This window comes from Strix aluco, chromosome 2, assembly GCF_031877795.1.
Source record: "Strix aluco isolate bStrAlu1 chromosome 2, bStrAlu1.hap1, whole genome shotgun sequence".
Taxonomy (NCBI): Eukaryota; Metazoa; Chordata; class Aves; order Strigiformes; family Strigidae; genus Strix; species Strix aluco.
Window position 1 is genome coordinate 5,247,219 of NC_133932.1, and position 67,984 is coordinate 5,315,202.

General features: G+C 48.3%; 1 protein-coding gene across 1 annotated transcript; it reads left to right on the forward strand.

Moving 5' to 3' along the window:
• The first annotated feature begins 7,355 nt into the window (after positions 1–7,355).
• On the forward strand, positions 7,356–34,356 carry ATP1A1 (ATPase Na+/K+ transporting subunit alpha 1). Its single transcript, XM_074808742.1, has 23 exons — positions 7,356–7,593; positions 14,041–14,145; positions 15,369–15,428; positions 16,394–16,597; positions 16,953–17,066; positions 17,605–17,739; positions 17,935–18,052; positions 19,007–19,275; positions 20,313–20,511; positions 21,964–22,073; positions 23,114–23,248; positions 23,796–23,988; positions 24,489–24,664; positions 25,200–25,336; positions 27,188–27,338; positions 27,865–28,033; positions 28,646–28,800; positions 29,157–29,280; positions 30,065–30,210; positions 30,337–30,467; positions 31,058–31,159; positions 32,289–32,380; positions 32,835–34,356. The coding sequence occupies exons 1-23, from the start codon at positions 7,582–7,584 to the stop codon at positions 32,861–32,863; spliced, it is 3,066 nt and encodes a 1,021-aa protein (XP_074664843.1). The 5' UTR covers positions 7,356–7,581; the 3' UTR covers positions 32,864–34,356.
• The last annotated feature ends 33,628 nt before the right edge of the window (positions 34,357–67,984 follow it).

The window sequence follows — 67,984 nt, forward strand, 5'->3', positions numbered from 1 at the left end:
GGCTCCCACGCTGTGGTGGCAATGCCAGTTTACAGCAATGCTGCCTTGTGCTGGTACTGCTGTTTGTGAGGACCTGATGTGAGAGCAAATTTCCAAATAAAAGACTCCAAGGGAAAAAAATGGGGGATGCTTTCTGCATGTTTGATTCAAGTGGGATCAGTTCTCCAACCCCTTTCACAGTGTTTGTCCACAGCACTTGGGCCAACACAGCTGCTGGGAGAGATGGGAAGTGTCAGGGCAGCAGAAGGAAGGGACAGGGGTTATGGTGGTGAGGCAAAGCTTCTTCCCTGCTAATGTTGACGGATGTTTTGGGACACTCAGGCACAGCCCCAGATTCCTGAATTATGATATTACCCTTCCTCTTTCTTCGTGAGACATCCTTTGATGTCTTTTTCATTTTGGTCTCCTCCTTACCACATGCTGCTTTTTAGCCAATTACATAGAAGCACTATGAAAATGTCTACTCTGTAGCTCTTGCCTTATCACAATTCCTGGTTTTGTAGCTTTTTGCAAAAATCTTCATGGGGGCTGGATTATCCCAAAAGAGAACCTGCACAATGACTGACTCCATTTCAGATCCCAATACTTTCAACCTTTTCTCCATAATCCTCAGGCTGTATAGAATTTCCCTGGTTCAGGGGAAAAAACCCCAACAAATCAGTACCACTTCAAACAAAAAACTATCTCCTTCCCAAAACTTAAGCACTCCCATGCCAGTTTGATAACTACCAGCTAAAAAATGCATCTGGTGGAAGACCCATAGTGAGAGTCTGGGCCTTGAGAACAGGGTCCTAATCCATAACCTATTAGTGTGTGCAGCACTTGCCAAGAGAGCCCACACAGTGAGGTAAGGTTGCACCATGCTCTCTCCTTCCTTGAATAAAAAGTGCCTGCTCTAATGAGAAGCAAGTCCCTGATTCAGCAAAGCACTTAAGTGTTTTGATGAACCAGGGCCAGACTGAACATCTTGTGCAGAACTCAGTTGTCTAGCGAACAATATCAAATATTTTATTGATGGATGCAGACTTAAATGAAAATTAAAGACGTGGATATTTAAGGCTGTAGGTGCCCAAACTCATATTGTTCACTTTTTATTGTATTAAAGTAATCATTTGTACAGGAACAGAAGCAGCCACCTCCAGAAAATCCATCCCTGTCATGCTGGGAAGAATATTCTCAGTCCTCCCCCAGCGCCCTGTCAATTTGATGGCTTATGTAGCTTGCTTAGAAATTTGTCACATTCAGGCTATTTCAGATCAACAAGCTTCAGCCATATCTTCTTTTTTCCTACCAGGAACACCCAGCTTTAGTACCCCCATTGGCTGCACAAGGTATGGGGAAGTGAGGCACAGCCTCTTGTAGGCCAGATCAGGTGTTAGAAGGTATGAGCGACATGGTGGAGCACCACTAGACAGGTCTTAAGATCCTGCCATCGCCCTTTCTTGGCCGTCAGTCAACAGGCAGGGCACTGAGCTCTGTGCTGAGCTCGGTCTCTGAGGTTGCAGCCAGCAAGGGTCCCCATCAGCCTGCTCTCCTCCCTCTAACATCTCTGGCCATCCTGCTAAAAGGGGCTGTTGAACTCAGAGAACATTAGTCTTAGAAAATGAAGCGTTATGGTAGGTGAAGTTAAACCTCGGTCTTGTTAAAGCTGTCCCCCTCTCATTCATTGTGCAGTGTTTCACCCGCAATGCTGGATGCAGCTGCGGGTTGCAACTGAAGGCTGCACCGCAGGGCACGCTGACAGGCGGAGAGCAGAGGTTGGACTTTGGCACATCCTGACTTCGGGGTGTTTCTCTTTGGAAATGTTGTATTTTTCCAACGCAAATTTTTAACGGAGAGTTATCAAAGCCTTTTATATGTTTGAAAACGTATCTGTAGCATAGTAAAATGCCAGAGCTCTTTCTAATATGGCAACATATACTTTATTTTTCCTCCTTGTTCACCCTAGAACAACAATCCTCACTCCCTTTTACTTGTCAATAATACACCCACTTGCCCTCTCAGCTTGGTAAGAAACAGTGGCAGCATGGATTAAAAAAAAGAAATATGGCATTTTTCACCACCTTGTATATACTTAGATGCAATCACCTCCCTGCCATGGAATACAGGCAGGTGCAAACAGGAGGAAAAGGGAAAGAAAAAAAAAGAGTACATGCAGACATTTTTGGCTCAACCTCACGCTCTTTTAGATACATTCCCATACAGCCACTAGCGCTCAAACGATTTGCAGAGAAGGCGAATGTTACATGGCACTCGGTTTATCTGCTCTGGAATGGCAAAGTGCACACACAGATATCCACCGTGGTTCCAGGGAGTCTAGGGATTTCAAAGCTGCTTTATCTCCCAGATAACTCACTGGCGAAGAAGGGAGAATTAAAAACTGCATTGGTAACTAAAAATGGAATGATAGATTATGATTATGGGCTTCAAAAAAAAAGTGTAACATGTATTTGTTACAGATTTATCCAGAGCAAGAGTTTAACCCTTTATTTTTTTATTTGTGGATTCCTAAACATTTTTCCTGGAGAAGCGCAACTCCTTAAATAGTGTATTTCAATCTATTGGCGATGGCTTTGCTTTTCATCTCTCACAGCATTCCCCCTTCCAAGTTGTCTTTGGGAATTTGTGAACCTGTAGTTCCTAGAACCCATCTCCTAGCAGTTGGACAGGAACCACGCTCTCCTAAATCCCACACATCAATCTGCTTCACTGCATGACCCTAGTAAGCCTCCACCTCCTCTTTGGTAAAACACAAAAAATCCACAGTTTTCAAGTTCTTGGGCTGAGGCACTTTGAGCTTTCTGTTGAGAAAGGCTGAGCAGCCGAAGCTCCCACCTACGGAAGTGCCAAGTGCCCAGGAATTTTGTACAGGCAGAGCACTGAGGCACGTGAAATGACAGGAATGCTGCATATTTCTGCCCTTCGCCTCTGCAGCCCGTGACGCCGTGCTCTGAAGGAAGGTAATACCATTTATATGCAATGGCAAAGGCCAGAGCCCTAATTTTCACAGGGACTTTGAGAAGCCTTTGCCATGTTTTTGCAACAGTATTTGAATGACTCGGAAGGCTTCAGAAAAATGCAAAATACTGACTGAAATGCAAAATGTTTGTATCCCTCAGCCAGGGGAAGGGAAAAAGTGCAGGAAGAAGCTTAGCCAAGCCTGACTGGGTATAGTGGATGTTGATCTTTGCTCACCCCATAGTTAGATATTGTTTTTTTCCCCCTCATTTAATGGAGTCACTGCCTTGTCTCTTAAAGTGATCTCATTAAAGGCAGGGGACAAGACAGCAGGGAGTGTGAGACCTGTAGTTACAGAGGGAAGGTCGATAGAAATAGTTACATACAATCACCTTGTCTTCTCTGGGTCACCTCTTAAGGGAAGTACCCTTCAAAAAGCGTGAATCCCTTTTGACCGCCTTTCTGAACCACACTGATGGAAACCTCATGGCGGAGCACATCTTTTGTTTTTGTTGCCTGCTTTAGTCTGCTGTAGGTAACCCCATCCTCTAGAGACTCTTGAGATAAGGTACAAGTCGATGAGGGAAAATAGCTTATTTGGGCCCTGCTCCATTTCTCTTTTGTTTTTTTTTTTTTTTTTCCTGAGTAAGTGGGAGCTGCAGGAGTTTTTCTTCTCTGCTGGGAAGGGCATTGTCTGTAGGCAAACTGCCCCAACGTGTACATATTAGTCACCACTGAAGAGGTGGCTGTGGTTCTCAAGGTGAAGGCCAAAGTGTGGCTCCTGTTGCAACACATACAAAATGCTGGTGAACATGGGAGATGTCACAGAAAGAAAAAACAGGTGGGAGACTACATTCTTTCCTATTCTGGGTAGTATCCACTGCTGGATCCTAGTTTTCCCAGCAAATGCAGCCCTAGGCTGTGCACTTGCAAAGGGATGAAGAAGACTTGCTTCGCTGTGTTGAGCTACATGCGGTCTGTTACTGGAAGCAGGAATATGCCTGAGCAGAAGCTGTCGTATCTAGCAGCGATTGCAAAGGGCTTTCAGACCCATGGACTCTTAACTAGAACCTGCTAAGGCTTTTCTGCATGCCTGCCCTCCCTCTCTGTGACTCCATGTTCCTGTCCCTAAAATGGTCATAATAAAACTCCCTGCTCCCAGCACTCTCAGCTTCTCGAAGTAAAAAACGCTGCAGAAGGGCCTTGTGATGTCCACAGCAGCCGGCATTCACATAACGCCCCACACTGTTTACCCAAGGGCCACCCTTCTCCTTTCCTTGCATCCTGTGCTACCTACCCCTGCAATTCAGCTGCTGTTCAGCAGCCCACAACTGCACCACAAACAGCGAGCGGTCCGAAGGGAAAAACGATGTGTCGCTGCAAATCTGCAAAATAACGATTCACGATAATTCCCAGGATGAACCGAGAGGGACACGCAAGCCAAAGAGCAGGATTTTTCAGGTGTTAAAACCTGATTTGGATCTGACCTGCTGGCAGGAGTGAAGTTCCCTGTTACGTTATCTCTGCTTCTCTCAGTCGCCCTGCCAAGGTATCAAAAGAGTTTGTAATTGCTTGTAGATACTGAAAACAGAGCTCTCCTGATTTTTCTTAAGCTAATCTCACTGATACCTATTATAGGAGGAGAGCACAAGTACTCTACCCTCCCTGCCTGGTTTGACATAATAAAATTTCCTTTGACCTGTATGGATTTGTTCTTTGTTTAAGTCACTGCCAGTAACAGAACTGAGACGCATTTTTCTCCTGAAAGAGACACTAGGTCTGTGTTTACAGCACCACAGTTGCACGCTACAGTTTCATGTTGTGAAGAAATGGCAACACATCAACCATCCCAAGGCAAAAGATGGATCAAACTGATAGCGCACCAAATCAACTACACTGGTTAAGTGGCACTTCAAGGGGCAATATGTCTCAGAAGCTGTCTGGAGGTCTTCTTTTAAAGTCCTATTGATAATGCTTCACTGCCACATAGAAAGAAACCCAAGTCTGGTATGGCGGATTGGTCTTAAGGAGTGAAATTCTGTTAAGGAGTGGAAATGAATAGGTGATTTCAGGCTCTGAAATTTCTACCCAGTTCCTAACGCCTATCCCCTTCTCCCCGCCCGCTGGCAAGAGCCAGGTCTTTCATGAGCAGTCTTAAAAGAAAACCTCAAAGATGAGTAATGAGAGCTAACTGAGAGCGCTGCCTCGGGGTCAAGACGGTGCAGCTTGGGAGGGAGACGGCTGCCCAGGTTCCATGTATTTTCTAGGTGAACCGAAAGCTTCAGGCTCCCAGTCTGCCAGCACAGTGACAGATCCAACAAAGATCATCAGAGGCACAAAATGGAGCTTCTGCAGAAGACTACAAAAGTGTCTCTGAAATGCTGGCCTGCCATCTAAAATTGCATCTGATCCCACTGCTGGTTTTTACTTTAAAGCTGACTATGTTCAGTCCCAGAAGCACCTCAGTACTGAGCAGGTCGAGCTCAGTTGATAAGTCCATCTGAAATCACAAAGATGGAGCGTCCTGTACGTCCACAAGCGCCAGATCCATCAGAAGCTCGAAAAGCAGGTCTAGAGCATGGTGACGGGACCAAGCTCTACTGCAGGTGTGATGCCTCCACCACCTTTTAAAAACCTGTGATGGTTGTAGTGACATCCCTTGCCCTTACACAGGTGGGTCTGTGGGCAAACAGTTCGACAAGTCAGAGAGGGACCTGGGGATGTTGATTGACAGCCGGCTGAACAGGAGCCAGCAGTGTGCCCAGGTGGCCAAGAAGGCCAATGGCATCCTGGCTTGTATCAGCAATAGGGTGGCCAGCAGGGACAGGGAAGGGATCTTACCCCTGGACTCAGCACTGGTGAGGCCGCACCTCGATGACTGGGTTCAGTTTTGGGCCCCTCACTCCAAAAAGGACATTGAATGACTTGAGTGTGTCCAGAGAAGGGCAACGGAGCTGGTGCAGGGTCTGGAGCACAGGTCTGATGGGGAGCGGCTGAGGGAACTGGGGGGGTTTAGTCTGGAGAAGAGGAGGCTGAGGGGAGACCTCATGGCCCTCTACAACTCCCTGAAAGGAGGGTGCAGAGAGGGGGGATGAGTCTCTTGAACCAAGGAACAAGCGATAGGACAAGAGGGAATGGCCTCAAGCTGCGCCAGGGCAGGGTCAGACTGGCTCTTAGGAAGTATTTCTTTGCAGAAGGGGTTGTTGGGCGTTGGAATGGGCTGCCCATGGAGGTGGTGGAGTCCCCATCCCTGGAGGGGCTTAAGAGTTGGGTCGACATAGCACTTAGGGATCTGGTGTAGTTGGGATCTGTCAGTGCTAGGTTAACGGTTGGACTAGACGATCTTCAAGGTCCTTTCCAACCGAGATGATTCTGTGATTCTGTGACAAGCAAGCTTTTGTGCAGGATGTTTAAGGCCTGAATTCAGTTCTTTTCTCCTGCGAAGGGGAGTTTCAAGCCCTGCGTAGCAGGGAAGTGCCATGACTACGTTACTCCCCCACGAGAAAGCTCCCAGCTAATTTTGGGGGCCCTCGGTGGGTGAAGCCTCCCACGGGGAAGAGGCTACTGAAACACTTTCTCATTTCCAAGCTCATACAGTCCTGGAGGTTCTACTAAGCCGCCAAAGAATGAAAAAGAGAGAGACCTGATTTTCTTTGCCAGAGAATCTAGAGAAAAGTAAGAAGCAAAGCACAGTCAGAACTTGTGTGTCCATCCTTCCCAGAATTTGAAGCGTAAGGGACGGATGGCAGTGCCCCGGCCTCCGAGCGGCGGAGGGCACAGCGAGATGCCCTGTGACTCTTCACCCCGTCTTTGATCCCCGAGTGTAGCGATCGCCGCGCTTTAGCGCAGTTTCTGGCAAGCGGACACGCACCTCCCGGGGTACCGAGTGGGCTTTAGCCCTGGGGGGTCTGAAGCATCGCGGGTGCCGTGTCCCCCACGCTGCCCCTCCCAGCGCAGCGGCGCGGGCTCCGCTTCGGGGGGAAAGGGGCCTCCGGAGGTCCTGTCCGTCCCCCCCCCCCGCGGGAGGGGCGGCAAGACCCGCGGGAAACCCCACGGGGCACCCCGAGACTTTCGGGCGGCGGGGCGGCGGGGGGGGGGGGGTGGCGGTGCCCGCCATGGCGGCGGCGCTGGGGCCGGCCTCGCCCCCGGCAGGGCGGGAGGAGCTTCCCCCGCCGCGGAAGGAGCCTCCGCGCCCCGACCCGGCGAGGCGAGGCGCGGCTGGGGCGGCCGAGGTGAGCCCCAAGGTGCACCCGGGGGGCGGCCCCGCCGGCCCCGCTCCCGCCCCCCGCCTTTCCCGGTGCCGTCGCCGCCAGCCCGCCTCAGAGGGGCGGTGCGGCGGGCCGGGCCGGGGCGGGGCGGCGGGGCCGGGGCTCTTTATGCGGCGGGAAGCCGGCGGCTCTGCGAGCTGCGGGCGGCTGCGGCGACAGAGAGGAGCGACCCGGGTGGGGGGCAGAGGGGGGGCGAGGCGAAGGAGAGTGAGCCGCGGAGAAAGGAGGAGGAGGAGGAAGGCGAGCAGCGGCCGGGGCGCTGCTGCTGCTGTTCCGCACCTGCCGCCGGCTGGGACACGTGGCGCCGCGGCTCCCCGTCCCCAACCACCGGACCCGCACGCAGTCGCCCGCCACCATGGGCAAGGGGGTGAGCGGCGGGGCCCGGGCGGGGCGCACGGACCGGGCTGGGAAATTCAAGGAGAACCGGAGCGCGGCCGGTGCTCCCCCCCCCCCCTCCCTTTTCCCCTCCGGTTGGGGCGGGCGGGGCTCCGCTTTGTCTGTGCCGGGCTGAGGTGGCGGGGCGGGGGGGGTGAGGGGGATCGGCCACGTCGTGTGTGAAGGCGACGGGCCCGGGGCGCGCGGTAACGGCCGTTAGAGGGCGGCGCCGGTGCCGCCCGTCCCTCAGCAACGTGCCCCGGCGGCGGGAGAGGAAGTAGCCGGCGGGGGGGGGCGGACACGGCGGGGCGAGGCGCCGGCGGGCTTTCCCCGCAGGCATGGCCGCTGTGCCCGTGAGCCCGGCGCTAGGGTGACCCCGGAGGGGTTGGGGGGCCCAAACCACCTTCCCCTCGCTGCCGAGCCCCGGCCACCCCCCCACCCCCCCCCCCCAGTTCCCCGAAAAAGGGCCTCCCGCCCCCGGGCGTGTGGGGCCCCGCAGCCCCCGGGGCTGGCGTTATCTGATGCCCTTTTGGAGCTGGGCTGTGGAGCGTGGCTGCTCCCCTGTCTCCTGAGAGTACTTTAGACTTCTTGAGACACGAGGCCCCCGGGGGCGGGGGGGTGTGTGGCGGGGGAAGAAGGGGTGTTGTTAGGATTATTAGGGTTTATTAGGGCTAATTGGCCTGTTGGTAGCAGTGAGAGCGCGGAGGGGGCTGGTGGCGGGAGGGAGGTGGTCGCCCCTGACTCCATCGTGTCTGTCCTGTGACTTGGGGTGATGAAAGCCTCTCAGACAGCGGTTTCCACCCTGTACCAGCGTTGTTTCTGCCTTATAGGAAGGGAGAAGAAGTCCTTAGTTCGGATCATATCTTTTAAGTAAAGAAAAGTGTATCTGAAGGCTCTTGGAGACAGGAGTGAAGACTTCCCGAAGTTGGGTGTTGCGATGTGTGGAGCAGCAGCACCTCTGGGGTTGCTCTGATTTTGCATGATGTTGAAAAAGTAGAGACCAGTTTCTGGGCTTTATTGTTTGGATGTTTGTTTTTTTCCCTTGAAATACTTCCCTGTGTATCTTGTATAGTTGGAGGTGTGGAGACTTTTATTTACCTTTGGTTTAGACTCATTCCTGGAAAATTCCCAAATTTCTCCGCTCCTCAAGGAGAGAGTGACCGGGCCTTGGGCCGCAGAGGTGGTAACGTTGTCCCTGCCTACAGGTGTTCTGTGCTTCCCAAGCGCTGTTCAAACCCTGGCTTGACTTTGCATTGTCCTCTCCGGCGCGGCGGCAATGTTGACATAACCGTGTGTGTAGAAGAGGAGCTGCAAGAACATGGCTGAACGGACAGTTACTGGGAAAAGGGGGTTGAGTGTGTGGGGTGGGTTTTCAGGATTTCTTTATGTGTGTCTTTTTCCTCAGTGAAGTCTTCTTGATGCTTGGCAGCCCAGTGTGATGTGTTTCAGTCCTGTGGGCAACAGGCAGCGTGCATAATAAGAGGTCATTCAAGAGATTGAGGGGGGGTTTGGTGGTGTTGCAGTCTTCTGGATGCTTTAAATCTTCAAAGAAGCCTTGGGGTTGTGTGTGTATGTATGACTGCAGTGCAAAGGGCTTCGCGGGCTTAGGCTGATTTGGCTGAACTAATAGGAGGTACAAACGCTTTCAATATAGAAGGCTGTTAGCTGTCTCACTTCCATTTCAGATCTCATAGGTTGCCTGGTTAATAAAGCAATTGGCCTGAGACTGAAGTGCCAACACGAGGGCTAATTCAACAGTGTACGGGTGTCTCAGGCTTTCTGGTAGCAAGTCACAAGATTTATTTGTTTAGCAGTGAGAACGCATGCGAGGACCCCCTGAAAAATGGGGATGTGAGAGAGCAAGGCTGTGAAAAAGGCAGTGTGTGGATGCAACACTGAACATCATGTGCCTGCCCTCAGTTAGGGGTGCCCAAGAAGGAAACCTCTTTCCCATGAGAGCATAGGATGGAAGAGAAAGTAAGAGCCTAAGTGTGAGAGAACAAGTTCCTTGTCTCTACAGCTGTGAGGAGAAGCTGAGCAGAGTGTCTGTTTTACTTTAAATGGTAACGGAATGAGGGGAGGGCCGTGAGCTGCCCGGGTGTGTTGTTCAGCCCAAAAAGCAGATTATCCAAGGGGGTGTGCGTAGTGGAGGAAAGCGGACGGGATTTCATTTCTGTTCAGCGCTGCCTGGAAGCTGTCTGCAGACAGCAGCGCGTCTCGCTCGGTCTCCCTCGCTGCACGGCCATAGCACACAGTGTTAGTGTGTGCTTTGAGTTGCTTTTGAGTTGCTTCTGGAGGTCAGGGCTTCATGCCTGAACCCCAGTTAAGAGGTTTCCCCCCCCCCCCCCCCCCTGAAACTAGTAAGGCTTATTGCATAATGGGCCAACTGAGGGGAAATTATGCAAATCAAAGCAATCCTTATCTGGTGTGATTAAATCTTAATGTATTGCTCTTCCCCTCTGCCCCATCTTTTTCACTCCCACTTTTTATTACTATGGCTAGAGGATACTCCTCTTACCAAAGAAAACCCTGGGCCTAGTCAACGCGTGTTTTTGCAAAAGCGGTGTAACGGGATGAAGGGTCTCTGGCAAGTGGTCTCTACCTGCAGGTTGCAATCCCACAACCCGGTGGGATCCTGACCTGCTGAAAACTGCAGAAGATCATTGTTTCACCCAGGCCTCTTCAAGGGGTAGCTGAAGTCACCAGCTCTCTAGGTGAGAACTGTCTGGTCCACTGATCTTCATGTGTTTGGCGCTACCTGAGATTGATGGTAAAGATGCACTGATATTCCAGGCAAGGAAGTGTGGGAGATGACACTCTGTAGTTGGCACAGCCCTGAAGAACCAGGAAGGGCTGCTCAGCTGTGCAGTGGGCATTTGGAAGGCTAGTTCTGCTCTTGGGTCTTCAAGCAGCTCCATGAGATGTTTGTCCTAATATCCAGGGAAGACTTAGGGTGTGTGGATGGTCCCATTTTTACCTCAATGATGAAAACCTTTGAAAGGTTTAGATCCCTTCTCATGGGAGGAGAGCTTGTCCTTCTGTAATTTGGAAAGCAGCAGTCTGCTCCCAACAAGCAGTTACTACCTGTTGAGTAAAAACTGCTTTGTACTGTCCTGGATGCTGAGAGTCTGCTCTGTCGATGCGGTTGATTAGACTTTTGATTAAAGATAGGAGATTGAACACAACTCTTGGGAAGGAGTAAGAAAGATCCAGAGAAGGCATTTACATCCCTTGCTGAGATTATGTAGGGTCATGGAGCAGCATTTTTAGTCCAATAGGTATAGTCTGTATCATGCCTCATATAGTTAATATGTTTACTGAAGACTCTCATGAGGCAGCTGGACAGTAACTTTTCTGTTTTCTCTGCACAGTTGATTATAATGACATAAGTACTAGAACAGACCAGCCCTCCAGAGACTGCGTAATTTATTTTGGCTTTTACTTGACATTTCTTGTTGGATTAGGTGATGTTAGAATAGGGTACTTCTGAGCTTGTCTGCTGATTTGCACCCCTCCCGTTTCCTGGTCAGTCATGGCTGGTGTTGAGAACATCAGTCATGAATGGCTCAATTAGTCCAGGACGGAAAAGCATAAACTCTATCTGAAAGACAATAGGATTTTCTGGGGGCTGTATAAAACTTCCTACACTGGTGTGTACAAATGTTGTGCTTAAGCCAATGGAAAAAAAAAAAAAAATCTTGCATGGAAAAAAAAAAAGCTGTGTTGTTTTTTCTGTGGCAGTTTTGATGAGTCAGAGTTCCTAGGCTAAGTCAAGTAACAGGGGTGACATTTCTGTTGAGACAGACCTTCCTTTGTGTTCAGATCATGTGATTAATTCTCGATAAGATGTGGATCTGGAGTACTGTAGGCTGCCTTCTCTTTGTACGGCAGGAAAATGAGGGGAGAGCAGGGAAATCCTACAACACTGAGGGGTGGGATGAGCCCCTCGTTCCCTGGCAGCCCAGCCAGTGCAAGCCGTGGGCTCATCTTGCCCGAAGAGAGACAGTGTCCCAGAAGGCACTGAACAGGGGCAGGACTTTGACCGATGGGACAAGTTCAGATTTGAATGATGGAGCAGGAGGTTCAGACTCCGCATGAAATCTTTCTATAGCAAGAACTGAAACTGGTGCTACTGACTTACCTTTTCTGTAAGGGTGGTACTAAAGCAACAGAAGGGAGTATTGTGCTTTTTCTGTTGTTTTTTTTTAAACTGAGGAGCTCTGAGTTGGGTAAGATGGACTCCATTAAGACCCAAATATTTGGGTGGTTAAAGAAATGAGTAACTCTATCTGCTTTTTGTCCCGACTGCAGCTGGTCGCTGGGTGTTTTGTTCAGCTTTTTTTAAGCAAATCATGCTTGTACAAGGGCAGTGAGCCTTTTCATGTTTGCCCACTTGTAGGTCATCTCTGCAGCTGAAAGAGCTTAAACACTTATATTCTTGGGCTGCCCTTGATAAGCCGAGTAACTGCGCTTCTCTCAGAAGTTTCAAAGAACCAGGAGGTTTTTAGATCACCTGCAAGAGCTTGCCAGGCTTTTGTTGGGGGAAAGGGTGAAGCTGAAGGTGATGAACTGCTAGTCAAGGTACCAGCTCCTTCACCTTCGTTAGAAATCATTTATTGTCTCAAGCAATAATCAAGAAGCTTGTGTTTTGTGCAGCACTGTTTGGACTTGTCTGCTAGAGCTCTAGCAGAAATCAAAGTTGTTTCCTTTGAAGATTGAAGGAGAGAGAAGCTTCGTGGTGACGTTTTGTGAATTGCCCCGTGGCAAATTCTTGTGATGCTGGAATGCAAGGACTGTGGTGGTTTAAGTTCTGTGGCTTTTGCTTTTTTTAAGGAGTGAAATGGAAGTTTAGGTGCAGGGAAGAGAATGTCAGGAATGCTGACAGTCTGTAGTTCCGTGTCCTTTTCCTGTAGGAGAGGAGGCAAACAGCTTGGCTCCCCTCCACTTATGAAAAACTGTTTCCATTGCACAGCTCTGGAGCTGCATGCAAGGATATGGGGGATGCAAAGGCTGCCTTTACTGAATGGGGCAAGAGAGGAGGTCTGTGCATGTGAAATGTATGACTGGCTGCAGAGTGGTGTGCACAGAGCTTTCTCAGAACAATAAAAATCGTTGTCTAGATGTGACTGATGGATTCTTTTAGAAAAGTCATGATTTTTTTCCTTTTTTTTCATGTAGTTTCACTTTTGGTTTTGGTTTCTACTTCTCTTGCAGTAAATAATAAAAATATCCAGTGCTTGCTGCTCAACAGGACAGTTCTTGGATCCTAACAATAGTTTCTGTGTCCAGATTGCTCTCAGGAATCCAGTTTGTGATTTGAGGTGCTCATGCTCAGTGCCTTTGGAAACCTTTTCTTAATCTTGTTAACGGTTTGACTGTGGTGCCACTAACTGCTGTTTCATCTTAAAATACTTCTCTGGGATCTTACTGGGTGAAAATCTCATAGCAGAAAACTTGGCAGAGATGTAACAGGTCCCACACAGAAGTGAAGGGAGGGAAAAGCTGCTCTTATGGGCTTGTGACAGTCTGGAAATGTATGGGGTACTTAATAAAGACTATACTGGTGCCTGGTTTTAGTATCTTACAGGGTGTCCAAACTTGTTGCAGTTTGGGATTATTTCTGCCTGTAACTCTTCTGTACTTTTTTTTTTGTCTTTTAAGTGATGTTTGTATGTGCTAAGTCATAATTTGTTTGTTCTTAGATGCTTGTTTACCCGATCATGACGAGATCTAAATCTCTGCATGATTTCATGTAGAATTAACCATAATGAAAGTGAATGAAAATCCATCTGAATAAAGGGGCTTTAAGCAGATCATCTGCTCTGTGAAGTGTAAGCGGGACTGAGCACAGATTGAATCTGTGAAGTGTACTATGGCTTTGTATACCATTCTCACTGGTCAAACTGCCATAAATTGAAAGCAGATTTCTGTTGCGTAACCAGCCAGCTAGAGTGCCAAACTGAGAATGAAAGTGTTGGAACTTATCCCCCAGATTCGACCAGTCAGAGATACCACCTCTTATTTATCTTCAGTTGATAGGCTGTTCCTTGCCAGAGGATGTGGAAGACTGAGAGCGGGGAGGAGGAGTTAATGTCTTGAAGGGAACATACGTATGCACTCAGGAATTGGTTTCTTCTGCTCTTCATCACTTTTTCAGCTTGAGCTGGGGCTCACACATCAAGACTGACTGAATAGCATGTAGTTTGCTTTCCTCCTAGCTAGACTTCCACAATGGCTGTAATCTGTGTATCGGGGGTACTGTTGAGGAGACTTGTCTGCTCACTAGCTGGTTTTTTTTAATTGAAGTGGCATAACTTTAATAAGCAGTAATCATTTTGTCTGCCTGGCAGCCTTGTGTGCATAGTTCATGTTGACTCCTGTAGATTGTTTGTAAGTTGATGGTAAGGTGTTTCTAACGGTACTGTGTCTTCTTTTGCAGGCTGGAAGAGACAAATATGAGCCCACTGCTACATCAGAGCATGGCGCAAAGAAAAAGGGGAAGAAGGAGAGGGACATGGATGAGCTTAAAAAGGAAGTCTCAATGGTAAGAGTGTAGGGCATGGAAAGAGCAGCTTTAAGAATGTTTACTACCCCCAAAGCCCTGCGCCTCATGTGACTTAGAGAAAAGAGCTGGTGTGCTGACAGCATGGTGTGACTGAAGGCACCCATCTCCCTTCTCGCCCCCTTTGTCTCCAAGCCAGACATGCTGCAAGTGTTTCAGCATCAAGATGACCATGCAGTAGGCCCTGAAAACATCACTTCTCAAAAGGCACTTGACACAGAACCCAAGTATTTGCTTGCCTGTGTTACCCGTAGCACAGCGTAGCTGCGTTTCCTCACCCAGGCAAGCGCTGTCTGGATAGCAGCATTGCAGGCTTTATTGTGCTGTCATGTGAGTGAGACTGCTGTTTTCATTCCAGCTGAGGAGTTGAGTCTGTACAGCTCCATTTACTGCTGGCCTCTGCTCAGACTGACCTCAGTATTATTCCTTCTAATTGTGTTTGAGGCTGTGGGGAGTGTCTCCCGTCCCCATCTGTGGAGGTTGGATGATGCTATACATCTGTCTGTGAGCATCATCCAGCTTAGATCTGCTCTTCTTGAAGATGATGCTGGTTTTGTTTGTGCTGTGGATTTGAGTCTGGGCTTTCGCATTTTTGGCCCCTCTGTTAGGGAGAGGCGATACTAATGCTTGCCCCAAGATGAGATTTTTGTGTTCAGTAGCAATGTTAACTTAAAGCATCTGCTCCCTCCAGTACAACCTTGTAAGTGAGGCACTGCTCTGCACCAACATGATCCAGTTGAAAAATAGCCTGGCTGTGAAAAGGAGCCTCTTTCAGGGAAGAAACACTGCTTAAACTGGCAGCGTTACTTAAAAATGTGTGAAATTACAGGGTTAATCTTCTGTACATTCCTACCTTCCTTCCCAACTCCCGCCCCCCCCCCCCCCCCCCCCCCCCCCAAAAAAAACCCAACCCACTGAGGCTTCACAGAATCTGCTGGGGGTGTAAAGACTGCACTGAGACATAGTTTGTTTTAAAAGCTGTCATGTTGTACCCAAATAGCCACAAGAATGCTAAAGATGAGCCCGCTTTGAGTTGTGGAATGAGATTGAAATTCTCTTCACAGAGAAGATGAGGTAGAGTCTTGCTATCTCACCAAACCGTTACAGATAGGAAACCTGGGGTGGGGGATGGAATTGCTGAGCTCTTTCTGATGAGCCTGCAGGCACTGTGATCTCTTTCCCTGCAACCATTTCTTGTCTTTCAGGATGACCACAAGCTGAGCCTTGATGAACTTCATCGTAAATACGGAACAGACTTGAGTCGGGTAGGTAGGCTTTGTTTTCCCTCCCTCCTTGCCCTGATCTGAAAAGGGAACAGTCTTGGCTCAGAGCACTTCACAAAGGGAGATCTGGGTGGTCTGGTTTTTTTTCCCTTTCTTTTTTTGTTTAATCTCCCCTCCTCCAGTTAAGTTTCCCAGGCTTTGGGAGAGCTGTTGAGCTCACAAATGCTTCTCTTCGTCCTCCCACTGTACAGCCTGGCTGCAATACTTCAGTGACTTTGTTTCCAACAATGTCACTGTTATCAGCCTCTGAATTGTTCCAAGGTCAAGTTGATTCTTGGATTTATTTTTTTTCCCTGAGGAGCTTGTAATAAAGGCGAATGTTTGTTATATTGCAGATGTAGTCTAGTGAGCTAGCATATGCCCAGGGACTTAATGATGGCTAGTAGCAGTTAAAATTTTACCCTTTCGTAGTAAGAGGTGTGCAAATGTCCTAGCTAACCTCAAAGTCCAGTGCAGAAGCACTGGAGTGGTTTTGCACCTTTGCTCTTGTTTGCTTTGCTTAATGTGTTTTTTGCATGATTGCATATAGCAGCAAGTCTGCTCTTACTCTAGAACAGCACAGAGACTTGCATATTTCTGTTAAAGACCTTGGCTTCTGAAAGCTGAACTTCCTGGAAGGTCAGTCCAAAGTGTCATCATCTTTATGGCCCCCAGCTTTCACTTGTTCCATAATTTGATAGGATGGATTGCACTGGGCTGTTCCTCAGGGCTCAGAGTCTGCTGCTGTAGCCTTCTTGTCTTGTTCTTCTTTGGTGTTTGTAGCCCTGTGGCCTGCAGGTTCCTCAAGTAGCGTCCAACGTTCTGCACTTGTGTTGCAGAGCCGTGGCAGCTGTGGAGATCTCCATTTCCTCTGAGCATCTCCTTGTTGCTGTGGCAGAACATGAACAAATTCAGAGCTACCTTCCCCAGTCTTGCCACAATGCCTATAAAAGGAACCTCTCTTCTAGGGCTTGACTTCTGCACGTGCAGCTGAGATTTTGGCTCGTGATGGCCCAAATTCCCTCACACCCCCACCCACCACTCCTGAATGGGTAAAGTTCTGTCGGCAGCTCTTCGGAGGATTCTCGCTCCTGTTGTGGATTGGTGCTATTCTATGTTTTCTGGCTTACGGCATACAAAGTGTGATGGAGGAGGAGCCCAACAATGATAATGTAAGTAAAAATGTCTGTTTCGCCTCAAAGGCAGGCTGAGCAGCCTGTTTGGCTCAAAGCAGATTAACTTCCTCTAAGCATTCAGTCCAGAAGCTTTTCCCATAAGCATGGGAAATTCAGTGTGTGAGCTTAACATGTCTTGGAGTGCTTCCACATAATGAAATGAACAGCTGACTTCCTTCGTGCTGTGTTAACAGCACTAGCTTGTAGATGGCCTTTGTGTACAAAATGTACAGAGACTGCAAGTACCTCCACGCTTTGTAATGCGACACTTAAATATCAAGCAATTTATCTGGTTAAACTGGAAGACTTTCAGGCAGATCGTCTTCTGACTCGCTTTCTTTGCTCCTTGTAGCTGTACCTGGGTGTTGTGTTGGCAGCTGTGGTTATCATTACTGGCTGTTTCTCTTATTACCAAGAAGCAAAAAGTTCCAAGATCATGGAGTCCTTCAAGAACATGGTGCCTCAGGTATGGAATACCTCACTTCCTTGAGATCTGCCAAGCTGTAGCTTGCTCAAGGCTATTAACTGTTTGAAACATCAGCTTCAATTGCAAAAGGCCTGGCTGTTAGTGTGGGTTTCTAGCTCTTAATTTCAAGGGGTCTGAGACTCCTTCCTCTTTATGCTCCAAGTATCTATGCTAATAGGCCAGGGCAGTTCCTGGCACCCTGTGAGTTCTGCCAGCTTATTAACATTCATAGGACACTTTTATCGATAATCTGGCGAGGTCAGTAACTGGTATGATAAGTACTAAACCTCAAGATTCCTTCGTGGATGGTCTGTATCATACATAACTATCTTACTGTTTCCTTGGCAACAAGGAACTTTAATATCAAGAAAACAAAAATAGCTGTTTTTCTTAAATAACATACATATCTGAGATAAACATCTTAGTACAAGTAGAAACCTCGTAGAACCATAGCAGAGCTATTTTAAGATACTTGGATCTTTTGAACCCCTTCCTAAGATCTGCTTTTGACATAGGTTGTTTCTTTACTGTCTTTCAGCAAGCTCTTGTAGTCAGAAATGGTGAGAAGATCAGCATCAATGCTGAAGGTGTTGTAGTTGGAGATCTAGTGGAGGTGAAAGGAGGAGACAGAATTCCAGCCGACCTTCGGATCATATCTGCACATGGTTGCAAGGTACAGCAGTGGCAGACTGTCTGAAAACTTCATTGTGAAGGGTGCTGGATTAGTCTGGTTTCAAAGAATGTCTTCTGTGCTGCGAATGGGGGTGGATTGGAAGAGAAGGGTCAGGGAAATGCCTAGTGTTTTATCTGCTTTCACTGTGGAGGCATCTGCCTGCTTGTGTATGACAAAGTGCTCTCTTCCATGCAGGTGGATAACTCCTCACTTACTGGTGAATCAGAGCCTCAGACCAGGTCTCCAGACTTCTCCAATGAGAACCCGCTGGAGACCAGGAACATTGCTTTCTTTTCTACCAACTGTGTGGAAGGTATGTGACTCTCCCACTTCCCTGAAGTATTAACAGTGCTAGAGATTGAACTGCAGAGGTGAGCAATGCAAACGTTGTGTGAGTTTAGTGTATTAGTTAGTAGCCTGCTGCTACCATGCAAGAGCAGGCTGGAAGTTACCAGCAAAGGCTTTGCCCATTCCAACTAAAATACTGTGCAATGGACAAAGAAGAGTTGACGGCACTACTGTGCTTTTTCTTTCTTGCTCCTCCTAGAGGAGCAGCTCTGTGGTGTATCTTCAAGCCTGACTGCCTCATTACAGCAGTGTTAAAGTGCAGATAACATAATGTGGACCAAGATGGTTAGGCAGAGCTGTAAGAATTACGACAGCTGCTGCAGAAAGCAGGAGTTTCAAACTGGCAGAACTTCCTGTTGCAGCTCTGTACGGTGGTAGATACTTTGTGCTGAAGCTCAGAGCATCTTTTCCACACCCACACAGTGTCAAGATGTTCAGTGATGGTGTAGAATTCTACCTGACTCCTATTGTGTTCTCTCCTGACAGATTCTCACCAGCGGACTGTCCCCTGCTCTTCCCCCCCCCCCCCCCCCCCCCCCCCCAAAAAAAACCAACCCAGAAAAACTGAGGGATATTCTTATCTTTCTCAAGAGCCTTGGAGAGAAAACGGGCCTCCCCTTAAAGGAGGGAAGAGGACACCGTCTAATTCTTCTAATTCACTGCAGTTGGCACTTGATTCCCTGGGATAGAAGGGAGAGGGCATAGAGCTTGACCAGTCACATGAGAATTCTGTGCAGCACTTCTCTCTACTTCTCATGCTGCTAGAGAGTAAAAAAAGCTGTGGTGGGAGACTTTGGCCATTGGAATGCCTACCTGCATTATCGTGGGCAAAGCTTGCTAAGACTGTAGGATGGGCTGAACAAACTCAGTGTGTTTTGGGAAGGGTTTTTGTTTTCTAAACCCTGTCTCTGTCTTCTAGGCACTGCCCGTGGCATTGTCATTAGCACTGGGGATCGCACTGTGATGGGCCGTATTGCCAGTCTGGCTTCTGGACTGGAAGGAGGGAAAACTCCAATTGCCATGGAGATTGAGCACTTTATCCACCTCATCACTGGAGTGGCTGTATTCCTGGGTGTTTCCTTCTTCATTCTTTCACTCATCCTTGAGTACACGTGGCTGGAGGCTGTGATCTTCCTCATCGGCATCATTGTTGCCAACGTCCCTGAGGGGCTGCTTGCAACGGTCACGGTAAGTGAAGTTGGAAAAAAAGATTGGATGAGTTCCATATATGGTTCTTAAGGAAGTGAAGTGCCTCATGGTCAGTGTGCTTTCAGAAGTAAAGACTAAAGTAATGGTAGGTGCTCAGTAGTGAGTGCTTTAGAAATTCAGTGTATTTAGACTAGTTGCCCGAATCAATGTCAAGTTCTGCAGCTGTTTTTCTAACAAAGATGGGTCCCTAAGCTGGACCTGTGCAGGGGCTTGGCATCGTAGAACTGAAGTGAACAAGACTAGGAGTTCTGGCCTTGTCTTGCCTTTTTCTGTGGCAAGAAGGGGCCTTCCTGTTAAAACTGTTTAGGGTTTCTACATGCACGTGCACACTAGCCCCTCGAACCCTGAAGGGCTGGCAGAGCATCCAGCGAGCTGCTTTGAAGTCCCAGCTTTTGATCTGGGACCTAGCAGATGTTCTTGTAAGTTTGGTTTCCAGAAGAGATGGTGCGAGTATCTAGGTGTGCTCAGCTGTGTAGAAGGTGGTGGTAGACAGGGCTAGAGGCTTCCATGCAGCCTTACGAAGCAGAGCAGCAACTGAGCTGGGGAATGAACAGTTGGGAGCTGGGACCAGGTAAGAGTCTCTGGTGAGAAAGGGTAGCTGGGGCTGCTGGCTTCCTACACCAGTAAGTTGCAGCCCTATCACCAGAGCTATTTTGGGCCTTCTCATATGTGGCCCGTCACCGCATATTTTGAGAGTTCCTATGATTAGGGAACTGCAACTTTTAACTAAAATGTTAGTCCAGGGCATGTTATTTCCTTCCTAATGCTCTGAGAAGCAGGAGTGTGAAGCCTTGCGAGTCCTTTTCTAGAGGTTTTTGTGATGACGACAATGTGTAGTTTAAACCTAGCAGCTGAGCCTAAATGTTGCTGTTTGTTTTGCACTGTCAGGGTGAGCACGGAGTTAGGGAGTCACTGCAGGGCATGTAAGCTGGCTGTCATTCCACGCCCACGGTGAGTTGGGTAGCAGTGTATTAGCGCACAAGCGCATCTAACCAGCGCATCTTCCTTGTCTCCAGGTATGTCTGACACTAACAGCCAAGCGTATGGCTCGTAAGAACTGCTTGGTGAAGAACCTGGAAGCTGTGGAAACCCTGGGCTCCACATCCACTATCTGCTCTGACAAAACAGGCACTCTGACACAGAACCGCATGACGGTTGCACACATGTGGTTTGACAATCAGATTCATGAGGCTGATACTACAGAGAACCAGAGTGGTAAGACCATCTCTTTGCACTTGAGGCATTTCATTGAAAAAATGACTTTTTCTGGGGTTTCCTGTACACCTGTAGTTCTAAGAAGCTGTGTTTCTAGCTCTCCAGTCCAAGTGAAGTTCACAGTGCAAGGACTTCTAACGTATGATCTATAATGTACGTTAAAAGACTTGAGGTGTCATAGAAAGCTTTGCACTGTACCACAGTTGTGTTTAACCCTTAAACTCCATATAGGTTGCTTTTACTCAGAATTATTCCACTGGAATTAGAGCCTCTTGAATGTTCAGCCCATTATGCTTGTCCTGTATGTAGAACTATTTGCAGTTCTGTACTGCAGAGTACTGATTATTTTTGCCAAAATGTATCTGAAATTGCCCCATCTTAAGTCTGCTGAAGGTGTGGACAGCAGAGGTGTTGACCCTGCTAATAATTACTTGAGAATGAACCCAGATGGAAATTTCTCTTGTTGAACTAGATGGCTGCCCTTGAACCAGGGGTTTTCCCAGAACATTGCTACCCAGAGTGGTAGCAATGAGTGAAGTGACTGTAAGACTTCAGCAGGAAGTTTCTTCTAGATATTGATAAGAATCTGGAATCTTGGAGTGCTGTGCAATTGAGAAGATGTACCTACCTCTCCAGAACTGTTTAGTACAACCGAATTCAGGAGTTTTCTAGCTGTCATCTACCTTGTGCAATGTGCTTGCAACACATTACTAGCATAAACTTTTTCTGGTGGTGCTACTGCACCCTGCCCCCAACCACTCTAAAACATCGTGCTTGTCTGAACCACTTAAAAAAGCTGCTTTACTGTTCTTGGTCTTTAACACTAGTGCAAAGTAACAAGCTATAAATAAAGTGTCATTTGGAAGCACTTGGTTTTGGCCTGGCAGCGGTTGGCTTGGCTGCAGTAGAAATAAACCTAGAAGATTTCACTTCATGGAAAGTACATTAGCTTATCAGTTAACTGTCTGTTCAATTCATCTCCCTTGAAGCCAACTTAAGAGCCAGCATGGGAGAAGCAGTATCTTTCTTTATAAGCATTGTTCCTTTGGGAGCTATTTCATTCAGTTCCTGAGTGATGGATGAAGTGAGACAACCTGGAGGTGGAACCCAGCATCCCTTACTCAAGCCCCTTTGAAAGAATGTTATCTGTCCAGGATTCCTTGGCTTTGTCAGCATGGCCCCTGCTGCTGGATGCAGCTGTTACTGGAATCTCAAAAGCAGTCAAATCTTATGCACTGTTGCTGTTCCACCCTTGGGTCTTAAAATAACGAGCTGCTCATCAAGTATCTGGGAAGGAATGAGGACTGAGAGATATGTAGTGTGCTAACAGGCTCTAAGCATTTCCTATTTCTGAGGTAAAGGCTTCTTGCTCTTAAGGCTGTGGGATTTGGGGGTTGTGTGATTTTTATTTTTTTGGGTAGGAGCTTTTTGACATTCCTCCTCCACTTTCAGGCGCTTCCTTTGACAAGAGCTCGGCTACTTGGACTGCTTTGTCCAGAGTTGCAGGTCTCTGCAACCGTGCTGTGTTTCAGGCCAACCAGGAAAATGTTCCAATTCTTAAGGTGAGTTCCTAAAAGGAATGTTTGTCCTGTTCCCCAGCACCGCACTCCCATACTGGTAGTGAGATTAAATCCTGTGGGTTGCAGGAACCTGCATGGTAGAGGTATCTGCCACTCCTAATCTTTTTGCAGTCTAGCACTCTTAGAGGAGATGGGACTGGGAAGACAGATTTCTCCTGGCAGGCTCCCTGCCACCTGCTAGCATCTACAGTCTGTTTGGGAGGTCAGATACTTCAGACAGGGCTAGGAAGGACCAGAAGGCTTTCCTAGGCACTTCCCAATGTCTGACTGTTTCAAGAATCGTTATATCTGGCATTTGTACACTTAAAAGCTGCAAACACCCGGTTCTGGGAACTGGGAGAAGTAGACACCAGAGCTGGGGGAGCAGCAGTTGTGGGAGACAGTCTTTAGCCAGTCTGTTCTTGCTGACATGTCTTGGCTTTTTAAACTTTTGCTGGCTCAGCTCTGGTGCAAATGCTGGCATAACATCAATTCAGATTCCTGCTTCTGAACTGTGACCCAGCCAGGGCTGAAATTAACGGTACAGTGCTTATAATCTGTCAAATATTGGTCATGTTGCTTAGTAAACTTCTTCCTAAATGTGTTTTGATGCTGTGCTAATAGAAATGATGGAACAAACTATTCTTCCCTAGCAGTCCTCTGACTATAACTTCAGGTCATGTTTTTTTAGACCCAAGATTAAGAGCTGGAGTTCCTCCCATCTAAGGATGGGAGAGGGGAGTTACGAAAAGTCTTTAGATACTAAAAAGCAGCATAAAAATGAAGAAAAAAAATTTCTCATGGACAAAGAGACCAGAAGGGCAAGAAATATTTCGTTTAAATTGCAGCAAAGGAAACTCAAGCAGGACATTGAGCACACACAGATCTCCAGGGCTGAGAACCCCCATGTATTCTTTGCTCTCATACCATGTTATGTAGAAGCTGGGACTGGGCTGAGATGAATACACTTTTTTTTTTTTCAAATACCTGATCTGTGATGAGTCCACTGGTATGTAGGCTTTGATAGTTCTCTCTTTCCTCAGAGAGAGGTGGTGGGAGATGCCTCTGAGTCTGCACTTCTGAAATGCATTGAATTGTGCTGCGGTTCTGTCAAAGAGATGAGAGAAAGGTATCCCAAAGTGGTGGAAATACCATTTAACTCTACCAACAAGTATCAGGTAAGCCTGTGTCCTCTTGAGGGAGAGCTGCTGTGTGAAGCGCTTGCATAAATTTGCACATAGTGTGCCTCAAATTGTTGTGGTGGCAAAATCTTGTCTAGCCATTACTTGCTCGTAGACTGCTCAAGACTATAAATTTAAGTTAACAGGCCATACTTAGTTACACTGTGGAAGAGCTACTGGAGCTGCCTTGACACTAAGGTGTCAGCTGCTGAGAAAAGACCAGATGTGCTTCACGCCTGTGTAGCAGTAGAGCACAGAGAATGGAAGAGTCTGGGAATAGGAATGAACTGCTGGGAAATGACCTTAACAGGTGGAACTGGATACAAGAAGGGCTATTGCAACATCTGGGGTTATATGTTTATGTTAAAGAACACCCAGTAATTCCTTCTTTTGTGAAAATTTTTAAAGTGAGCGTAAATGAAAACTAGAGCAGAATATCACAGAGTGTCCTGAGCTACTGTAGTCACAAAACACTGAGTGATGGTGATAACTCACAGCCTTCACAGTACATGTCTTTAAAACGTTTTCATTTCTTCCACCCTAGCTGTCTATCCACAAAAATGCAAATCCCTCAGAATCCCGTTACTTGCTGGTGATGAAGGGAGCTCCAGAGAGGATCTTGGATCGCTGCAGCACCATTCTTATTCATGGCAAAGAGCAACCACTGGATGAGGAAATGAAAGATGCTTTTCAGAATGCCTACCTTGAGTTGGGAGGCCTGGGGGAGAGAGTGTTGGGTAAGGAAAAGCAACCTTAATAAACTGGAAAAGATGTGTCCCTCGTGCTTCTGTGCGGAGTCCCCACAGATTAAGTGGATGGTGTTGTACTCTGTTCCTGCAGTGTAACCATAGTGTTGAGTCAAGCTCACTTCAGCAATTCATATAGTAACAGTCCTGCCTTTAGCCTTTAAATTAAAAGGCAGCCTGTAGGGTCTTGTCTTGCCCAGCAGCTGGGTCACCTAGATCAAAATGAAGCAAAGGATTTGGGACCTTCGATCTCCATGGGGCCACATGGTATTAGATTTGCTCCACTGCGTGTGAACCAAGCTGTGTCTGGGCACCTAGCAACAGCTATTAGTTATCAGAATATGAGAGTGGTTCCTGCCTCAATAGTCCTGGCTAAACCTCTGACGCTGCCCTGTTATTCTTGCGTCGCTGTTTGCAGAAGCAATAAGCGTTCGCTCTCTCTGCCTCCTGATATGTAGGAACAGAGTAAACACGTGTTTAATGTGTTACAGGATTCTGTCACTTGGCTCTGCCTGATGATCAGTTCCCTGAAGGCTTCCAGTTTGATACAGACGAGGTGAACTTTCCTGTAGACAAGCTGTGCTTTATAGGACTGATGTCTATGATTGACCCTCCTCGTGCTGCTGTGCCAGACGCTGTTGGCAAGTGCAGAAGCGCTGGGATCAAGGTAGTTTATTCCTGGGTTGAAAATTGCCTTGCTCTATGTGGATATAAAGGGATTCCCTTACTCTGTGTTCTGTAATGTGAGTGAAGGGAAGTATTGATCAGGATTTAACTAGTAACTACTTCAGACTTTGTCTCTGAGTTAATGACTGTATGTTAATGGACTGAAAAACAAGTTAGACTCCAAACTGCCAGGGTGCTGGCAGGCGCTGATGGCGTGGTGTCCCAAAGCGTGTGATTTGGCTCAGGTGTGTTCTGCATGTCCTGCTGTACTGACTGAGATGAGAGAACAAAGCACCGGCTGGAAACGGAACTGAATCTGTTGTCTCAGGATTAACAGTTTTCTTTGTCTTCTATCCACCTCTATCCCTTGCATACTGGTAACAGGTTACTGCCTGTACCTTAGCCTTGCTCTGTGCCAGGGCTCACTGGTACAACAAAAGCCACGTGGCCTTTTCCGTCTCAAGGGACCCTGCCTTTTGGGCAGTGTTGCTCTGCGGTACAGGCAAGGCTTTCACAGCAGTCTGTTTGCATTTCAGGTTATCATGGTTACTGGAGACCATCCGATCACAGCCAAAGCCATTGCCAAGGGTGTCGGCATCATCTCTGAGGGCAATGAAACAGTTGAAGATATTGCTGCTCGACTCAACATTCCTGTCAGCCAGGTCAACCCTAGGTACTGACTGGTGGGGAAGGCCGGAGCTGTTCAAAGAATTAAGCATTTGCCTCGCTTCTTGCCTTGGATAATCCCTCAGCATCTCTTCCCTAGACACGAAAAGCTTGATATCTGCTTAGCTCAGCATGTTGTGGCTCTTCAGTGTGTGTCCTGAGTTATGTGAAGAATGCACAAAGCTGTCTTGAATGTGCGTGGCTCTTGTGCATGGGAAGTAGTTAGGAATAAGCCCTGTACAGAAAGCTCAGGCAGTTTCTTCCATCCTTTCTCTGCCTTGTAGCTGCCTGTCCTGATGGTCTTGTCCACACAGTGGGGTAAAGAAACAACTGTCTGGGTGAAGGCTTTTGGGGGCTAATTTTTTTTCCCCCTGAGCTGAGCATTTGCCCTGCCTGGTTCATGTCACTCCACAAACACCATGTACTGGCCTAATGTAGCAGGCAGGAAAAAGTATCTGAAGTCGTATGGGGGACGGGGGTGGCTCTGGGGACTGTTTTGAGCAATGCTGCTGCAGACCCTGAAACCACATACTCCTGTGATTCTAGATCTTTAAATAGAGGCTAGGTCTAGTTTTGCCCCCAAAAATATTCTTAGTAAAGCTTATTTAGTAAGATAACTTCCAGGTTCATGGAAAAACTCCAATAAAAGGAAAGCACCTAGTTTGTTAGTCACGGTCCAGACTGAATGGGCTACTGAAAGCAAACTGTTTTAACTGTTTTATACTGTTTATAGGCAGTGTTTCAGCTCTTTTCTCTAAACTTGATCTCTCAAAGCCCAGTTCTGTCCCTCTTGCTCTCAAACTCTCTTCTGGGTCTGATTGCAGATGGGCAAAGGGAGCAGGAGTTGACACTGGTCAGTGGCTACAAGCAGAATAAATGTGAAAATGGAATTCCTTTTTACGGGTTAACGTTTGCCTTCATAGCTCAGTGCAGAACTGAGGCATCCTCAGAAAATGTGCTTTGGCATAAGTGGGCTGTTTGCAGAATGGCTGGGCTGTCTGCGTTGCTTAGCTTGACCCAGCCTGTGTTTGGCCTGGAGGGTAGCCATGTAGCTTATGAACTGTGAATAGAGACACCCTGTGGAATGACATTGCTTGGGGAAGACAAGTATTGTGGCTGAATTCTTCTCCTCTTTCTTTTTTTTGAGGGTAACTTCACAACCTAGCCATGCAAGGCCAGGGATTACTGGGTGGTGTGACTGGGCAGGCCAGCAGCTGGCTGTAAGGGTGGGGGAGGAATTTCCCTGTCTAAACTGGGTGGTGTCATGAGCTGTGTCGATAGTCTCCTAGACCTATAAGGGATGGTATGCTGGGTTGGAGAGGTGGTATTTTGCTGTAGCATGCACGGTACCAAACCAGTCTAAATATAACCTTGCATGCTTTTGTTGCTGAAGAGCGTAAAATAGTCTGAACTGGCATAGCGTGAGCTCTCTCTGGGAAGAGCCACGTGTAGATTGTCTGTTGCAAAAAGGATTGCACCGCAGCATCTGTTGTGGTGTTGGAAGCTAACTGCCTGAGTCAGGGGTTCCTTTCTTGCAGAGAGGCCAAGAGCTGTGGAAACAACTAATCTTTGCCTTGATGCATTTTAAAAAAAAGTGATAGAAAGAATTCGTCTGCTCATGGGGCTTTTTGTCTGTTCCTTGGCACTGTCTTGTTGTCCTTTTCTTTGTGTTCCTTATCTACCTTTTAAACTTGGAGCATCAAACTTCTGCGCAGAGGCTGCCTGGATTAGTATTTAGTCACAGCAGGAGTTGGCCTTTCCCTAGAGCACTGGAGCATATTTTTATGGGGCAAACACAACTAATGAGAAACTTGGTTTAATTTGTGAAGTAAAACATTATATTGTCTCTTGAATGCAGGGATGCCAAAGCTTGTGTTGTTCATGGCTCGCGTTTGAAGGACATGACTAGTGAGCAACTGGATGAGATCCTGATGCATCATACAGAAATTGTTTTTGCCAGGACGTCTCCTCAGCAGAAGCTTATAATTGTGGAAGGCTGTCAGCGACAGGTAAAGAGAGGGAGTCCAAGAATTTCATATTGGAGGAATCCCCAGACATGTATATAAACTACCAACCGTGGTGCCTTCTGAAGTGGGAGGGCTTAGTCTTCTCAGTGCCCTCAAGTAAAAGGCCAGACTAGATATTAGTCTGTCCGTAGCCTTCAGCTGCTGTCAGGCTGCTCTACAATACCTAAATATAAGGGTCTTGCAGGAAAACATCTTCAGTTTGTACTGAGGCTTGCTTCTGATCCCATGATGTTTAACACAATTCCTAAATGCTCTGGAGGTTCTTGGGAGAGGAGGATTTGGCATGTTTATGTATTGTCCAACATCTCCTTTGGAGAGAGCAGCATGGTTCTCTCATAAGCCTCATCAGAAGAGGGACAGGGGTGAAAAGAGGACAAGGAGAAACTGAGGTCTCTTAACAGCAAAGTGAAATAGCTTTTTTTTTATGCTTCATCTTCTGAAAGACAGGAGAAAGCTGCCCAAAACATCTTATGATGATTTCAGTCTTTCTATCTCTCTCTTTGACTAGGGTGCCATTGTAGCAGTCACAGGTGATGGTGTGAATGATTCCCCAGCCCTGAAGAAGGCTGACATTGGTGTTGCTATGGGTATTGCTGGCTCTGATGTCTCCAAGCAGGCTGCTGACATGATTCTGCTGGATGATAACTTTGCCTCCATTGTCACTGGGGTTGAAGAAGGTGAGTTAATTTGTGCACAGTGGTGGCGAAGTGGCATGCTTCAGCAGTGTTACTGATTCCCTCTGAAACAGAGGCATCTGGAGGATGCTCCTTTACTGGAGCTTGTCTCTGACAAGTGTTTTCAGGGAGAGCAGCACTTTCCTCCTCCCTTCAAAGTCTTCTCCCTTTCCATGGGACCAGCACGACCCTTTGGGATGGTCAACAGTAGGAAGCAGCTGAGTAACAAAAGCTACTTTGTCCTTTTGCCTAACACTGACCCTACAGTCATCTGCCAGCTGAGTCTGACATATTTTCTTCCCTGATGGAGCAATAGCTCTCAAACAGGAGCAGAACAGAGGGTACCTCCAGGGCCTCTTGGTGATCTTCAGAAACCAGGGCTTAGTATCCTACTGCTGTATGCAGTGAACCCTGATTGCTGTGACCAAAAATATTACTCTCTGTAGGTGATGCCATGCATGGAGCACACAGTCTCAGCCTTGCATGCAAGAGAACTCTTCCATTTGCTCTACTAGCATTTTGCCTTTCAGTGTTACCACTGAAGCTGCCTATCTGCTACCGGGCTGCCTTCTGCTGATAAGTGAGACTTATGTTGTTCTCTCTTCCTTGCCCCAGGGCGTCTGATCTTTGATAACCTGAAGAAGTCTATTGCTTACACCTTGACCAGTAACATTCCTGAAATCACACCGTTCCTGATCTTCATCATTGCAAACATACCCCTTCCACTGGGAACAGTCACCATCCTCTGCATTGACTTGGGCACTGACATGGTGAATGTCTTTTTCTATCTCAGAAAGAAATGTGGGTGTTCTTAAGTACCCTAAAGAAAGGACAGGTGGAAGGAAAATGCTTAAATACGGTTTTCTCCAGTGTTCTGATTTAAAATAAGTGACCATTTGATACCCCCTTAAGCCACACTCACTGTCTCATGGCTCTCAGAGTCTGAGGATCCTTCAGTTCCACATAAGGACAAACTGGGGATGGGGAGGGTGTAAGGTCCTTCCCAAATACTGCAGCTGGGGCTCTTGGGCAGTGCTGTTTCTCAGCCTGAAAACATGGGGCAAGGAAGGCTTATATGCAATGGAAAACTGAAATGGTTCTAACAGCGGTCCTACCACCTCCAAAGGTCCCTGCTATCTCCCTGGCATATGAGCAAGCAGAGAGTGACATCATGAAGAGGCAGCCCAGAAATCCCAAAACGGACAAGCTGGTGAATGAGCGCCTGATCAGCATGGCCTATGGGCAGATTGGTAAGCTGGTCTGTGTTCTCTGGCAGTGATGTGAGCTCGGCGGTAGCAGGGGTTATAAACCATCCCGAGTCAGTGACTGTTCTGCTTACTTTGGTAGGGTTGAGGTTTGGGATGTGTAAACCAGAACCTCAGGCTGTTAAGAACTTGCCATGATTCTTCCCCCGTGGCACATAGCGGTGGCTTGTGCAGCTTGATCCATTGAATCGCTTTCACAGTAATTTTGTTTAATTGCATAGCGCTGTAAAGGAACTGGCTGACAACCAGCTCTCCTCTGGTTCAGACTTGTTCAGCAAGAACATAGATCCCATTGTTAGTTTAATTAGAAGTAAAGGATTCTCTCCAGCGTATCCCTAAACACGCAGTATTAGGAGCCTTGATTAAAGGCAGCTACAGGGACATGCCCAGTTCACAGGATGGGAGCTCATGCTTAATTGGAGCAGACCTTGGGAACTTTCTTGACTGTATTTTGCAATGGTTGGGGGTGGGCAAGGCTTAATGAGAATACAAAGGGAGTTTTATCTTGTGTCCTTGAGTACCATACCATCACAGCACAGGGCAGAACAGAAGTAACTCTGTACAAAGTTGGGAGCAGAAGCCGCTCAGCAAAAGGGTTGCAGCTGAGTTTGATGTTAGTGTGATCTATTTCTATAGCTGCTGCTTGGGAGACTGAGCTGCAAAAGGAGTAATTTTTTTAGGAGGTCGGGGTCTCCTGCAAACTGCTTTCTGTTATAATTGCACTGCACAGTAGCTACATTGGTTTTATCATCCTTTCTTATCTGTTTAGGTATGATCCAGGCCCTTGGAGGTTTCTTTACCTATTTTGTAATCATGGCGGAGAATGGGTTCTGGCCTTCTGGCTTGCTAGGGATCAGAGTTCAGTGGGATGACCGATGGATTAATGATGTGGAAGACAGCTATGGGCAGCAGTGGGTAAGTTTTGAGGCACTGCTTAGAGGCTGCTAGCCAGAATACTAATGCCTGCTGAACTTGGTGTGAGCACCAGAGAGCAAAGGCAGCATGCCTGAACAAATGCTCTCTGCTTTGTCTGCTTTCTAGACCTACGAACAGAGGAAAATAGTGGAGTTCACTTGCCATACAGCCTTCTTTGTCAGCATTGTGGTTGTGCAGTGGGCGGACTTGATCATTTGTAAGACCCGAAGAAACTCCGTCTTCCAGCAGGGGATGAAGTAAGTCAGGATGTCCATGGAAGATCTAGAATTGGATGCTGTGTGTTTTCCAGCACACGGCATTCTAGTTCTTCGTCCCAGCAGCGTCTGGGCATCTTGGCATAAGTCTTGAACAGTCAGGTGCCTTGGTACTGGGTAAAAGAGGGACCTGGGTGCTCTCTTTCTTGTAGTACCTGCTATGGTTGTCAGGCTGAGACAAAGTGAAATGCTGACTTCTACTGGCACTGTCTGTGGGAGATAACCCACCTCAAAGGACAGTGACACCCTCCAGCACACAGCCTTGTGTGGCAACAGAGCAGCTGATGTATCAAGAGATCTGGTGGCATGAACCCCAGCTGCCTTCTGAATTTGTGATGAAAGCAATTGCTGGTTGACTCTAGTTGTGAACTGGAATATATCTGTCTAGAGACATAAAAGACCCTTGTGACAACTGTGCCATCAGCTTGGATGGCCTCATGGTCCCCACCCAATGGACTTCTGGGCTACACCAGAATGTCTGTTTCCCTTCATTACCGTGTGGCAACTAGGTGTTTTTTAGGATGTCATCTGTGAAAGTATTTTGTTCCCAACTGCTTTCCTGTTTCTACTAGGAACAAGATCTTAATATTTGGTCTGTTTGAGGAGACTGCTCTGGCTGCCTTCCTCTCCTACTGCCCTGGGATGGATGTTGCTCTAAGGATGTACCCTCTCAAGTAAGTTGCATCATGCCTTTTGTGCCACAGGCTGTACCACAGAACAATAGTGCTTGGGTCAAGAGATGGATAAAAGTAGGTGTGAGCCTGTGGAGCATGAAACTTAGCCTTAACCCAGAAGAGCTCAGCTTAGAGGGTGTGAGTGATCCTTTGCTATACTGTGACACACCAGGGGTTTGCTTTTCTTTACTACTTACAGAATGTTTATGGGGAGCCTGCAGTTCAGTCCCCCACTAAAAATTAGCAACACAACTTCAGTTGTACCAGCGTGCTGTAGCACATCTGCTTTTGTACTTGCATGGGGTATTTTTACAGATAGAGACTGCACCTCCAAAGAAAGCCAGTTGAATTGCTCTAAAACATAGGCCAGGTGATTTTCCTTTACTAAAGGAACTGGTGATGATGTCTTGTGTCTTTTTCTACCTTCTACAGAAATAGCACAAGTAATAAAGCCTTTCAAAAGATACTACGTAGGTACAGAAGGCCAGTTGCTGCATAGTAACTTCCCTAACAGCTGGGAGGGTGCCAACATCTTGAGCATTGCTCAACAGCATTGCAACATCTCATGGCAGGGTTTAGTCTCAAACTTCAAACAGTCCTCTGACTTAAGTGCCATGAAATTTTTATGGCAAAAAAATCCTGGTACATATTGCATTCTATTCAGAAGTTTTGCCTGGAGTTGGTTGCTGAAGTGTGAGCATTTCTTGACAAGAAGGCTGGCCTCTGCCCAGTGCCTGCAGCAGCTGGATGTTAGCATGTGTAAATCATAAGGGAAACCAGTGCAGTTCAAGTGAGCAGGGCTGTGGGCACAAAGGTTATGTGTACTTAGAGGAAATATTCCTAGATTAATAGGTGGGGAGGTGCTGGGACAGAGATGAGCAAAGGTGCTATGACACACCTCGTGTTGGAATTAATATCCAAAAATGGATTAACCTATTGGAGGAAAAAACTTGGTGGTAATTCTTGGCATAGAGGATTCTCAGCTGAACCGCAGCCTTGTGGGAGCTGGCACACTGGCAAGCTGGGACATGCCAGCCTTCCTGCACTCCTCTGTGCCATCCAGTCAGAGCTCTGCGGGGCAAAGAGGATCTCTGCTGCCTGTGTTCTCACTGTCTCCTCTCCCAAACAGGCCAACCTGGTGGTTCTGTGCTTTCCCATACTCCCTCCTCATATTCCTGTATGATGAAGTCAGAAAGCTCATTATCAGACGCAACCCTGGTGGTAAGAATATGCTGCTGATCTGTGTGTTTTCTTCCCCACCTCTTCATGCTCTTGAGCTCGGTAGAAGCTCTGACAATGCTCAGAGATCCCCAGTGCTGAGCACTCTGCAGGGATGTATTTTGCTGTGTTTTCTCTTCCTCAACATTAATAGTGTAGTTAGTTCAAATTAAAGACTTTTTCTGTCCCTCTCCCTGCATTGTCCTGCTTGTATATTCAGTAACAGTGCACTGAAGTAGAGGGGAAAGACTTGGTTAATGCTTGGGTACTTCTAGAAAGCTGAGATGGGGTCTGAAAGCTGCAGCACATCAACAGTTTCCCAAGATCTTTCCACTTGACAGGTCGCTTACTAGCTCAGGTGCTACAGTGCAAGTTTTCAGAGCCTAAAAGGAGCTCTTACGAACCTCATACTTGGTCTGCCTTAAGACTAACTGATGTCTCCCTCCTTTTCCTTTAGGTTGGGTGGAAAAAGAGACCTACTACTAAAAAGCGCCTGTAAAACATTCCACGCACAGCCCACGCCACCTCTCCACCATCTCCCCTGTGTGCGTACTTCATCTTTGTAAGTGCAGAACTGTGCCTGGGCAGGAGTGAGCTGAAACTAAAGGAAACATGAAGAAACATGGACTGGAGGAGAAAGCGAGGGGGAGGTGGGGGTGGGGGGAGTGTCCGACCATCAGTCCATGGGGATGAGAGTTTGAGTAGTTTTATGTGCCTTTTTGTTTTTGTAAAAGGAAACCGAAGATTTTATATGTGGATTTTTACAAATAAAGATGGATTATAAGAGGATGCCCCCACATGGTCTTAGGTGGATGTTTTTCTCAGGCAAAAACTGGTGCAGGGCAGCCTCCCCTCCATGCGTAGGGTGTGGTGGTGACAGCATGGGTTAGCCCCTGGCTTCCCATTTCTGTAGGAGGGAAGCAGAGCTGCTTGACCCAGAGACAACAGCATATGCAATTTTTAAAAGCCCTGGTGCATCCTACTCTAGCTCAGTGAGAAACTGCTTGCAAGCACTTGCATTTCAAAGCCTACAGCTCGGGAAGCTTGCTGGCCTCTAACTACACATCTTAGCTACTTTCTGCAAACGTAGCACTGAGCGGGGAGAAGAGCTGGTGGCTGGATGTCTGCTCTGGCCTGCTTTAAGGGGCTGTGACTTGCTGGGTTCAGAATGAGAACAGACTTCCCCTGAATGGCACTTGGATCCAAGCAGCCTTGTTCTCAAAATTCTGACGCAGATTTTCCTGCTTGCTTTGCCAAGCAAAGGATAGTGTTCCCTAGTGTCCTCTGTGCATGCACACACTTGTTCCAGCATGGCCCTTGCCCCATCCCCATACTGGATTGTGCCTGCAGCAGGGTGAGGGCAGAGGCTGATCATGGGTACAGGGTCCTACATCTTCCACTTTTGAGGAAGGCATTGCTGTTGTCTGGGCTCCAGGTTGGCTCTGTGGGCTGAAGTGAGTCATGCTGCTTCCCTATGAATATCTAGCCATTTTCTGTATGTTTTGATTTACTGTTTAACGCTTGTATGGTTTGCTTCTGAGAACTCGGTGGGAGGGCTGACCTTTTGTATGTGGACAGCCACCATGAAGTCCTAACTTCATGCTCCAAGTGCTGTTGTGCTAAAGCCACCTGGAGATGCTTCAGGCCCTTGGTCCTGTTCCTGAACTGCTGGTCAGATGCCTCTTAGATATGTATCTATCTCTGCAAAAGCATTGCTCTGAACCACAGCACTGAAAGCATCGGCAGTTAAAACTCTGTGTTGTCATCCTTCCTTCCTTGTTACTTTTTTTTAAGGTGTTATTTTAAAGCCAGGTCACTTCTCTCATGTACTGAACAATATAAACTCAAATAATAAAGAGCACTGGGGAGGGGAAAAAAATGAGAGGCTGAGGGTGGCAACTGTATTAACTTGTCTTGGACACTAATGTGGAACTTCCAGTTGGAGATAATTAAAAAAATAAAGTCTTCCAATTATTGGAGTCTGCCCATGGTAACAGCTCAATTCATGCAACTGGGCTTGAGGTGACCCTGTCTGGAAAGGGGAGATCAGTTGCGCTGAGGAAGGAAGAAGGTGGGATGAATTTTACGGGATGTGATGATGACGGAGCAGTGATGCAGGAATGACACTTGTTTGAACTTTTTAATTAGTGCTTGAGACTTCCTCAGAGTCCCACTGCAATGGACTTGCAAAATCAGTGTTGCTGGTTTGACACAGGCAAAAAAAAAATAAAAAAAAAAAAACAAACAAAAAACTGTTCTTCCCCCTGGCATTTCAGCTTTAAACAGCCTTAGCTGTGGGCCTCTCACTACAATAAAAGATGTAGGTGAGGAGGGACCCCTGAAGGTCTGGCTGCCTGCTCAAAGTGCAGTCAGGTTCCTCGGGGCCTTGTTGAGCTGAGATCTGAATATTGGTGGGGAGGAGCAGGCCCTGTAGCTCTTGAGCACCTGTGCCAGAGCTGAACCCCTGCCCCGTGAGCTCAGACAGTTCCTTGCTGGGCTGTCCTTGGGCTCTAGTGTAGCTGAGGCTCCGTTACAGCCAGGTCCGAGCTGTGTCTTGCAGGAACGCTCCTTGGCTATGCTTGCTGCTCAGGAGTAACATCTCCCCTGCCTGTCTCACACCAGTCCAGGAGCATCTCTTGCATTTCACGCTGTCGCTCACTGGTCTGGCTGTGATCTCCTGAAAGAAAACTACTCTGAAGCTGAGCCTGGAGCAAGCACTGGCTAATGTTAAAGGAAAGCTTCACCCTGCTGCCACTGCTTTCACATCCTTACCTGAATGGCAAGACTGGGAGCTGCGACTGGGGCAAACAGGGCTCTGATGCTTGGGGAAGGGAGCAGGTAAGCAGGGCCGGGGTGGCAGTGAAGGCAGCACAAGATGTTTTCTATTGACCCTAGATGTTGGTCAATATTTACAAGCTAAGAAATACGTAGTAATTAGACACAGCATTTACAGCATCTTCCCCTGAGCGCAATAGCCTCTTGGCACATGGCTGAGCTCATGCTCCTGACTCCTTTTCCACCTTCAGAGATGTGCTTCTGGGGACAACAGTGTCTCCTTTAACCTAAACCCACAAGGAAGACTTTGCACAAGATGCCCATGACTCACCCCCTCCCACCCTCTAAGGGGACCTGAAATAGCAACAGTCCCTGACTAGATGGGTGTAAAAGGGCTCCCAGAAGACAAAGTTCACAGGGGACACGGGGACAGCAGAGGCGTGTGCTCAACCCACGGGTCTCCTTTGCTCAAGGTAGGGCCCTGAGGCCAGCTGGGAGTGGTGCTCACCAGCATTTGGGAGCCTCAGCCATCAGGAGTTGGGACCCTCAGCAGACCCCTACAGAGCAGTTACCTTGCTTAGTGCCAGGCTCTCGCTGAGGTGGGTTTTGTCCCAGGTAATCCTTTGTTTTCACGAGACCCACCGATTAGTGAGAAGAAAGGCACTAGACCTGCTCCCCAGCACCGTTCCTCAAGGGATAAAGCACTTTTCCACCAACCCTGACAGCAGGCAGCTCTGAGCTCCTCCACAGCGGTAGCTCTGCCCTGACTCCATGGCCTGAAAACAGGAGGAGAGCAAAATACCCCCTCCAACCCATTAGGCCTCTGAACCAGCTGCTTAGCCAAAACACAAAGCAGATTAACCCCAATTAGGTGGAAATGTGTAAATGAACATACTCAGTAAAGCCTTTTGGGTAGGCTGCCCAGAACTCCCACTCACAGCTTTATACTCCATCAGCTCCCAAACAATACCGGTGCTTGGGGCCCCTTCTGTGCTCCCCCATAGCTCCCTGCTGCAGGCTTGCTCAGACCCTACCTGCACTTGCTTCAGATATTGCTGTGTTCCTCCTCTTCCCTCTCTCCCATCTTTCACCTCTCTCCTTCCTTCCTCTTTCCATCATTTCCAGCCTTTGCAGCCCTCCTCCTCCTCCTCTCTCCCCTTTACTCCATGTGCCACCCCAAAGGCCTCTGGATTCCTGGGCTTTGCTGATAAAGAGTATGGCAGAGGGTCTGTATCTAAGGAAAGTTTTGCTTCCCATAGGGATAGAAATCCCTCTCATCACACTCATCTGTCCTCCCATGAGATCACCGGTCTCCCTGCTTTTTTCATCTGGCTTCCCAAACACTGTAACATCTTCACTTGTGTGAACCTTTGAGCCCTCTGACTCTTCAGAAGGCTGGAAAGCAAATAAGGCCAGTTTGCCCAGCTCTGGTAACAGCAGCAATGGGATCTTGCATTTCTATGCTTCCTTTCACTTTAAAAGGCCCCAAATTTCCTACACGGTACACAAAAAAATTCCCTCTGCCTCCGGGAGGCTTGTGCTGCTGTCAGGCAAACAGCCAGTTCAAACAGCCCAGAGGGGAGATCTGATCGTGAGGGAGATACGGAAAACCCTCTCCAGTGAAATGCCACCAGAACTTTCCTACTATAGCTGGAAAAAAGCTGTGCTTCCCAAGGAGCACGGGACTCCAGTCCCTGTGCCTGGGACAGTTGGTGTCACCCCCCCCAGAGGCTTGCCCAGCCAGCACCCCGTGTCCAGTGCACTTGCCAAACTGGATCCCCAAAGTGCAGAAACAAGCCAGAAAGTGAGGGATGGTTTGAGAAGTCAGCCGTGAGGAATGGGAAACCTCTGCAGGCAGAGCAGCTCAGCTCCTCCCCATACTGCTGCAGAGAAGAGGTTGAATGGCCAGCAGAAAAAATTCACAGTAGTTTTTTAAATGTTAAAGAAAAAAAAAAAAAAGGATTCTTGACAAGGTGTCACGTGCATGGACTGGGACCCACAGCTGACTGGAATCAGGGTTAAAAATAGACATCGGCGCTAACGGGCTCAGAGCAGCCTTTAGTGAATGAGTCCCAAGGTGAATTATGAAATCTAACACGCATTCTCTCCCTAACAAGTGTGGTTTCTATTGAGGGTTATTTACCTTGGCCTTCATACCTGCCGGACATAAGATACTACTCTCAGGTTTCACAATTAAACAGATCTGGGCCCGACAGGGAGACAGCCAAGAAGGTGACAGAAGCATCATTATGGAGGATTCAGCTCCACACAACTTCTCAGCAGCAGCAGCGGCCAAAGGAGCTTCTGGTTGTGGACCGTTGTCCAGACAAACTGACCCAGCTAAGTTGTGATGCCACTTGGTGAACCTGCCTTTCAGATAACCTCCTGAAACCCCTCGTTTGTACACCACCTACCTGTCTATCCGTGCATATATTTGGTGATATGTATTAGGTGGGGAGGATCTGATCGTTTACATCCAACCAATGCCCGCCTGCATTACCCATCCCTACAAATCTGGTCTGGCTGAGGCATGGTAACAGGGCTGCGTTTCTGTCGAATGAGCCAGAACAGCGCGTGATGCTTGTGGTGGCTTCGTCCCGTGTGATCCAGAAAAAAAGCAGAGCAGCGCAGGCATGAAGCCTGGCTGTGGAAGAATTATCATCTCAAAAATTCACAAAAGATTATGAACCAACAAGTTTGTACGCATCTGCCCCGCGTATGGCATGGCCAGGGTGTGTTTGATCTGATGTCAGGAGCCCTACAGTCAGGTTTACCACATCATCAAGCTATGACCTGAAACGGCTGGAAAGAGTCTTCCCGCAGCTTGGTGCTGCCCCAGAGCCCGAAGCTGGGCTCGCAGGCAGAGGAGATGGGAAAGAGACTTAGCAGGCAGCTGGATTTTCTTCTCCCCGCTTAGGCAATTTTCCCGTTTTTTCAGTTGTAACTGCAGCTAATCGTCCAGACACTTTTTTCCTGTTCCTTGTTTTTTCCTCTAAAAAATACTTTGTAAAAGCAAATCAGTGTGACAGCCAGTCTCAAACGTGGTTGTCCGCAGCCTCCTCTTTCTCACACGTGCTCCCCTACATTCTCTTACTTCTCTGCTCTCGCAGTTTTTTTAGGAAGCGATTAAAATAGAGGAGATTAAAATAGAAATGAAGAGAGTTTTTCCTCGGAGAGAAGAATATTTCCAAGTGACCTTCTTTCTCCTCCTCGGTGTAAAATGACCATCTTGGATGAATTGCTCCCAGAGCAACAGATACCACTTGCAGGCTTCGATCAAAGTCTTCTCATTGCTGTAGCCCAGGGGTCACAAATGGCTCAGCTGCGCAAGCTGGTGGAAACAGTGTGACCACCTGGAAATATGAAGGTGTGATAGGAAAGAAAACTTAATACTGGGATGAGCAACCTCAGGAACTGCTGGGGAAGATCTATTTTGGTCACAGGCGGAGAAGTCAAGGCAGGATCCTCACTACCTCCTCTGGAAGCAGTCAGCTACAGTTTGGCTGAGCCGCCTTCTTTTTTGTTCTGGATTTCAGTGTGCTTTTGTAATCAGCTGTCTGAACTCATCACCATCTTTAAACCCCCATGTGTTATTACCGGCATCAAGGAACTTGCACTGGTGTCAGCAGGGTCCCCTGTCATGCCCTCATGACATAGCTGGTTTCAATTTATCCATGACATGTGAAATCCCCAAATTACTGCCAAATTTGGGAGAAGCACTAAGCATCTCTTCCTCCTCTCTGCCTCATCCTCGAGTTAGCCCCTCACACGAAGCTCTCCACTCGCACTGCTGCATGCACGTGGTTGCTGGATCCTTGGCCAACACACATGAACCCACTCCCCAAAACACACACATGTGGTGTGTAATAACCATGCTGTAAGAGGACTTTTCTGTTCGTATTATCCTTAAGGATTGCCCTGTCTTCACTCACATCAGTGGAATATTAACACCTGAACGCTCAGGCAAGATCTAGTTGTTTAAATACATGACCACAGATGTCTGACAGCTACAGCTGTATAAATACAGCTACATAAATACCTTTTTGCCTGAACCACTTTTCAGGCTTGAACAGACTTGTCTTGCTATCCAGGGAGAGCACAGCAATGCTACTGCTCCCAGGGTATCAGTGGGCCTTGACCCCCAGAAGCTCAGCATCCTGGCCATGCTCTAAAGAAGAGCAGCGAGCTGGCTCTGGATACCCTCCAGCAGCAGCCTCAGAAGGGTGCAGCAGTCCCCCCAGGGACAGGGCTTGCACCCTCTGCTCAAAAACACAGGGAGAGGCAGGTGTTTTGCCCAAGGTTTCATGGAAATTAACTGAATTGCCAGCAGCCCTGGGGAGCAACTTAAGACATGCCTTGTGAGGCCGTAAGTGTGTGATGGCTCACAAGGGATGGGGGCAAGTAAAGCCTCACAAAGACAGGTTTGAGAAAGGTACCCTGCTAGAGTCAAACTAGAAAAGCCTTTTCTTTCACAGCTTCACTCATAGCAAGCCTTGAGCAGGAAAAGGGAAGTCAGTCCCTCTCTGAATTTTGCGCTAACATCCATGATCCAACCCTAACAAGGCCTGTCCCACCTCGCTGAGGGACAAAAGTGTCCTCGGATGCCATGTGTTGTGTTACTGTTGGACAAACAGCTCTTCACATGTCTGTGGGATGAGTTTCTGTGCTCACCCAGTGCGGTGGGAACACCACCCTCCCATCCCGCAGAGCTGAGGAGGGAGTCACACGCTCCTGGGAGAGCACAGTCAGAGGGGTAGGTTTGATGGAAGGGGATGTGGCACCAGCAGGAGAAGAAAAGCCCTTGAGCCCCGCAGCAGCTGCATAAAGGAGTGCATGGTGTGTCTCACCTTGGCCCACTGGTTCCCCTTGAAGCTGTTCCTGTTCCTGGTGCCTGTCCCTCACAGCTGGTGGGACATCCCCAGTGCACCCTGGACAGTTGTGGAGTAGGCTGAGGCTATTCAGCACCCCACAGCTCGCATCTCCTTTCTCACCAAAAAAAGTGAGAAAGGGGATGGTTGCTTTCCTTCATTGTAAAGCCCTTGGAAGCAGACAGATTTCTCTATAAATGGCAACTTTTTGCCACTCTATGGGCAAAACTATGTCACCCTTGGCCTACGAGTGCAGAGCTAGCCAAATTAGAGGTGTTCCTCTGATTCCCAGCTCCCTAAACTTCCCATCACCAGCCAAAGCTATGCACAGGACAGGGGATGTAGGAGGAGAAGGAGTTCCTAGGAGAAGATCAAATCTCCAAACATCATGTTTGCATTCATTAAGAGGCAGTAAAGAAGCTAGGCAGGCAGGACAATTAGAGATAAGGGCGAGCAACACACTGTTCCCAGCCCAATGTCCTGCCTGCTGGTAAAAGTGGGGGTGCAGCCCAATGCATTCTTGACATTTTGTTCTTCCAAATGATGCCAGCTCAGTTCTTATCAGATATCTCCACGGCCAATGATTTTTTACAGTGGGTAACACCACTGAACTGCGTAGGAAAAAATCATAAACCTCTGTCGTAGGCAGCTAAGCAGAATGTTCCCTTCCTGGCCTTCATATGGGGGTATTTGTGACTTTACCTTTTTCACTTTTTTTCACTTAACCTCTTTCCTGCCCTGCACATTTATGGCTCTGACCCACCCTGAGTTGTATGATGGTGAGGAACCTCAGACTAGATCCTCCCTCCACTCTCCTGGTGCGGTCCGACCTCCTCTTCCTCAAACAACCCAGACTCACTCCCCTTTTTCTTTAAGATCAAACACTCTCATTGATCGTTCTCTGCTGGTCAAGCCAACCTTAAATTGCAGGGCCAGCACGGCCAGCTTGCAGGCTCGGAGCTGGGGCAGGAGGGCACAGCCAGAGCAGGTCTGCCCCATCAGGGACTGGCACAACTCTCCGTGGCAGGGAATTGCCCCTGTCTGCCCTCCCTGCTGAGGAAAGCCATCCCCATGCTTGAGGATGCTCTTTCCCAGCTTCATAGTTTCCACAAGGATGCTGTGTCAGTGGTCTTGGTGGTGCCAGCCAAGGTAGAGATGTGCCAGCTGCCCACCACCATTTCAGGCTTAACATGAGGATTGCCTTGCAGCCAACGGAGCCGCCTCTGACAGGAATCTGACCTTGCGCACGCCGGCCTGACCTCCCAGCAGAAGTGGCACCTGAAGCTCCCTCCTGAGCGGATTTTGGCCAAATCTCAAAGGATGCTTTTGCCTCTTCCTTTAGGCTGAACTACGTGAAACTGGGCTTGGTGTCACTGCACCGTGCTAGAGAGACACCCTCCTTGTTCTGCTCTGCGTCCAAGTCTCTGCTAAAGCAATATTTGAGGAGCTCAGTTATGTGGGCTGAAGCCAGGGGAGCTGGGGATGCAATCCAACTGCTTCCTTTTATAATCTGTGCTCCAGGATAAGAAAGCTTTTCAGTAAGCGATCACACCCCAGTGATAACGGTGACAAAAGCACACCCTTGCCTTGGATAACACGTGATGGTACTGTTAATGCAAGCAAGGTGCTACTCTGCCCTCCACCTGTGTGTACAACAGATTGAGGCTTTTACAGGAGTGCCCGGGATGGGTCCTCACAGAGTAGGCAACAAGGAGCATGTTAATTTTAGCCAGGCAATGCTGGCTTCAACCTACCCTGGGCTGTTCTGCCCTCGGCTACGCACCCCAAGGGCTCCCCTTTTGCAGCCCCCTCAGCCTGGGACACTGAGCATGTCCCTCTGGTGCTGTCAGTAGTCCTGGGGCTGCTCAGGGCTTGGGGCTCTTTGCAAGAGATCTGCTTTTTTCTGTGCGGCACAACTCACGCTGCATCTTGCCTGACCCACCAGGGCTATATCTGGCAGGTACAGTCCCACATCTTCCTTTTCAGATCAAAATGGGAGAACAACAGCAGACTTGGCTAGTGTACAGCATCACTATAAACAGCCAGAACAACCCACCTGGTGAGCAATGCCTGAGAGCACCCGCTGTCACTGTTCAGACTTGCAGGGTTCCTCCAGGACATTAGCAATTGCCACCAGGAGCAGACATTTTCCACTTCTGGGTGTTTCGTAACCCCTGCAGGGCTCAGGGATCTCATTCTGCTGTAGCACTTTCCTGCTCCCTAACTTCAGATCCTGGGAGGTGTTTGCTGTTTCGTCTTCCTTGTCTCTTTGTACTGCTTCAAATCTCCCGTGTCTCAGGCAGCAGGGTCTTTCTCTTCAGGTTTCTGTTGAAGGTGATGTCAGCAGGCAGAAACATGCTCTTCATTAAGTGTTCTATTGTAAATATATATTAAAAACATATAAAATATATAAAATAGCATACATAATATATATATAGTATGTTCATTGCCTGTGAGTGTGTGTATATATCCATATAGATACAAACATACACAGACATACATATATCTCTGCAATCTGTGTCTGGATTTACACACATGACACTCTACTCTCACTTGCTCTGCAGTGCTTTGCAATGGAAGCGTTCTTGAACCTGTGATAGCAGGGTATCTGGGAGATGAGCTCCATGGCAAGTTTCTGAGACAGTTTAGGCCCTCGTTTGGGTCTTTTTCAAAATAAGCAGGATTATTTTCCATTTTGTCCATTCCTCCATTGTATCGGTAATGATAAGCATCAGCAGCCACCAGTCTGAATCTCTTCTGTGCAGGCTGCTCTACCACAGACCCACTGAACTGTAGCCAGTCTCATGCTTTATCATATTAGAGCATCAGATATCAGCTATATTCAGCCATGTTCATATTTTCGTGGCTTGCATGGCTTGCCTAGGGCCCACAGCTCTCTGTGCAGTCATCCTTGACCCGCACACCTAACTCCCTTTCTTGTGGTGCTCTGGTGACCCAGCTCTACTGTTTCAGGACCCTGTTCAGCGAGCCATAGCCAAGCTTTTGGAGGGGATGTGCTGTGTTGCTTGGCACAGCCAGAGTTAGTTCTGGCTCTCCAGCAGTCCTTCTTGTTTTCGGTTCCAGGGAGTTCGGTTCCAGTCTCCTCTAAGGGAGTTGGCTATGCTCCTCTTTTCCTTTCTCCTCCCCTAAAACTACCAAATCTATCAAGAGCATCCAAGCCAGCCAGTGTAAGAACCAGGACTATTTCTCAAGGTCTTTTTATTTCCTCACACCTTGAGCAGGCACAGAGTAAAACAGTTTTTGATCTTGCTCTGCTGCTTCCCACAGCCCCAGAGCTCCAGTGGAGCTTTAAGTGCTTCATCCTTCCGGTCTGATATTTTCTCTGTATATCTGGTGCTGTGTGATCATCAAAGATTACTCAAAAATTCAGGCATTTGTTTGCAGGACAGAGGCCTGCCTGCGGTCAATAAGGAGGTGCCTCTCTGTTTATTACATGCAAATTCTGCCCCTTTTCTCCCAAGAAATTCTTCCCAGCACCTATAACTGATGGAAACTCTTCAGTACAAAAGCCAGTTCCCAGGTCTTTGCAATATCAGGACTAGATCTGCCAGGTGAAATCCTGGAGGACCAAATCACATCCCCACAATTCTTCCCTACCTGACCAGAACAAATATTTTTTTTCCTGTCTTAGATTTGGACACTGATTTACCCTTAAATACATGAACAAGATGCACCAGGGAGATCCTGGAGAGGTTTCCCAGCTCAACCTGAACACATACCAGCTGGTCTTTCTGTGACCAATCTCTAACACTTCAGATAGTCAGCCAGAACTGTCCTGATTTTACAGGAATGCATAGCCACAGGGACCAGCTAAGCAAGTGGCTTTCAGGCAGAGACAAAATCTAGCCAGACTGCGTGCCTTCCTCCTGACCATGCAGACGGTAAGCACATCTGAGATGGAGAAGGAAACTTTAGAGAGTGCTCTTTGCAGCTGGATCTCAGCTCAGAAGAAAAGGGAAGCTGGAGCTCAGCAGCTGCTTCTGGGCACCAAGTGTGCACTGCTACAGGTCTCACAAGGTGTGAGGACACCAGCAGCCAGGTGACCCTGTGACCAGTCCCCTCTCTCTGCCACCCCGCCAGATGCATGGGGTGCTGCGAGTGCCTGGTGGGAGCTGCATGGGCAGGACTGCCTTTTTCAGCAGATGGGGGAAGGTACCCTTTCACTGAGGGCAGATGGGTGAGAGGGCAGGGACAGCTCACCTGGGCCAGCCACTGCACGTGGAGCTCCCAGCTGGCTGTTGTTCCAGGGGTTATCTAACCACAACACAGAGTTGTCAGCCAGCAGCCAAGCTACGTTGCTCAAGACCCATTCAGCGTCCGTTTGTCCGACATCCAACGTCACAGCCTTGCTTCCTTGCCTGTGTTCCCTGCCCAGAGACCAGCCCCCAGCAGGGACCAGCTGTGGCCACTCTCCCAAGCCAGAGGAAACTTACTGGAAGATGCTGGTCCAGTGTCTATGCAAGACCCTGGCAAAGGCAGCTAGAAAGAGCAAGGTGCACTGTCCCACTCATTCGGGCGGACATGACGCCGCTGGTGCACACTGATGCTGATTTCAGTGGTTAATATTGTTTGCTTCTCCAAGGACTGTGTTGGCATAAACATTTGATCTCCCTAGCAATATAAATGCGCAGCTGCTTCCTCCAAAATAAGAGGTAAATGGAAGCGAGAGGAGTGAAAGTGTGTGCGCATTTGTGGTACTCGTGCTACAGAGAAAGAGAGAGAGAGGAAATGAGTCCTAGTGCAAAATAGAGGAAGTGGGAGAAAAACAACACAAAGCAAACGCTGCATCCATTGAACAGGACTTGAATTGGTATCTTGGCTGATGTTTGACTAACTTATGGTATCACTAAATCCCATTCTCCTCACAGGGAAAGAAACCCTGCAACTGTGCATTGTCAGCATGACGGAAGAAACAACGGCAGCTGATGCTGGTTGGGTCAGTATTACTCTCAGTCTCACAGACCAGCCTTTGTTCCCAGAGTGGTGACAAAGGGCTCCCTTCTTTCCTTTACCTCCCTCGAGCTGTTCATAGGCGTGTTGGAACAGTGCATGTTTTAAGAGTATATCGGCTATGGGTGGTGTGCCTTGGACAGCTCCCACCAGGACCTCCGCCACCCCTGCCCCTTGGGGAACGCTCCTCTGGTGCCCTCCACGGAGGGCACAGGCGAAAGCTCATCTCCTTATCGCCGGGTGGAGCTGCACGGTCCTGGGAACCCCTTGGTACTAAGCACAACCACAGGCAGATCACAAGCCCTGAGCTGACAGGTCCACAGGATACCAGGAGCGGGCATGGTGCTCCTATCGCTTTCTGGTTCATCTCTCAGGTTACCCTCAGCACCTCCTAAAACTTGTCACTTGGGCACTCTGCTCTCCTGCCTCTCCTGGTAGATTAGTGCAGGGGAAAGGGAGGTGGTATTGGTGAGTCTTAGCTGGTGGTCATCAAGGTGACCTCTTTCTCCCCCCCCCGCATGGAAGAAAAGACTGCAGAAGCTTTTGCCAGCACCTGAGAAGAGGCAAGTGCCTGCTGCTGGTGTAATCCTTGCCTGTGGTGCATGATATTCCAAGAAGCAGGAGCCTCTCAGCCAGTGATCTTTGGCAAGCAGCTGTGCCCAGCATCTGGCAGAGGGAGAGAGTCTGCAGGGCATTGTGGTCGGTGGCAGAGCTCTTACAGTCAAGGCACTCAGCTGGAAGACATGTTTCCCACATTCAGTCGTCCTCTGAGTGGTAGCCCCTCTGCCACCCCACTGTTTCCCCTCCTGGCATCTGCATGTTGTAAATGGAGGACACGCACAGTAGGGCAATATCTGAAGACCTGAGAGTGCACCTGCAAGGTCATTTGATGCGATCCCAGTATTCCCAGTCTCCACACTCTGCACAGCTCTAGTCTGAGCTATCAGATGGCAGGATTATTCCAGCCACATTTCTAGTGCTCTTTAACTTGGCATTGTAAGGATTTCACCATCATTACATTTCTCATGTTCTTGGTACAGAGGGATGAAACTGCACAGAGACATATGGAGACACAAAATAGGGCCCGTGCCCTGATGCACACAGGTCTTAACATACAAGAAGACACGTTCAGAGGCATATACACAGAGACACACTTGCAAAATAAGGATCTTGCAAGGACAAGCAGAATAGTACTTGGAGACAATGACAGACACAGATATCTTCTACTCCTCTACAAGAAATCCTAAGTGTCATTGTCTCCCAAGGGAATCTGACAAAGCAGCATAGAAATCATAGCAGATTTGAAGTTGCTGTTTCAGTGTCTACCTTTCAGAAAACAGGGAAATAATTTTTTAACCTCTGAGAGCGGCAAACAGCAGCGTATGGAGGAGACAACATAGGTGCCACAGCCTCTGCTGTAGTTTTGATGCATGAAAAGACCTCAGCAGAAACGTTACGTGATGGCCACTATGTCTGCACACAGGTCACACCACTGGGAGATGCCTGCTGTCAAGCAATCCTAAATCTAACTTTGGAAGTTGTGTCTCCAGGTCACCTTTGCACAAGGTAGTGCAATTACAAGGAGTGGCCTTCCTTGAACAAAAGATGAACATTTCTGAATGGAGGTTAAAGAGGTGGAGCTGACTGCATCAGTCAAAACAAGGGGCTTGTGACTAATGTTCTCCTCCTCTCTCCTTACGCTTCCTCAGGAGCTAATTTTTCCCCTTTGGGCTGTGTCTGATGTCAGGCAACACGACTCACATGAAGCCTAGCAGGCACTGGTGCACACATATGAGGCCAGACCTGCCTCTGTCCTGAGGCCTCCACAGGCAGCCCAGGAACACAGCTCAGACTCTCCTCTGGGGTTTGGCTCCTGGAGCGTTGTTTTTTCAGAGTAGGGATGGACCAGATGACTCCACATATAGGTAGAGTAAGTTCAGGAGAAAAATGAAAAGAGAAGCTAAAAGATGCTTTGTGGTGCAAGACATCTTGCTTAACCCATATGTCTTTATTTCCCTTGGGCTACTGTCCAGAGCCACAGGAAGAGCTGTGGTAACATGTCCACTTGTATCAGAGACTGCACGACGGTAAAGGCTGTGCCAAATACGTGCTTTTGGGGAGGTCAGCAAAGAAGTTTCTTCTTTATGCTAGTAGCAGCCACTCATGATCCAGATCCCAGGATCAATGAGACCAGGGACTGACTTCATAGCTCATGTGAAGCTGGGCAGAACCACATACCCTTCAATCTATGACATCTGGGAGGGATTGACCTTCTGCAGCAGGAATTATGAGCTACCTACAGCATGGTTTAGCTAACATTTCCCACAACAGAGAGGGGGCAAGGGCTTAAGCTTATTTGACATTGGTCAAGGGAGAGACAGAGTTTGTCTCCAGAGCTGTTTTTTATGGCACATATCTGAAAACAGTTTACATGTTGCTAGAAGGAAGCCTCTAACCTATTGTGGTTAAAATGACCTCTTAGTATCTAGCCTCTATTTTAAGTAGGTGATGCATATATGTTCTCATGCCAGTACTCTTCAGTCTTTTAGCTGAAATAGCAGTTCTCTTTCAATGGGATTTACCCATCTGATGTATTAATAGGCAGCAACCATATGCCCTCTTAACATTCCTTTCGCTAGGCTAAAAAAAGAGAAGACCGTCTACTTACCATCATCTCTTTCTTTTTCCCTACATCACTCTAGTGCATTCTTTGCACTTGTTACAACTTTCTCTCCCCTTTTCCAGCTCTTTTGGAAGGTACTTTTCTCCTCAGTACTGGCAATGCCTCCTTGTTTTGTCTCTTCAGCTAAGGTTTACATATTTTCTCCAAGGTCATCAGTGAAGATATGAAATTAACTGGTGCCAAAACCAGTCCTTAAGGAATTTCATTAGTAATCACCTACTACTTTATCTTTCAGGGTCTCTTTATTAAGCAATTCATTCCCCACTTTTCAGTTCAAGTGTGAATCCCTGCACTCCCCTGCTTTCAAAACTTCCCAACCATTGTCTGTGAAACCTAGGTACCATTCATATACCACATAACCGATGTTTAAAAAATGATCTGTTCTCCCCCCAAGCATAAAAATGATCAAAAATACTCTATCTTTCATATAGCCATGTTGAATTTTGTCCCATTGTCTATGCCTGTCTTTAATTATTTAGTCCTATTTTCTATGTCTATCTTTAATTATTCCTATTTGTTCTAAGGATAAAAAGAATAGTTCTAAGACCTCGGGTCTGTAAGTAACCACATCTCTTTTCTGTTCCTTAATTAAATTTAGGTAAATTTTGATACGCTGCAACTGTGTGGTCCCCATCCAACCTTCAGGCGAACAGGTTGATTGAACATCAATGCTGTTGGCTTTGTTACTTGATGTGTCTCCAGGAACCTTCTGATCTGAATGAACCTTGCAAGTTTTGCCTTGACTTCTGATGAGGTTCCTTCTATTTCCACACACTTTCAGCCATCAGCTTGTAACCCCCTTCTTCTACACCATCTTTCCTGCAAAATGAGGCAAAACTTTTGGTTTCTGAGGCATACCTTGATCATAGCCGCACTGCGCAGAGGTTTGATATCTTGCCTTGTTCTTTTTACCTTTACAAAGAACTTCTTTCAACAACTCTGTCAGCTCTACCTCACCTTGATTTCTGCTGACTGACGTGTCTTTTTCCCTAAACTTTGTGACCTCTGCAATGTAGATTCCTTTGCTGACCACTCCCATCTTTCACTGAGGAAATTTTTTCACCAGAGAGCCACATTTTCTGTATGTTCTCCCTCCACTCTCTTTTTCAGGAAAGCAAATTAGCTTTCACCATGCTGAGTCTGAATGCCTTCCACATACAAGTGCTTGAGACTTTTAACTCAAATTGCTTCATCACTTCAATCCCATAGCTTCTCTGACCATTCCTGGTTTGAGGCTGAAAAATCTTAGCTGTGGCCCCACGATATTTACTCTTCCATTTAATTTAAACAGAATCAGTCTGTGCACAGTCAAGGTTAAAAGTTATCTTCTGCCACATTGTTCTGTAATGTCTCACTGATTACCAAGACCAGGTCAAACACAACAGCGACTCTGATTATTTTGCTGCCTCTTTAGTGAAAATACATGTCAGCCAGTTCATCCAGGAATACCTGGGCCCAGTCTTTGCTAGTAGCAATTTTTCTCCACTTAGAAGTTAAAAACCTGTATTCATGACAATCCCTGGTACTGCATAACTTCCTAAAAACTTGATAGACCTCCATCAATATCCTGATGCAACCTTGTATAACTGCAGCAGAACTACAGCTGTCTTTGCTCAAAGTGATTTGAATCCAAACAGATTCTGTTTTATCACCTCTGCTGCTGCTGCTTATTTCTTCATACTCAATGATATCATGTGCAGGCAATACTACCACACCTCCCACTTTTCTTTGCTCTTCTGAGCAGTGCAAATCTTTCACTCCCAGTGGTCCAGCCATGTCAGCTGTCCATCCTGACTCCAAAAGCTCTGGCATATACAGTTTCATACCCTAGTTCTGCATATTGCTCATGAGCTCCTCGTCTTAGTGCTCAGGCACTTCCATTGTTTCTCCCAGTTTCCCATATATACTGGCTATATAATCTTGGATGAAGTAGCAGTTTCTTGCTGAAATTGGTGTTACACTGCTGATCTCATATGTTCCTTTTGTCATCACTGTATCTTAATATCTATGCTCTTCCTTAAACTACACATCAAAAGCCAGCATGGAAACCACACAAGTCCCAACCAGCAAGCCCACACAAAATCCCAAGTCCTCCTCCCCATGTCCTAGTCTAAAGCCTGTCTCGGCCGTCTCGCTCCCAGCAGCCTGCGTTCCTCCATACGCACACTCAAGCTGCCAAGGAGACCCCTCATTCTTCAGATGCCTTCAGAGACAACACATTGCTGACAGCAGTTCCCAAGGTGTCTGTAATGTCTGGGCCATGGATTTGCCCTTATTCTCTTAGGACGTGTTTCACTGAGGTATCTAAAGTGCCTTGAGCAGTATCTACTGTCATTCTTCTTCCATTTCAGTGGGAATCTAGCCGCCTCATTTGTCTCAACATGAAGGAGATCACTGGATTATTCTCTCTTCACATCAGGCTCCTTTTCAGTTCCTGATCCCCTTTGTAAGAGGGTGATGACTTGTCTTAAAGCATCCCCACGCACACAGACCTATCTTTCCTGGTGCTCCTGGGAGTGTCCAGCTTCATTTTGTCCCTTCCCCTTGCCCTTTGCAAGCTCTTCCTGCAGCCTCTCCTCCTTTGCAGATCTCTGGACTCATGCTTCCCCAGCCTCTGACCTTGAGCCATCCCCATCTCCTTTTTCGTTCTCTAATGTGTGTAGATTTTCCTTTCTCCTTGTTGCTTTTCCTCCCCAATCCCAGTACACTAGCTTTTTCTTGAACTTCAAATGATGCAGTAGCAGGGAAGAACTTGCTAACGTGCCTGATTGATAAGCTCTGCTCTGATGTTTACTCAGAAAGTACGGTAGGGATGATCTGAGTGCACCCCTCTCTACACTGAAAACCTGAACTCCTGAAAAGGGCTGTGAGATTTCATCAGCACAGAAGCTGTAATCCTAATTTAGCCTTATCCAGATCCCAGCTCCGAAGTGGCCTGCTGACTTAAAGCAGCAAGGGTGGTCTGCAGCAACACAAGGCCAGAACATACAACAGCCTTTACCTCAAGAGAGCAATTCGCATTACAAGTTTGAGTTGAAAATCTCATTTCCCCAGGAGGTAGGCAGCTGCTACTACTTGCATTGTACATCATGGTGGCAGACAGAGGTTAAGTAACCCCGCTTGTTATTGACAGAAGACAGCTATAGACACTGCTGCTGCCTGCCCCTCGGCACTGGGCGAGAGCTGCCAGGGGGTGGGGGACTTGGATGATGTGTTTCTGTTGTAGGTATCTCCACCTGACCATGTTGCCTAGAATCCCTGGTCCTAGATAATTAACTCAAGTGGAGGCAGAAACGATGGGCACATCTTCAGCACCCTAGTCCTGGCGTCAGACCTCCCGCTCCCCTCTGCTAACGCCTGAACCACAGCCCTTCCCGCAGCTCCTCCGCTTGTTTCGTGTGGGTACCGCACTGGTCAGCGCAGCACCGCTGGGTAACATCGCTCAGATGGAGCACTGAGGGTGTTAAATTTCCATCTCAAATAGGGTTGTGTCATCCAGGGTGAGCGACATGATGCTCCCACTTGCTGGGCTGAGAAGCAAACTGCCACAGCACAGTGAAGGACAGTGGCAGCATCACGGGACCATCTCCCCTCGCGTCTCGTCGGCCTTGCTCAAGGTCACGCTGCGTGGCAGTGACAGGAATAGAGCTTCCAAATGCCGCCTCCTTATCCCACTTGTCCCAGGGCCAGGCCCTGCTGGGAAAAAGCAATATCCGTCCAAGTGCAGCGGTAATGCCCGTGTTCTGTTGTGAAGCTCAAGAACAGGTTAACGCTGCTGAAACGCCACACAATAGGCAGCGAGAGGTGCCAGCTCTGGAGGCTGGAGGCCTGGGGACACGTTGTGCTGGAAACACTGGGGCCCCATCCAGCTGCACCAGCACTCCCTCGCCTGTGGGACTGGGAGTTCCTCCCCGGGAAAGCAGCAACGCCCAGCTGACTGCGCTCCAGCCCCGGCAGGAAAACGCCGATTTATGATTTACGGACAATGCCCAGATGGGGTGATTAAGCGGCCCGTTCAGCAATGAACTGGCCAACGCTTGAGCTGTGTGTGCGTCGCAAAGCACACCTGCGCGCTGGGCTGGATTTTGTCCTTCTTTTTTGCAAAGGTCTGCCCGTTAGGGATGCTTTCCCCCAAAGAGATGAGGGAGTAGCAGGACATTTCCCCCCACCTGCCAGGCAGATTCAGCTCTGCCCCAGAGGTTGCTTACCCTCACTGAGACAGCTATCAAACCTGTAGTATGGACCCTCACGACGTTGAAGGATTTGGGCACCCAACCACTAGGGAGTAAAATGTGCTGCTTTGACTTTGGTGGAAAGGTCATGCATCACAAGCTACTGCCAGCTAATGAGAAATGAGTCTGGACAATTAATCAATACACAATCTCCTCCGCTAATCACATTGATGGAAGATGAGCTCCATCCCCCAGGAAGGGCAAAGGCCATTGAGCTAAACCATTTAGCGGCATTTATTTATATCCTTGGTGGTTCAATAATTTGAGTCTTGCTTGATAACATCAGGCCCCCCAGGGCTAGGCAATATTGTCAGCTGGAAAAAAACCCACAACAGGTATTACTTCAGAGAAATATAGCCTTTTCATGGAAATGAACACTTTTATAGACAAACGCATTTTTTTCTCTAAATTTTCAACTGCGTACATGCGCGCGTAAAGACTTTCTGAAATATTCTATGCAAATGGTCAAAAAAAAGTCATTTTCTAAGGGGAATACTCAAAAAAATATTGTCAGGGTCTCAGGGCATATATTAGTCTCAGTTGCATCAGAATGCCCTGCTCTATAAGTCTACCACGAAGCATTAAAAGAGAATTTGTCCCTCACTCATTCATCTTAAAACCATGCCTTTCCTCCAGCAGGCACACGCTGCTTTGTAAGAAACCTGGCCCCGTAGGTAAGGTGAGTTTGGGCTTGTGTAATTAAAGCCTGTGTTGAAACACATACGCACCAAGGGACAAAGATGATGTCATGGCACAGCTGTTTCTGCAACACAGCTGGTTTCTTGGCTCCCCGATACAAATCCTGCTCTTGCTGAGCTGCAGCGAAGCGGGTGGTAGCACTGTCAATTGGTAGTTGCAGATTGTCCCTGCCTGGCGTGTGTGGTGCTTAGGCTGTCCCTGCAAAAGCTAGCAGAGCCCTTCCATTGCACCCTCCGCCAGACTACGTAACCTGCGGAGAAAGGCACTCATGCTCACAAAGAAGCTGTTTACTTACACAGTTGCCCACTGGGACTTATTTACAGAGTACTACTGAGAGCCACCAAATCTGCTTGTATTGCTCTGGAGACGGTTCAAATCCTCTGTTCCCAGGCCAGTGATTAATAATGCTGTATGGAGAGAAGTTAGGACTGAGGATAAAACTGAGCTTTCAAAACAAGAGCCTCTGATCTCAAACTGAACAAACATTTTCCCTTGCCTGTGTCAGCTAGTTTGATTTCCAATAAAAGGGCAGATTGCTTTGGAAACTGCAGCCACGCTGGTGCATTACCTTCCCACCTGCCAGCGAGAGCTCCCTCAAGCACCCTGACCTGCTCTCTCAGTCAGGTCACAGGCAGAGCTCCCTCTGCAAGCAGCAAGCACAAAGTAAGCTCAGAGGTAAGTCTCCCAGCTCAGACCTTGGCAGGAACAAGACTACACTCTTTCGAGCCCCACCTCCTCATTAACCTTTACTTATAAACAGCCATAGGACCAACATGTGCTCAGAAGGTGCACCTGATCCTGCCGGCAGCAGATCTGAACACAAAGGCATCAATGCAACAGCTAAACCCGCCCTTTGAAAGGACTACAAAAGCCAGAACAGGATTTTCTCACAGTTTCAAAGCATCTCTGGACAGGAAAGACTTAATTGCATTGGCAAAGATGTGCTCCATGCAAACAGGGTCTGTGGCAGCAACACACAGAGCGCTGTGCTAGCAACAGCCCAAGGCACGGTGTCTGGGTAGGATGGTCCTCCCAAAAGACAGGACTGGCCTCCCCCGCTGCCCTGTCTCCAATACACAGACTATATGAAATGTGGTGGATGATTATTAACAGCTCTTAAAGTCTGTGGCTTTTAGTCTACACATATAGAAAATGCGTGCAAGTATAGACATATGTATGTGCATGCACACGCCATTGTTCGTATACTCGTGCTGTGGAAAGCCCATCCAACCTGCAGGCTTTGCCTCGGGTACTGCCAATAACTGATGAGATCTTGCTGAAAAGTGCTCTAAGCCTGCCTGCGCGCGCTCAGGTTTAACTTTGGCTAGCCTTTCCCAGCTGAAAACGCCTCTATTGTGAGGGCCAGAGCCTTTCTGCCATGCCAGCACACGCAAAGGCTGACGTTTCATAAGCTGCCTGCCATCAGGAGGACAAAGTCCCGTTGAGTGGGCATTGGCTCTGCCTTCCCTCACAGATAGCAAGGGGTCAGCTGAACGCAAGTTTGGCAGCCTCCCAGGGCATGGCACAAGGCTAGCCAAGCATGTGAGGCAGAGGCATTATCAGCGCCCTGTTCCTAACAAAGTGAAGACATTCACTCTCATCCCAAACTAATATTTGTCCCTGCTCTTTCCAAGCAAAGGAAGAAAGACGAACACTGTGCCAGATCCCCTGCTGTGATATCTAGCTCCTAATCCGTAGCTTGTACCTTACAGGGAGGCTGCCGGCATGGGAAAACACTTTAACATCTGAATTCAGGAATACATCCAGTCAAGGTGTAAAGCAGAAACAATAAATAAAGGCTCTTTGGGAAGGGGGGAAGACAAAATGACTTAATTCGGTGTGTTTTCCCATCACAACAGCAAAGTAAGCTCAGGTTTGCAAGGGGCAAGTGAAGAAGCCTCATCCATTCCCCTTCAGGAGAAAGAAGGTGCTGGCTGCACAGAGCCAGTATCCAGAGCCCTGGTATCTCCTCAGTCACCTTTAACACCAGAGGCAGGAAAGATGACGTTCTAGGACCTCTCTCAACATTTTACTCCTGGTTTAGGGCACAGACCAGTCAGCCTCACGAGTTAGAAATACAGGTGAATCTGGTTCATGAATAGAGTCAAGTTACAAAGAAAATACACAAATGTCACACAGAATTAGGATCTCAGCAGAAAGAAGAACTTCAGGTGCTCAGGATCTTGGCTAAGTAAACAAAATCCATCTGTAAACAGTGGCTTATGGCTAAGCTGAGCCTAAGTGATATGACATGTACTGGAGATACCCTGCTTCTGCTGGGATGATGAATATTTTAGGCAGAGCTATCCTGGGAAACTGCTTGCATGCCTGTTGGTCATGAAGTAGTGGAGATGCTGAGAGTCCACGAAGCGCTGAGTTGCAAGGTCCCAGTCCTAGGCAGGCAAGACAGGCTGTCCGTGTACAGAGGGGTGTCTGTTCCTCTGCAAGGGTTAGACAGAGACTGACAAGCAGGGAGGCAGGAGGAGAGGGGAGAGTCACAGCTCAGGGGGTCACTGTGAACCAGTCCAGAATGACCTGAGAGCGACCAGCCTGTCCCCATATCCTCAGGCAGCTGAACTCTCAAGAAACCCCAGGGGGGAAGGCACCAGGGGGGACTTTGCCATGTGTAATTGCAGCTTTCTGGGTCAGCCGATTTTGGAAATAGAGGACCAACATTCATTTAACACATTTTGCAGTTAGCTCCTGTCCAGAGACAGTTGGTGACACACAGCCTCTGAGCTGCTCAGAGAGAGACAGAGAGGAAAAGGAGAGGAAATGTCCGTTACGGCTCCTGCCAGCAGTAAATATACATAACTGGAAAGCATGCAGACTACAGACACCAAGAGGCAGGGAACAACAATTCAACCACGGGTCTTTGCACCTATATCTCCCCTGAACTGGAGCTATTTCGCATCCAGCCAACTCAGAGCCCAGGCAAGGAGATGGGCTTTGTCCCCCCTCCCTGTGGTGATGTGCTCTTGCTTGCTTCAGTGAGGAACGAAACAGTGCAGTGACCCTGAAGCAGGTCAGCCTTTCAGCTGTGCCTTTATTCAATCCAGGCTTTCCCCAGTCTTTGCAGCTATGGGCTCCTTCTACCATCTCTCTGTGGTGCTGTCTGGAGAGTGGATGGGGGAGCAGAGTGAAGGAGAGTCAGTGAGGAGCAGCTGAGGGAACTGGGGGGGTTTAGTCTGGAGAAGAGGAGGCTGAGGGGAGACCTCATGGCCCTCTACAACTCCCTGAAAGGAGGGTGCAGAGAGGGGGGATGAGTCTCTTGAACCAAGGAACAAGCGCCAGGACAAGAGGGAATGGCCTCAAGCTGCGCCAGGGCAGGGTTAGACTGGCTCTTAGGAAGTATTTCTTTGCAGAAGGGGTTGTTGGGCGTTGGAATGGGCTGCCCAGGGCAGGGGGGGAGTCCCCATCCCTGGAGGGGTTCAAGATTCGGGTTGACCCAGCACTGAGGGATCTGGTGGAGTTGGGAACGGTCAGTGTGAGGTTAATGGTTGGACTGGATGATCTTCAAGGTCTTTTCCAACTGTGATGATTCTGTCATTCTGTGATAAAATGGACAACACATTCCCAGAGTGCCAGGTGTCAACCCCTTTTCTCACCAGCTTTGCTTTCCTTTAGCAGCCAGCTGAATATTCTTTGCAGGTTACTACAGGCCTCTCACACAACATCTGCGTCCCTGAAGCTGGGTGGCTTTGGCAGTGTGAGCCGTTGGGGAAGCAGATGCCTCATCAAAGGGGCCACACTGGGCACACAGCGGTACCCAGCACCACACAGGGGATGATGCCCAACTTGGCAGCCAAGAGGCTACAGCGCAGGCTGGGCAGCCCTGGGCAGCCCCAGGTAGCCCCTGGGGTCACAGGTGAGGAAGGTGGCCACAGCACAGCACTGCTAAGGTGTGCGAGATGTGCAAGGAGTGTGGGATGGGACCTCACTACGTCCTCACATTCAGCCACAGCTGGGTGTTAGCAGGCCTGAAAGCACTGCTAGCCAGCCCGTAGCCAGCTCTGCAGCGTGCACATTTCTTGACTCAATCTACTCCAGACACTCCTTCTGGATCCAGGGGATGACGAGGGTCACTGCAGTCCTTTCACAGGATGCCAGTGAAGCAGTAGGGAAAAAGCCAAGGTAAGCTCCTGAAGAAAAGCTAGAGCCACCACAAACACACCTGACTGAGCCCAGCAGGAGCAAGCATGTGCCCTGTGTTGTCCCTTTAAACAACATTACGAGAAGTAATAGAAGCTAGTGGCTGGCTCTCAGGAGCCAGCAGTCCTGGCTCCCATGGCCAGACTTGCCAGCCACCTTGCTTTTTGTCTTTGCCTAGGCCACAGGACCTCTATTTCTGCTTCCCTGCTGTTACAGCCTATGGCAAAGGGGAGGAACTCCCTCCACAAGACATCTGCCCTCTTTGAGAAGAGAAGCAAAGGACCAACTCAGCTTGACACCAGCCAGCAAAGATAGGGAGAGCCTAACACCTGTGTCACGTACAGAGGCTGCCTGCAAAAGTGCTTGGAGCACAGATCCTCAGGAATTAAACCCCCAGGGAAATAGACAGTGTTGCCTATCCGTTTCATCCCCTCTGGCTCCACAGGACTGCTCTGATGAGTGGTGAGAGGCAGAGGCTCAGGCGTCTGGCTCCACACAGTACCTGTACACCACATTATGGACACGAGCCAAACGTCTAAGCAACACCTGAGTCCCTTGACATGACCCACCCCACTGCCAGCATCTCAGCTGCCTACCCCTCAGCCAAGGCCTTCCTGCAGCCTGGGGACATGCCGAAGCTCTGCAGGGGTCTCAGCCCATGCACCCTTCCTGCCACAGCACATGCCCTTCCCGCACCTCCCACCCCTGCCCGGTTTGGCAGACACAGAGGAAAGAACCTTACCCCTCTGTGTGAGAAGGGGCTTCAGAGAGGCTTTGCAGCAGAGAAACCAGACTGCCTCTCTGCTATCCCCTCTCAGAGCTAAGGTGGCCAGCTATTTTTGCAAAGGAGACCCCTTCCTGGATAGGTGGCATCTGTGGATCTCGCCTGTAAATCTTTGGTTCTTCCTGTGTGTCAGGTTAAGTGAAACTAGTCCCAGATGGATTTTAAAGCTATCTCACCATCTCTGTCCCAGAGTCTGTCTCCTCATCTGTGCTGCTGCTTGACAGCCTGTCAGGGCCTCTGCACCTCATCCAAGAGTTAATATTTTATCTAGAGGTCCAGGGAAGCTTGGTGGAAATTGTGCTAGCCTTGAAATGCCAAAGGTATCTTTAAAATATTTCCTTCCGGACTCTGAAATGTTGCTAGTAGAAATGTATTCTCTGATAAGGAAGTGGTTCTGGACCCAGGCTAACAGCTGGGGAGATTATTCATGGAAATCAGTGCCATGAGTCTATATCACTTTCAGCTGTCTTTCCCAAACCCCACATTTATGGAGACCAAGTGCATCACTCTTCTAGATCCAGGGAGGTGAAGTGAGAGCAGCTCTTCTGCAGAGACAAATGTGCTCATCCTGGAAAGGTTTCTTTGTTCTCATTGCACAGGATCAGTTTTCTACCGTGCAGCAGATTTATGTGAGGAACAGCAGTGGCACAGGGAATAATGACTCCATTTTGTTTAATAATTAACTCACACGCTCGCCTGGTGCCACACGTTCCAGCAGACGCTGCAAGGCAGTCAGGCTGTGCTGGCTGGGGAGCTAAGCACAAGGTGGGTAGTAAGGAAAAACTGATTTCTCCTCCTTCTGCTCACTGATGACGTGCCCTGATCTGCCAGTGCTTGGGTCTTCCTACCTGCAGTGCACTGCCCAACAGTTCTTTGAACTCTGCAGACTCTACGCTCTAAGTATTTTACAGAAACAACTGACACTGTGGCATATTATTTTGACGAGGGGCGTATAACAACTATTTCAAAGAGCAAAGCCAAACTATGTAGCAAAAGTAAGAAAGGAAGCCAAGAGAAATTAATCTCATTGAGTTCTCCGGCTGCCATCAAGAAACTGTCTTGCAACCCATCACTACTTGATTTGCAAACGGCCAGGAACAGCTTTTCAGAGCAAAGATATGTGTTTCAGGAAAATTTGCTGGAAATATTTTGCCAAATGTTTCTCAAATTTTAATGCCAGTTCCTCACAACTAAATAATTTCTGGGAAAGAGCTGCTTTCAAAGAACTTGTCCGCTTGAAATATTCTCAGGGGATCCCTTTTCTAGGTATCATAACATTTAGACATTTTTTAAAGCAAAAGAGAATTTTCACCACAGATTTAGAATACTTAGTTGTTAAAAACCAAAAGGCTAAATATATTTAAATGGTTCTAAAAAAACTGTTATAAGGTTACTGAAATAGAATATTTCAAAAAGAGCTTTTTTTTTCTTTTCCCCTAGCAAAATATCAATTATTTGAAAAGTTAGAGATTTTAACATTTTCTCCCAATTCAAGCTACACCTTTTTCCACAATACTGCAAGCCTCTGGGAGAGGGAAAATCTATTTCCCACTCAGCTTGACTTTTAGAGAAGCAGAAAACAATAAAGCAGAAAGGGATTTGACTGGAAAGAAAAAAAAATCAACCAGAATCCTTTCATTGAGCGAACATGACACTAGGGTTACCAGTGACACTTGCACTGAGGCAGCTGTAGTTTTAGCACCACTTCCCTTCGTGAACAAACGCCTGAGATGCCAACAAGTCCACGCTGGCTGGGACCTGAACTCTGTTCCTGTATCTCCGTCTATTTTAAGGCATATCCCATATGCAGCCCTTTCAGCTCCTCACGGTCAGGAATGTGGCTCCTCCTGGAAACCACCTGCTCGGGGAGACAGCTGAGCTTTTACTGAGGGCTGAATCTGAACCCTGCAATGCAGCGCCTCCCAGGTAGGTTTAGGATGTCCTGAGCCATCAGGGCGAGCACCTCCTTGCAGCAGGTTTCCAGGGTTTCACAACCGCAGCACTCAGGGCAGACCAGCAAACGTGGGAGGGACTTTGGTTTACACAATTCCCACTTATTCCCAGTCCTCAGGCACCAAACTGTGCTTGGGATATACCCTGACACCCACATCCTTCCTACCTGCCCCACACAGTTTCCTTTCCAGGCCTCCTCCACACAAGTCCTGCTGATGGCTTTTGCCAGGTGACTGCTGCTCCATGTCCCGTGGAGGCTGCCAGCCAAGCTTTGCTGCCCTGCCAGTCCAACGGTCTGGGATGACCTTCAAGAGACTGGCTGCAAGGTGAAAGTACACAAGTAGATTGAAGCTGGTTATTCAGCACCCAGGGATTAGAGCAAATGAGAGAAAACAAAGCTGGTTTGATTGTGTTCTGCAGGACATCGTTGTCTAAAAGTCAGATCTGCAAGCCCCAAAGTAGAAGCTAAGAAGAGCCAAGGGCCAAGGTAGCCCAAACTCAGGGGACTGGAGGACTCCTGGCTGGGCTACCAGGGGAGAAGACAAAAGCCAGTGAGAAGTGGGAGAATATTGTTCCAGCCCATGTCTAACTGGGTACTGAAGCGTGGATCCCAGTCAGTGCCCTAATCTTTCCTACAGTCAGTCCCAGGGAAATTCTGTATGATGGCATTGTCTTTGATTCAAAGTGGGAGAGACAGCAGTCGAAACCAGGAACAAACTTTGGTAATGGGCAAGTTTCAGAAGAGATCCTTGAAAATTCTTCCCCAGCTGAATGTCCTAGTAATGTTCTAGTGGCTCCTGAGAGCCCTAATGCAGATTTTATCTGCCCTGTGACCACTGAATCGTACTATGTTCTTTTACTCACCCCCTGAGTGCTTCCAGAGCAGACTGGCTGTGGACACACACCCCAGCACATTTGCACCCCAAAGTCGTCAGGTGGTTGCTTAAGTCCTTCAGAGGAGGGGTGAATGATCTGGGAAGAGGAAGGTGGGGAGGATCTCAACAGATCTCAACCCCCTGCTTTTTGCTCAGCACCACCACATGCCCCCTGCAATGCCCAGTCTGTAAAGCTGGTGCCCAAGCTGAGGGGGTAATGAGGATTTGGGGCTAAAATTCTCCCTCTTCAGTCCTTGAACAAGCAAAGGGTGTCTCCACATTTCCTCCCAGGCCCATCAAGCTCGACGATGTGTGACTAACTCTTTCATTGACCAAAGCCCAACCACTTCCCTCACGTGACCTTACATAACTGCTCATCTATTTCATTAATGAATGGAGCTTGAGAAAATTTCCATTGCCCAAGGCCCTTAGGGGAAAATGAGTGAGCACCGTCTCCACCTTTTGTGTGCCAGTCTGGGATTTTCCTATGAATTGAGTACAGTGGTATTATTTTTTGGTTGCTGTCATTGGTGCCTGAAAGGGTAAGCTAACAGCTGAGTGCCACAGAGATGGGGAAAAAAAAAGGAGAAGGAGTCCCTGCCTGAGCCAGAGGAAACAGGATACTCCCTCTGACAGGAGGAGCAGCAAGGACGTCACCACCGTGGCCAGGGACTACACCTATTCCCAGGCAAAACTGCTGTGTTTGCTCAGCCCTGCGCAGAGCCAAAACACCTCCTGGCCTCTCTTCCCTCGCCGCCACAGATCCAGCAGCACCTACCTGCTGGTGTCCGAGGGGCCAGACATGGTCCTGGAGCTGGCAAGCAGCTCTCTCTGCCCTGATGCAATCAGAACGGAGCAGCCTGATGCTGGGCAGCAGTGGAGGGGGGTGATAAGCGCCTGTTGGCTCTATCAGCATGTCAAAGGCACACACACCAGCATTTACAGCAGGTAGAAGCTGGAGGGAAGATGGAGATACCCCAGTATTTCTAAAATCCCATACTGATGCTTCAGATTTTCCCATTTTAACCACTGTGGTGCTGCCTAAAATAGAAATTACTTTTACCATAAAAGTCCTTCTGCCAGTGGAAGACTGGGGAGGGGGAGCTGTACCTCTCCCAAAACAATGTCATGCAAAGGTGTTTGTAAGTGCTAGACATACGTGATTTTCCTAAACAAAATTCATGCTGTTTTCTGAGGATGTACTTTGGAACCGAGGTATTTGTTGGGTGTGCAATGTGGGCTCCCCATGGTGTGAGCTACAAATCTCATGGTTTAGGTATGCTACTGAAGCTAACCGGATAGCTAGGTTGAACTGGGCATGACTGGACTACCATGAAGGATGGAAGTGGCAGCACCGAAATACTGGGGGATGTTCCTTTCTCTTTCAATTTATGGGGAGAAAATGCAAATGCAGCCCTGGCCTCTGTAATGCCTGGTCCATGTACAATGATGAGTAAATATTTAACTGCAGGAAGAACATTCTCTTCCAGAGATCGAAGCAGCTGAGTTAATCAGTTCCAGCCTATATTCAAGTCATGAGTGTCAAGAGGACAATACAAGTTCAAAACCTTGAGGATGTTCAAAGTCTTCTACTACACCTGGGCAGTTGCCATGTCTCCCCTGGGATGCTAAAAAGGAGGATCTTTTCACCTGCTGAGAAAGCAGGATGATTAACTCCCTCAAGGACATGCTTCACAGAGAGGGGGAAGGGCTGGAGATGTGACAAACAGGGAGTTTGAAGGAAGATCCTCCTGTTGCATCCAGATGGTGTTTCAAACACTTGGGATCAGAGGCTGCTGCAGCGGCTGGTCTGGACAAGCCCTCAGGCAGGTCTGGAGATGTTTCCTGGCCCAGCAGCACACTGGATGTTCACCTGCAGGGCTCATGACAGAATCTGTCACTGGTAGCAGTTCCCAGGCTTTGGGAGGTGCTCAGTTTGTGCCAGACCCTTCTCTTACACAACAACATATTTCCAGTTATTCTTTTACCCCAGTATAGTTAATTTGCTCTCATCTGTCTCTCCCTCACAAAGCCAGTCTGTTCCCTTCAGAGATTATGTAGCGGAGAGAAGGTTGTTAGTACTCATCTCTATGATAAAACAAGCTCCTCCAGACATGATGTAGTTCATATTTTCTTACAATGTCTGTAGGGCTTGCACTTTCTCCCACCCACATCACTGGCTGATCAGCCGATAAGCTGGGGTCTCGGCTGCTCTTGGCTGCTTATTCATCTCTGACTTTTGCTGGTGCTTCAGAGTAGAGATGTTTATCTTTAGGCCCGTCTCTCCTCTGGTGTCTCCCCCACAAAACTCCCTGAGATTCAAGGTAAATATTTCCAGTCCCCTGCACCAAACACTCTTCTTTTCTCTAGAGCCCATTTTGTTTGAAAGCACATAATTTAAAGTTTGGAGGAGAAAGGAAGGAAGTGATTCAGTGTCCAAGTCCATCTGGATGACCAAGAATCTCTTAAGCGCTTCAGCCAAACCACTCAACATTTACTATTTGGGGTACTTTTTTTGTTAACAGTCAAAAGAGTCAAATATTTTAGCATGCAACTGAAACCTCTGTGTATTATTCAAAGCTCAACCCCTCCTAGAGGAATGACAAATCAGAAGCTGTAATGGCAAACTGAATTCTGGCTACAAAATAAAAAAGCAAAAGTCTGTGTTGCTATTTTTCACTTTGGATTTAAATCCTCTGGACTGAACAGCCCTCGCCAGGCACTGTGTAAAGTTTTTTCCTAAAATAAGATGACAGGGGTCAGGGGCCCAAGCTAAGCTGATTAGCACAGCTAAAGCTGTATCACGTTGCCACAGTGGGGTCATATGATTGATCACTGGGGTAAATATTTAGGAAGCTTCCCAGGGAAGGGGAGTAGATGGGACAAACGACAGAAGTCATAGAAAATGGGCAACTGGAGTGTAGCTAAGGGAGGATCTGATACCATAGGTCTGTCCTAATGCAGATCAAGAAAGCAGGGGCACTTTGCTTTGAGTTATATCTCCCATCGGCTTCCCCTCTGAACATGTGTTCCGCTCCACTGACCCAGGACTCCAGATCACCTTCACTGCAAGGCTGCGTCCTCAGCAGGCAGGACAGCAGGACATTGAGGCAGTCTGTGTCACTCTGCAAGAAAGTGCCACCGTCCCACCAGGCCTTGCTGGTGCTCGTCAGCCCTGCTCCCCTCTCCTGGCAGCGAGGGACAGCACAGTGCCCACTGCAGAAGAGCAGCCTGCTCATCAGCAGGTCAAATGGGCTCTCCATGGGCTTTGACCTTCCCGTAGGCAGCATGAGATCCTCCATGAAGGCCAAGAAGTGTTTCAGGGGCTCTGAGCAGCCCTCGAACCCTGCCAGCATGGGGAGAGGGGTAGCAAACATACTCCCTGACCCTTCCCTCTGCCACAGCACCTCTTCCTCCTCCTTCTGGGGGAGTAAAGGTGGAGAGGAAACAAGCTGTGCTAAAGTAAACGCTTATTTGCATCTACAACAGGCCTGTCCGGTGTAACCTGGGGGAGTTTTCTTCCTCTCCAGAGTAGGTGCTTGAGGAGCTAAAAGCCCATTCACAGAGCAGTACCCAGCTCAACTCAGCCCCCGAGTCTTCCTCCGGGGCCAGGCTGTGCCCCTTGCTCTGCTGGGACTCTGTTAGGGGGGCACTGACTGGCCTCAGGCCTTCCTCCATTGGTGGGGTCTGTAAGATGGCTGCCCTTCTTCACGGGTGGACCACAAAGCTCATGGAGACCCCCTTCCCTGCCAGGCCCCGGAGACCCCACTAAGGCACCATCTCAGGACCAAGGGGAGCACCCCAAGATGATGCCTGCCCTGAGATGGCCATCGGCAGGCCCAGGAAGGGGAAGCAGCACCCAATCCTCCTCTGCTGCCCTGTGGTTCAGTGGGGACCAGAGAGGCCTCTGGGCTCCCCTTCCTCCCACAAATGAGGGGCAACGTCCTGGGCTTGAACTCAGCCCTTTAAAAGCACAGCCAGGACCAGGCTCAGCCCTCAACCCACTCGCCACGAGGCACCAACAGGCATGATGTGAAGAATTTCCTGAGCTCCCTCCATAATCAACAGCAGCCAAAATGGTAGCTGGGAAAGCTGAGGGCAGGCAGGAGGGGGCCTCCTTCATCCCAGTGCGTCCTGGACACCCGAAAGGCATGGGAGTGAAGGGAAGGCCTGAGGATTTAAAAGGATAAACACGAAAGCAAGGAGGCTATGAGTGATGAGAAGCAAGCACGTGGCCGTCCTGGAGAACCTGAATTATTAAACAGGGTGCCAGCTGCCACCTGCCCTGGTCAGGGTGGGGGGGATCTTTCCACGCATGCAGCGTTTTTACAAACCCTTCCCTCTGTCCAACTTGGTGGTTGAAAAAAAAATCACCAGAAGTTAATCTTCTCCTTTAACCACGGTTTTACCAGCTCTCATTTCTTCGCTGTTTGTCTTTCCTGTCTTGCTGCAGACTGAGGTTGTTTGCCAGAAAATAAGACAAAGACTCGTTGCTGCCAGAATTTGCCCTCCAACAACAAGGAATAGCAGTAAGTGGGCAAGTAGGGACACACAGAGCTGCACAGAGAGAGGAAGAGAATAGCTCCTATTATTTTGGTAAGTTGCTGTTGACTTTGAGGCAGGACTCTCAGGGAAAGGTAACAGCTGGTGTTAGACAAATGATACAGCTAGAAAAAACAGAGGAGCTTTTAGACACACAAACCCTTCTTCTGAGCTGAAGCAAAAGGCTGTAAATGTCAGCCTAAGCACAGGCTGGAAAAGTTTCCTCTCAGTCTCTCTCTTCTTTCTTCAGGGAAAGGTGAGACCACATGGCAAGAACTTGCCCCTCGGCACAGAGCAAAACAGAGGCATGGCTGGATCCCTGATCCCAGCTCTTCTGCAATGAGATGGTGCTCTCCTACCTGTAGAAGCCACTGCTGTTGCTGGTCCATCAAACAAACCCTGTTATGGTACTGCAACAGCACCCCTAGTATTTGTGAAGCACCCGCAGATGCTTTGCCCCACTGCATCACTGCACACAAGCAGTTTGCAAGTGCCACTCAGACCCAGCCTTGTAATGCTGAGCTGTGATTTACACTGACTGCAGAGATTTCAGGTCACCTCATGCAACTGCTCAACTCAGCCTTCACCACAAATATTCATTGTATTTTACAAAAAAAGGAGCTGTTTGCAGGCCCTGAGTAGAGGTACCAGGGTTGAGTATAGCTCAGGAACTGCATCAGGACTAAAAAAAAAGCAGGTGAGTTAGAGGAAGCACAGCATGAAGACACTGTCGAGCTGTGACCTGAAGCAAACTATGCTCTGCCAGGTTACAGGGTCAGGCAGCAGTAGTGTATTGATTAATGATGTCAAAGTCACAGAATCACAGAATCATGTAGGTTGGAAAAGACCTTGAAGCTCCTCCAGTCCAACCATTAACCTCACACTGACCGTTCCCAACTCCACCAGATCCCTCAGCGCTGGGTCAACCCGACTCTTCAACCCCTCCAGGGATGGGGACTCCCCCCCTGCCCTGGGCAGCCCATTCCAACGCCCAACAACCCCTTCTGCAAAGAAATACTTCCTAATATTCAGTTTAAACCTTCCCTGGCACAGCTTGAGTCGCCAGAGGACCTGTCTCAGGTGCAGCAGACAGTTCACATGGCGTTCTGGGATCTGTACATCTGCTTTAGGCCAGCACTCTCGATTTGAACTGCAGCACCATTTGTCCTCGGGCAGACGCCTTGGCTTTGATATTGCACAATGGGACTGTGCAATGGGTCAGTGCATGGAGTGTCACAGAAGTCCAGCCTATAGGCAGCAAACTCTGTCCCTATGCAATTTCCTATTGCACGGTGTGGACATTTTCTGACTTGCTGTTTCAGGCCTGCCTCACCCTCTGCTTTCCCTCTGTTATGAAACTCTAGAGATGCTTCCCCAGCAACAATGCTATTTTGTTCGGGAGAAAAAAACCTAGGACTAATCAACCCTGCTATCAACAAGCAGGTGTCTCAGATAGCAACAAAAGAACCAGCATCGATAATGGAGAGGGTAGAGAGAGACAGAGATGCAATGAAGTGGAGAGAGGGAAGCCAATCAACTTAATGAAATAAGGCGCAAGGTTAGTGAAGGGCTATTTATAGACTCCAACTGGTTCAGCCCTGTGCACTTAGAGGCTGGTTCAAACTGGCTCCTTAACAGCAGTAATAATCATTACAGAAAAGAAAGAGAAAAAAAGTGAAAGCTTGGAAAATTCACCGCCGGAGGTAAAGCTTTAGAGCCAGGGCTGGCTGGAGTCAGAAGTAACTGCATTACTGAGAGATTGAAAGGTTAATAGGAAACCAGCTGACACTGAAAGGGAACAATTAGAGAGGTTAAGGGGCTTAATATTAGATTAATGGTTGCCTGGAGGAGCAAAAGCAGAGATTTCACGAAAATGAGAGAATGGTGCACAGAAAGCTGTTTTTTCATGGACGGAGAGCCCCAGGTCTGCTCCTGCCGCTCCCTGGAAAAACTGGAGGAAGGTGGCTCTGCCACTCCTTGCCAGTCTTGCTCAGTTTCCTGTTTCCATCTCTTTTCCTCCCCTCCCATCTGTTTGTCTCTTGAAGTCCCTCCGGGTTTGCTCTCCCCCCTTAAGCGCTGCCTGTGTGGTTTTGTATTGGTGTCTTCCTTGTGTTCCTCCTCCATCCTCCCACTGTCTCCTTAAAGATCATAATAATAAAATGATGCTTCGCATTCCCACGGCCCTTTCACTCCTCTTCAGCGTGCTGCTCTCCAGAGGCAGGGGTGGTGAGGATGGACACTTTTATCTGCATTACCCATAACCAGGAGTCAAAGAGAAAAAAAAAAAAAAAGAGTTGACGAAGATGAGATGACAGGCCTGTTCCCCAGCAAATTCTCCCCAATTAGATGGACAATACTGACACTGGTGAGGTCCCTGACTACCAGCAGCCATTTTAAAAGACTTTTTAGCAGGAATGTGTTGGACATGCTGCAGACAGTACTGATATAGCAAGATAGGAACTGGCATGGATCGATGGCATCTCCAAACCTGGAAGCGGGGTTGAAGATACTAATGAGGGGACATTGAGGACAAGGAATGCAGTCCTACCAGATGAAAGTCCATACGTAGGCTGCTGCTGCATGGTTCTGTCCACTGAATGGACAGAAGGTTAAAATATGCCTCTTACAAGAAGACAGCAGAAGAAAGGAGCTCAGAGCTCCTGTAGCTCAGCGGTGCTAGATGTTCTCCTGAAACCTTGAGCTGCAGAGAGGACATAAGCTGTTCTACTTGCGCCCACAGTACGAGGTGAGTAGCAAAGCATTTGGGATGGACTGACTGCATCTGTACAGTGCAGACTCTCCAGCCATAACCTGAGCTGTCCCATTTCCCCATGGTCACTGCAGTTGCCAACATAGTCAGTCCCCTGAGGGTCCCTGTACCTCGGTGCCAGGAGAGCTTTGTCACACAGCACCACCAGCTGCTGCTTAGGACAATGCTGGGAGCATTGAACTGCTCCCTGCACCACCCTGAGGGAATCCTGAGACCCAGGGAGAAATTCTCCTCTCCTGCACCACTCACGGCTGCTGTGGCTCCCGGATCTTTCCAAACACACGTGCTCCTCCCATGGGACAG

What these genes read in the sequence shown, in the direction of transcription:
- ATP1A1 (XM_074808742.1), top strand. An exon ending in TACTACAGAGAACCAGAGTG is followed by an intron (nt 20,512 to 21,963) that starts GTAAGACCATCT and finishes CTCCACTTTCAG; the next exon opens with GCGCTTCCTTTGACAAGAGC. An exon ending in TGTCACTGGGGTTGAAGAAG is followed by an intron (nt 28,034 to 28,645) that starts GTGAGTTAATTT and finishes TCCTTGCCCCAG; the next exon opens with GGCGTCTGATCTTTGATAAC.